This window comes from Oncorhynchus masou, chromosome 12 (assembly GCF_036934945.1).
Source record: "Oncorhynchus masou masou isolate Uvic2021 chromosome 12, UVic_Omas_1.1, whole genome shotgun sequence".
Classification (NCBI taxonomy): Eukaryota; Metazoa; Chordata; class Actinopteri; order Salmoniformes; family Salmonidae; genus Oncorhynchus; species Oncorhynchus masou.
In genome coordinates, this window is record NC_088223.1 from 86,826,707 (window position 1) to 86,898,795 (window position 72,089).

The 72,089-nt window shown below is 40.4% G+C and overlaps 1 protein-coding gene across 1 annotated transcript; it reads right to left on the reverse strand.

Moving 5' to 3' along the window:
- Positions 1 to 26,176: 26,176 nt before the first annotated feature.
- Positions 26,177 to 37,228, reverse strand: LOC135550987 (homeobox protein MSX-2-like). The gene is made up of 2 exons (XM_064982328.1): positions 36,773 to 37,228; positions 26,177 to 28,609 (listed from the first exon to the last, which is right to left on the reverse strand). Exons 1-2 carry the CDS (start codon positions 37,128 to 37,130, stop codon positions 28,182 to 28,184), a joined length of 786 nt encoding a protein of 261 aa, XP_064838400.1. The 5' UTR covers positions 37,131 to 37,228; the 3' UTR covers positions 26,177 to 28,181.
- Positions 37,229 to 72,089: the final 34,861 nt, after the last annotated feature.

Consider the following 72,089-nt stretch of genomic DNA (forward strand, 5'->3'; position numbering starts at 1 on the left):
AAACCAAGAGCCCAAAAGTCCAGTCGCTATGCACTTTATGACTGCCAGACACAATGTTGCCTCATTAAAGTACATGGGTATCGAGCATGTCAAAGTCCCGCGGCGAGGGGGGGACACAGCAAAGATAATCCTAATGTATATTCTGATTGGAAACCATGTCTCCAAAATAACTTCATGAGGACTTTCCCATTTGCCATTTCCTGTGAACACCATCTGATTAATTTATTATTATGACAACCAGTGTTGGGTATTTGAGCATACGCTTTGTCTACCTGATATGAATGGCTATACAGTTATAATATTCGAGAAGTGTATGTTATTGTTTTTGTGCTGCCCCTTTCAACTTAACTATGTACAGACTGCCCTTATTGGTACTTGTCTTATGTCTATCAATATGGGTGTGGTACACTTCCTGTGAAATTACCTGACGAAGGTCCTTGTAGGATGGAATCATTGTTTGTTCATTAATAAAGGTATGTGGTGGAGCTCTTAAGTGTGTGGGCTCTATTTATTTTATACCGACTAAATGATGTACGTTTGATCACACTGGACTATAATAGGGGTTGAGCAGTAGTCCTATAAACACCCTACATTCCTCACTAGTCATGGAATTGTAGCCTAATGACAGTAGCCAGGCTTCAGGTTTAAACTGCTTAGTGTGGTTCCATAACTGATTCAAATAGGCTACATGTCCTAAATGATTTCACAACGTCAACCAAATATGATCCACTAATGTTAGCGACCCTCAGGAACTACTTACATTGACTTGACAGAGGAAAGAAAGGTGAACAGATTGAAATGGAATTTAGTTGAACAAAACTAGCACTAAAGTGACAGTTATAAATCGATGGGTATCACTGACGGTGGCATCCCGAAAGTGGCTAGTATTTTACATGATATAAATTTGTATGTATTTGTATGATTTAAATTTATGTGCTTTAGAATGAAACCATTCTAAAGAATGAAAACATTCTAAAGCACATAAATCAACTCAATACGTTCAGCGCTACAGAAGCCTATAGCTTGGGTCTCGTCCCGCCAATCATGAGAAGATACACAGAAAATTCTGAATAACTGCACAGCTATTTATAGCCAACTTCACCGTGGAAAAGGGGCTGCAATTACATGTCATGTTGTTATGATTTTCAGTTTGCTTCAATATGAATACCCATCTTAAATAATTGCTATTTGTATTTACAATCCCCTTCTCCTCCTCCAAACAGATGGATTGTTCATTTAATTAGCTCTTATCGATAGCTCTCAATTTCTAATTTACAGTGCAGTTCACTCAGAACCGTCAGGGACTCAACCTTATTCATAGTTTCCTCGTGTTTAAAAGTGGTGAATTATTAGGAAATGAAATCAAGGTCATAATATATTGGATCTGTAGACACACCTCCATTTCTCTGGTCTCCTCCTCAAACGTCTACCTTGAAAAACTGACTTTCCCCATGTGTAAATTCAAGGTTAGAATACGTGTGGAGAGAAAAGTGAATAAAACTTCCATTTATGCAAGCGTTACCCGGGTCTAGATTTCCCCCATTCAGAAGCTGAATCTGGTTTACGCCATCAGTCTTACAGTGATTTCGCACAACATAGGATGAAGTATCGAATCGAACGGTTTCCATTGACATGGAGATGCTGTGAAGGACAGAACCTTTTTTTTCTCTCCATCTGGACAGAAAAAAGCTGAAAAGAGATCATGCACAGTGACATCCGCTCAACATGTGAAGACGCCAAAAAAAAGGAGGCTAACAGTGAGGCAACAGTCTTTTGACTGTTCAAAATATCACTGTGTGAGCCTCCATAGCACACTGTAATGGTGATTTTTACTGTTGGTGAGCACATAAAGCCAGAGGAGCCCTGGGTTCCATATAAAATAAAGGCCACCAGTGGGCCAGCCAGGGAGAAGAGTCTGATGGGGCTCCCAGCACTAACTGCTGCAGAGCAGAGATATGGCCTCTCCAGGCCTCTTGGATTGGTTAAATGAAGAAGGAAGAAGCCAGCAGAGTGCAGTACATCCCTTGCTGTGAGAGGCTGCTGAGGTCAATATGGGGATGTAGTCTTGTAAACTGCAGACAGTGAACAGTAGGCTCACCACAGGACACACAGATCAACAGATTGGGCCAGATGGAGAGCCACCACCACCAATACAGCAGGTTGAGAGAGGTGCTAGTTAGAATACTGAGCATGTCGAGATAGGAGTTGTGCCCTTTACAGTATAAATAGCTTTGACAATGCGGATGCCTGGTAGTACATTAACAATAGCCCATTTACCCTGTTAGAGGATGGATATCAATATGGAGATAAGTATTTACAGAGCAATTAGGGAGAGAGTGCTGCAGTGTTGGTTGTGAGATTTAGTGGCGATGGTGATTTTCCAGGGTTCGGAAAATGATGATAGAAGGAAACAATGCCACTTGAGGTCAGCCAAAAGTTTTACCCTCATCCATCTATTTCCTGCTGACCAATGTGTTCTGTGTTCTGTTTGCACGCAGGACGCGGGAGGCTTAGGGGACACACTCAGGATAAGAGAAAGAGTGCCTGATTTCTGGAACACTTTTGGTCCACAGATATATCAAACCTCCCTATAGCATCACTGAATGGTATATCAAACCTCCCTATAGCATCACTGAATGGTATATCAAACCTCCCTATAGCGTCACTGAATGGTATATCAAACCTCCCTATAGCGTCACTGGATGGTATATCCAACCTCCCTATAGCGTCACTGAATGGTATATCAAACCTCCCTGTAGCGTCACTGAATGGTATATCAAACCTCCCTATAGCGTCACTGGATGGTATATCCAACCTCCCTATAGCGTCACTGAATGTTATATCAAACCTCCCTGTAGCGTCACTGAATGGTATATCAAACCTCCCTATAGCGTCACTGAATGGTATTTGATAATGTTGCAATGGAAAGAGTGAATTCAGCATTCTTTGCTTCATAAATTATGTATTGCCCAAGGGTCCTAATATCGACTGTATGATGACCGTGCCAGGATAGCTAATGTAAAGAGTCACCTTGATCATTCTGAAGCATTGGACACTGCACCTGATCAGTCCAGGGGCGTAACATGTGCTCAGGATCCATCTGTTTCCCTCTGTTAATAACACTGCAGCCAGTACTGTCCTCAAAGCATTTTCCTTCAGCATCAGAGAAGTCAATGTATTCAAACTAGTATTTCTTGCTTTTCTGTGTCTGTTTTCCCCCCAAAGGCCTCTCTGCATTGTACAGTTTACTTTAAGGTCGCTAGGTTGTCAGGTTGATGCTGATGTTTCCTGACAATGTTATTTTTAAGTCTTTTTTACTTTTTAAGCATTTGCCGTTTCTGTTTGTAACTTTGCAGACCATGTTTCCAGCTCCCCATGCTCTCACCGAGTGTTTTGACATCTCAACAATAAACAACTTGCTGAGAAATACATTCCATTCTACTACTAAGTATTTTTTTTGTATAATGAGAAATACAACTTGTGTCACATTATTTTATTATTCTCTGGTTATGGCATTTTGCTTTGTCCCTGAAGTCTTTACACCTTAGAGAAGGCTGCCTCTAAACAGGCATTGACAAGGGGCCTATTTTCGATAAGGCTCGTTAGTGTCTTGGAGATTTTTATTTTTTATTTCACCTTTATTTAACCAGGTAGGCAAGTTGAGAACAAGTTCATAATAAATCATGAGGAGAGACAAGGTGAATCACCAATCAGGATATTACTTTACTCAAAACGTATTAATAAGGAAAGCATGTCACACCACAAACACAAGTGAATGATGCGAGTGCTTCTGTAATAACGATGGCTGGTCGACGAACCACGCTTAGATGATTAGTTGAGAGCCCAGAGACAAAGAATACAAACACATTTTATAGCAAAGATACACCCCCTTCGTCTACATGACAAACAACAGATGTGTGGAATGGGTCACAAGGTTAGGATTCGTATGAAAGAAATGAATAATTCACTGCAGACAATATCTGCTGTAAAGACTGTTCTCATTGTATGGAAATCAGGATCTGGCCCCCAAAACAAAGTCCCCTCATCATTACCCATACCCGAGCCATCTCCACCCTGGCACCTCCCTCTACACAAAGACCAACTCATTCTATGGAATGTGGGCTCCGAGAGAGTTAAATAGAGTTAAATCTCAGAAGCTCCTCTCAGTTCACACAGACACAAACTAATTCTAAGAACACTAATCTGTTGCATAAAACTGCCATTCGATGCAATAACAGTATTAAAACATAATCTTGTAATTTCTCCACGATACTGGTTCGTTGTGGTAACCTTGGAGGAGCAGGAGAAAGGATTTGGCGCGTAAGCCATCAGAGAGGCCCTCTTTATGGCCACATCAGGTCAGGGCTCTGTCTGACTCAGCTGCCCATTTCTCTCATGTATCAACACGATTACAAATTGTTCTCCGTCAGTCTTCCTGGCTGAAGGACTTCCAAAATACAGATAGGAGGAGATGACGTAGACATAGTCTCCATGGAAACACATTGGAGATTGTGTCTCCCCATCTGTATAATGGGTCTGTTGTGGCTACAGCCCCCGAGCATTCCCTCACCCTAACCTTAATCCTCACTCTAACCCTCACCCTCACCTTAAACCTCACCCTCACCATAAAACTTCACACTCACCCTAAACCTCACCCTAACCCTCACACTTACCCTAACCCCAATCCTCACGTAACCCTCACCCTAACCCTAATCCTCACATAACCCTAACCTTCACACTCACCCTACCATCACCCTACCCTACCCTACCCTCACCCTCCTCACCCTAACCCTCACCGTAACCCTCACACTCACCCTAACCCTAATCCTCACGCAACCCTCACCCTCACCCTACCCTCACTCCATCTGGATAATGTGTCCTTTGTGACTACAGCCCCAGAGCATTCCCTCACCCTAACCCTCACCCTCACGTCACCCTAACCCTCATCCTAACCATAACCCTCACCCTAACTCTAACTCTAACCCTCACCTTAACCCTCTCTCTCACTCACCCTAACCCTCACCCTAACCCTCACCCTACCCTCACCCTAACTGTAACCCTAACCCTCACCCTAACCCTCACCCTAACCCTCAACATAACCCTCACCCTCACCCTACCCTCACCCTAACAGTAACCCTCACCCTTATCCTAACCTCACCCTATGTGTCCTAGTTCTGAGTCTGGCGACCTGGCCCTTACCTATGTTAGGTCACTGAACACATGCCAACATTCAGCCTCCTTTCCAAGCTGTTGAACCCATCAGGAAGACGCCTTCTACATTACATTTCTACAATGTCATTCTTCACTCTATTTTCCTATTTTATGTTTTATTGCAACAATACTTAAGTGAATGTGAAGTTGAGTGAGCAGAACATACACACTGGATCTGAGTGATGTAACAAGGACTGACTTGCACGCATTAGTGTCGCCGCAGGCCGTAGAACCTAAAAGGTTCTCATAGGAGAACCCTTTGAAGAACCCTTTTTGGTTCCAGGTAGAACCCTTTTAGTTCCAAGTAAAACCCCTTTGTGTTCAATGTAGAACCCTTTCCACAGAGGGCTGTACATGGAACCCAAAACGGTTCTATCTAGAACCAAAAAGAGTTCTCCTATGGGGACAGTCAAAGACCCCTTTTGGAATCCTTTTCTAAGAGTGTACCCTGTAGACTGTTGCACCTTTAATCACAAACCATCATAGGATAAATGGGGGGTACTTTTTTCTGTGCGTTGCATAATGGTATTGACCTAAACGAGTCAACAGTGATTACGATGGGTAGAGAATGAGTACAGCTATTTGTCTCACATTCTTGTTTCTCTTGCATTTACAGTTCCATACGTTAATTGATGCTTATTTATAACCTTTGGGTTATTGGTCAATGGTGACCTGTTGTACATGCATTCTTTCACTGTTGGTTCAATGTTCTCGTTGTATGACAACACCACCTGAGAGCTCACAGAGTTAAAGCACGCAGTTGTATGATGATGATAGGTAGGTGAGACGAGGGGAAGCTACCGGTCCAGCCAAGCAGAAGTCTGATAGGGGAGGGAGTTGGGAGCTGGCTGAGTGGAGGGGCTTAGGGGTGTAGTAACTAGTTAGGGAGGTTTCCTGTAAATATTTCACCGGTTCTCCCAAGACCCCATGCGGCCGAGGCGGAGCACCAGTAATAGTATGCTGTTGTAAAAGGCAGCAGGCAGAAGTGGAGCAGAATAATGAAAGCAGATTGGGTCCCCGGATTAATTCCCAGCATGTCCCCATCAGTCACTGCAATTATTCATGCCGCCATGAAAGATAACAGAGTTAAAAATAAAAACTGGTGGGGGCCTCAGGATCAACCTAATTACAACAACACTCACCTCGGCAGAGGCAAACAGTGGCTCCCGCAGATATCCTGCCACCACGTCCGCTCTGAAAAGGGCGAAGCACTCGGTATGCCTAGCCTTGTGTGAAGTGGAAGGAACCCATTGAGCACACACTGGTTGAATCAATGTTGTTTCCACATCATTTACCAACGTAAAATAGACGTTGAATTGATGTCTGTATCCAGTGGGAAGGCACTAGGCAGGAGGTTCATGTCAAGAGTGTGGGTTTTTGTAACCATTTCAACCATTCATTACCACCCACAAATCGATTGGGAGTTTAATTTGATTACCTGGCTGAGCTCTCTCTGTCTCAGACTCTCCCAGACTCACAAGAGTTGTGCCGAAGTCTGACTAATCTCAGTCCCACTCAGGTTGTGACCCTGAGCTTCTAGAGGACCTATGAGCTGCTCTTCCTCCTATGACTGAAGAGATCAACTAACTGCTTAGCTATCACTGCAACTGCCAGGAGAAGGCAGGCAGGCTGGGACAAATTCTTTGGAAATGCTTGTATCTTTCTGCCTTCCATGTATACAATTTCCTAGTGGGTTGAGCAAGGAGTGTCCTCCTGCCTCCCGAACCAGGAGTCCTAATCCATATGAACCAGATGTATTTACTCTCTGCCTGCCATTCTAAGCACATGTGGGAAATTTAAAAAGCAGTGTTTTTTAAGCGGCTTTGGTGCTCTCAGAAATGAAGTCAATCTTGAAGGATGTCTATTCACTGATCACTGCATCAGATACTGTAAACCCATGATGGCCTTGCCTCTTAATGTTTCTGAAAAGGATCGTGATTCTAATGATTTCATTATTACAGTCGTGGGTGGGTCTAATATCCTCTTTTTATCTCTTCACCAGTAAATCTACTGTAGAAACTTTCAGATGATTCTTTGCTGATCTAGCTACTGTATTTTAATATCCTGAGGAAGTCACTGCTACTGTATTTAAACAGCTTATCATTATTAAGACATGCAGTGTGTGGGGTAAAGGGGACAGAATGAGTTTCCCCTGGCGGTCCAACAGTATCATATTCTACTTTAGTGATGCCTCATACTACTTTAGTGATCCACAGTGCTACTTTAGTGACCCATCATCCAACTTTGGTGATCCATTATCCTACTTTAGTGATCCATTATGCTACTTTAGTGATTCATCATACTACTTTAGTGATCCATTATCCTACTTTGGTGATCCATTATACTACTTTAGTGATCCATCATCCTTCTTCATTGATACACAGTCATACTTTAGTGATCCATCATTCAACTTTAATAATCCATCACCCTACTTTAATGATCCAATATCTTACTTTAGTGATACACAGTCATACTTTAGGGATCCATCATCCAACTTTAGTGATCCATCATCTACTTTAGTTATCCATCATCTACTTTAGTGTTCCATCATACTACTTTAGGTATCATCATACTACTTTAGGTATCATCAATCTACTTTGGGGATACATCAATCCTACTTTAGGGATCTTCACCCTACTTTAGGGATCCATCAATCCTACTTTAGGGATCCATCATTCTACTTTAGTGATCCATCATGCTACTTTAATGATCCATCAAACTACTTTAGGGATCCATTATACTACTTTAATGATCCAATATTCTACTTTAGTTATCCATCATACACTGATATGTTATGTATTACTTTTCCTTTATTTCTCAGTTCTGTGAACAAGACCCATTTCCATTCCCAGAAGAAGGAAGCAACTCTTAAGTTATGGATGTTAATTATGGATGCCTGCCTTCCAAATAAAGTGGCAGGTTTGCCTCTGGCTAGCTACCCTCCTGACGTGACACAATGAAAGCAGAGACAGTTTCTCCAGAGAGATGCTCCAACATGCCCCAAGCAGCATGGTTTGAGAGTGCCCGTGTTCCGAGGCGAAACTTCGACATGAAAGAAGATAATATTCAATCAAAAAACAAGAATTTGCATCCTACAGCCAGCTTTAGCACTACAGTAAAAATGGGGGGGGGGGGAGCGTCATCATGTAGGGTTAAGTTGGCTGTTTCACTTCAGTAGGCATCACCAAATGGAAAATCACATCTTAAGCTGTGTTGGCTATTTCACTTGAGGTGATGTCAAAGATTCCTTTTAAAAGGCCAGACAGAGGTAATGAGAAATGAATTCTAAGTCCTTGCCCCACATTAATAATACCTGCCTGGGACCAAACTGCTCTCAAATGGTGCTGAGGAGCAAAGCAAGCACTGGTATGAATAATGCATTATACATAATGACAGTGGCAACAGACACAAGCAAAGGGTTCAAGAAAGACTGGCATAGAGAAGGAAAAACAGAGGGCTTGGATAAGAGGTGCAGTGTTCCACTTCAAACCCTGATGGAGGCAGCAGAATCTAATGGGCTGTGTGTGATGAGAGGCTGTGGATAATAAACTGTGGTGTAACAGGTACTGGTATATAAAGCTAGGCCAATAAATACCTGTACTGGATCAGAGGAGGTTGCTGGCTCCTTAATTGGGGTGAACGGGCTCGTGTTAATGGCTGGAGCGGAATTAGTGGAATGTTATCAAATAAGACACAGTGGTTTGATGACATTCCATTAACTCCATTCCAGACATTATTATGCGCCGTCCTCCTATCAGCAGCCTCCACTGTACTGGATCATGAAAGACATGCTACATAGAGATAAAAAAATGTAACAACTTTTATTACAATAATGTCTGTAAAATACATACAAAGACTAGGGTCAGTTGTTTTGGTTGGTTCTATTTCTAGCATTATCAACATGGTTTGACACAGGTAGAAAATCCCGGGAAAAAATCTTTAATTGACGCAAGCTGTTGCTAATTAATCAATCAATGTCAGGCTGTGTGAGTGTTTGATGGAGGCCTAAGCTAGGTCAGGTAGCTCTACAAATCTTAATTCCACAAAGCCTGTTATTTGGCAGGGAAAATAATTTGTAGATCAGTGATTTTACACCTCTCTTTGCTCAAGCTGATCCTCTCCAACAAACTTCGAAGTTGTAGCTAGTAATGCGTCAATAGGGTCAGTTAAAGGAGAGAGTAAGTAGCTAGGTGTCCATCCAATTGGCCACAGATGTTCATGCAAATATTCTAAAATCCACATAAAGAAAATATGTAAATGTTCCTACCAGTGGTGTGTTTCCATCAAACTGAATTGTGAGTGCTGACGTAGTGCACAGAAAATGTACTTTTTCGCTTAAGTGTCCATGTACCGAATAAAAATCTAATGTTCAATGTGTTTCAATCGCAATTTCAACTCTACCAATTGTTTGGTCACAAAAAATGTTGCTTTAAATAGCGAATGTGCCTAGCCTGATGTTGGCACGCCAACAGCTCGCAGTTACAGTGAATGTAGTCTACAATATATGATGACATTATTATGGATAAGCATCGAATATTTTGATTTGTCAAATGGCAGTCAAGCATCAATTTATCATGTCAACCATTGATTATCATGTCAAGCATCGATTTATCATGTCAACCATTGATTATCATGTCAAGCATCGATTTATCATGTCAACCATTGATTATCATGTAATTATTTGTTATCCTATTGCCACTCTAGATGCTCTCAATAGTGCAGCTGTCAAAAATTGAGGATCTGAGGACCAATGCCAAATATTTTCAGTCTCGTACACTCTTCACAACTGTCTTGGTGTGCTTGGACCATGTTTGTTTGTTGGTGATGTGGACAACAAGGAACTTGAAGCTCTCAACCTGTTCCCCTGCAGACCCGTCGATGAGAATGTCGGTGTGCTCGGTCCTCTTTTTCCTGTAGTCCACAATCATCTCCTTTGTCTTGATTACGTTGAGGGAGAGGTTGTTGTCCTGGCACAACCCATCCAGGTCTCTGACCTCCTCCCTATAGGCTGTCTCGTCGTTGTCAGTGATCAGGCCTACCACTGTTGTGTCATTGGGAAACTTAATGATGGTGTTGGAATCATGCCTGGCCGTGCAGTCATGAGTAAACAGGGAGTACAGGAGGAGACTGAGCACGCACCCCGGAGGGGCTCTTGTGTTGAGAATCAGCATGTAGATGTGTTGTTACCTACCCTTACCACCTGGAGGTGGCCCGTCAGGAAGTCCAGGATCCAGTTGCAGAGGGAGGCATTTAGTCCCAGGTTCCTTAGCTTATTGATGAGCTTTGAGGGTGCTATGGTGTTGAATGCTAACATGTAGTCAAAGAATAGCATTCTCACATAGGTGTTCCTTTTGTCCAGGTGGGAAAGGGCAGTGTGGAGTGCAATAGAGATTCCATCATCTGTGGATCTGTTGGGGCTGTATGCAAATTGGAGTGGGTCTAGGGTTTCTGGGATAATGGTGTTGTGAGCCATGATCAGCCTTTCAAAGCACTTCATTGCTACAGACGTGAGTGCTATGGGTTGGTGGTCATTTAGGCAGGTTACCTTAGTGTTCTTGGGCACAGGCATTATGGTGGTCTGCTTAAAACCATGTTGGCATTACAGACTCGGATAGGGTGGAGTTGAAAATGTCAGTGAAGACACTTGCCAGTTGGTCAGCGCATGTTCTCAGTACACGTCCTGGTAATCCGTCTGGCCCTGCTGCCTTGTGAATGCTGACCTGTTTAAAGGTCTTAATCCCATCGGCTGCGGAGAGTGTGATCACAGTCTTCCGGAACAGCTGGTGCTCTCATGCATGTTTCAGTGCCATTTGCCTCGAAGCGAGCATAGAAGTAGTTTAGTTCCTCACATCTGCCACATCTGACGAGCGTCAGAGCCTGTGTAGTACAATTTGATCTTAGTCGTGTATTGACGCTTTACCTGTTTGATGGTTCATCAGCGGGGATAGCAGGATTTTGCTCCTTGAAAGCGGCAGCACTATCCTTTAGCTCAGTGCGGATGTTGCCTGTTATCCATGGCTTCTAGTTGGCGTATGTACGTACGTTAACTGTGGGGACGACATCCTCGATGCACTTAATGATGAAGCCAATGACTGATGTGGTGTACTCCTCAATGCCATCGGAGGACTCTCAGAACATTTTCCAATCTGCTTCCTGCTTAATTTTTTGCTTGTAAGCAGGAATCGGGAGGATAGAATTATGGTCAGATTTGCCAAATAGATGGCGAGGGACAGCTTTGTATGCATCTCTGTGTGTGGAGTAAAGGTGGTCCGTAGTTTCTTTTCCTCTGGTTGCGTCGCTGTTTTATCATGCCGGTGCAGCGTATAGCCAGCCAGCTGTATGTTTATAGTGTATTTACTTTTTTTTGCATTTACTTTTACAGGTGTGCCTTGTTAAAAGTTCATTTGTGGAATTGATTTCCTTAATGCGTTTGAGCCATTCAGTTGTGTTGTAACAACGTAGGGGTGGTATACAAAAGAGAGCCCTATTTGGTAAAAGACCAAGTCCATATGTGACCAATTTCAGGAAACTAGGCAGGTCGCAGGTCACTACTTCACAGGAGAGGCTTTTGAACAAAAACATTTTTTTAATCAAAATGTTTTTTGGCAGAAATGCCTTCTCGAACATATGAACTTTAATGTGCCTTTAATAACAAACTTGTATGCCATCTGTAAATATGAATACATTTGTTAAATGACAAGCCCAGTTGGTTTAGCCACAGAAAATGACAGCAACCTCCAGATAATGAGATAATGAGTGGGCTGGACATGCCGAGAGATGCATTTGGATTGGTGTACCATATAGCACGCGTCTGTCTAGATAATCTTGTCTAACGTGGCTTTAAAAAAAATGTATCATGTTGCTCAACTGCATAAGTGTTGCTCTCTACTTTCTGGAGGGTCAAGTTTTGAAATCAATGGAATTTGAGTATGATAGCTAAGGATTGCATCTTCAAACTAAGGGCAACAGTGGCATCCGACAGGAGACACATACATCTATGAATTATGTATACGGGTAAGATAGTCTAGCTGGCTACATTTTCAGATATTAGACATTTCTAATTTTGACAGGAAGGGGTTTCATTTCAAGTTAAAGTGTACTGCTAGCTAGCTAATGTTGGCTGGCTGGCTCGCTAGCTAACATTACGTGTATGATCTTATTATTAATATCTCAGAGCCATTTGTTTGGCTCGCTATAGCCTAATGTTAGCTAGCTAACATTGAACCTGGTTGGTTATTTACTTGCAGATTCATTTAAAGGTAAATTCGGTCTGGCCATCTACACCGATTTCAGAGCACTCTCATCTGTGTGCCAGAGCACAGAGTAGCTGATGCATTTCTGAACGCACAACACCCATTGAATGTGGCCGATGTCACTAAATGGCAAAAAAACGTCATTGAATTGTTGCCAGCACCACAGTTACAGTCATCGACGCTCTGGATAACATGAAAACAGCCTAACCAGCTCTGCTAGGGCGAGTAAAATGGTCAGAGTGGGGTGTTCTCTCATTTGTCTGGAAGTAGCTAGCAAGCTAGTCAATGATAGCCAGTTAGATTGGGTGCTTGACTGACGTTTTGAGGTCATGACGTTCGGATCAATCTTATTTAATGGCCAGAGCATCCAGTGTGCGCTCTGAACGTGAAACGCTCAGAATTTACGAACAGAAAATCTAACAGCACAGTTGCAGTCATCAACGTTCTGGATTACACAAGAGCCTAACCAGCTCTGCTAGGGCAAAGTAACGTTCAGTGAGCTGTTCTGAAAGTAGTGTCTGGAAGTAGCTATCAAGTTAGCTTGAGTGCTTAACTGCTGTTAGTACAGAATGTGTGGATCAACCCTTAGAGAGATTCTTCTTCTTCTTTGGTGGGGTTTATTGGCGGTTGACATTCAACATTATGGTGCGTTACCGCTACCTACTCTACTAGATTGTGGACCAGAGACAGAAAGAAACGGAATCCTATCTGCCAGCCCCGTTGCTCTTAAAAAATATCACAAAAATATTTGAGACTATATCTAATGACGTTCTACTCAATACACTCTTTAAACTAATTTCCTGTATCCCCTTCTCCCTCATACTAGCTCTCAGCCTCTCTCTTTCCTTCTGATGCTGCCCACACTGTAGCAAAACATGCTCCACGGTCTGTTTCCTGGCAATAACCACACTTTCCTGTTGGATGCTTTCCTATCACATTTAAGGACTCAACCAGATGTGTCCCATCCTTAATCTTGTAAAAAGAGCCTCCTCTCTTCTGTCCCTTCCTGCCGTCCTCCCCTCCCCGACTTTCCTTTGTACTTGAAATAAATGCCTGCCCTAAATATCTCTATTCCCCCTTAAAGAGATGGGTGGAGCTAAAGCTTAAGAGGGTGTGAACGATGCTGAATGGGTGTAAAGAAGGGCTCTCCAGTAGTAGTGCCAAAATGTTCAAAGGCCATTTTCTCAAAAGTGAGTTTACAAGTTTATCAACTTTCAAAGCAGAATTACTTTCCCATTGTTCCTCAACTGTAGTTTATGATAAACCATTTTGTAGCTCTGAGTCTACTTCTATCCAATGTAAAAAAGACCATTTCAAATTTTGCTACAGAAGACAGATTGAGTCGGCCGGTCATATATTATGGAAAGAACAGCTCAAATAAGCAAAGAGAAAAGACAGTCCATCATTACTTTAAGACATGAAGGTCAGTCAATCTGGAAAATGTCAAGAACTTTGAAAGTTTATCCAAGTGCAGTCTCAAAAACCATCAAGCGCTATGATGAAACTGGTTCTTGTGAGGACCGACACAGGAAAGGAAGACCCAGAATTACAGAACGTCTGCTGCAGAGAATAAGTTAATTAGAGATAACTGTACCTCAGATTGACGCCCAAATAAATGCTTCACATTCAAGTAACAGACATCTCAACATCAACTGTTCAGAATAGACTGTGTAAATCAGACCTTCATGTTTGAATTGCTGAAAAGAAACCACAACTAAAGGACACCAATAAGAAAAAGAGAACTGCTTGTGCCAAGAAACACGAGCAATGGACATTAGAATGGTGGAAATCTGTCCTTTGGTCTGATTAGTCTAAATTTGAGATTTTTGGTTCCAACCGGCGTGTCTTTGTGAGACGCAGAGTAGGGGAAAGGATGATCGCCACATGCGTGGTTCCCACCGTGAAGCATGGAGGGGGAGGTGTGATGATGTGGGGGTGCTTTGCTGATGACACTGTCTGTGATTTATTTAGAATTCAAGGTAAACTTAACCAGCTTTGCTCCACAGCATTTTACAGTGACACGCCATTCCATCTGGTTTGCGCTTAGTGGGACTATCATTTGTTTTTCAACATTACAATGACACCTCCAGGCTGTGTAAGGGTTGTTTGACCAAGGAGAGTGATGGAGTGCTGTATCAGATGACCTGGCCCCCACAATCACCCGACCTCAACCCAATTGAGATGGTTTGGGATGAATTGGACCGCAGAGTGAAGGAAAAACAGCCAACATATGCTCAGCATATGTGGGAACTCCTTCAAGACTGTTGGAAAAGCATTTCAGTTTAAGCTGGTTGAGAGAAAATAGTAACAAATAAAGAAAGAGTAGGTGTGTCCAAACTTTTGATTGGTACTGTATGTGTGAAACTTGTTTTGATTTAGTATGGATCATTATCATGCACCTGTATCGAAACGGGCAACGGAAGAAAAAAAATGTCATCTATGCACTTTAAATAGTGAATGGAGTGCATTTTCCGTGGTTAATTGTCATGCCAGCTAGGTAGGCTATACTGTAAATATATGCAATGTACTTAATATTACGAAAGTTGAGATATACATTTAGTAGGCCTAGCCTATAGAAATCTGATGGGATCCTCCCCTTTTTAATAGAAGCCATCACTCTGTTTCCTCACTCAATTGCATAGCCCATAGAAATGTGCGCAACATGAATTCATTGGCTCTCATGAAGTGTTTGATTAGATTTTTGACACATTTGAATTGATGTCAGAGTGATTAGAGGGACAATAGAGTTTTGAGAACCAGGCAGTAAGCAAGTTTTGTAGAGCACTAATGACCAGCAGCAGAGCTTGGAGAAGCCTAATTTCCGTGACTAAAGGGTCACGTGGAATTTGACTGCCTTCATGACTCATGACCACCGGTGTGGCAGTAATACGGCCACTGCAACAGCCCTACACCCACAATGAGGTGATTACTAGTAATACAGTACAAATGTCCAGTCACAGCAACACCTGTGTCACTAATGAACTCTGCCTCAACTCTGCCTATTTCCACAGATGGACTGGAGATGCTTTTGCCAGACCGGCAGCCTCAGTCATGGGGAGTGCATAATGGGGTAGGTTTTATCTGACCTGTTCAAACGTTATCAACAGTACCTGTTTGTGTCAGATATCACCTACTCTAATTGTCATTGGTAATATAACAGTGACTGTGTGTGTATGTGTTCACAGAAACATCCATGGAGCCAGCACATGGAGACTTGCAAGATGATGTAATGAAGTCCAGACTGACAGACAGACTTGATACTGATGTCTCTGAATGGAGAGAGACCTGGTGCTGTTTCTACATGTGCATTGCTTGCTCTTTGGGGTTTTAGGTTGGGTTTCTGTATAAGCACATTTTGACATCTGCTGATGTAAACAGTGCTTTATAAATAACTTTGACTGATTGACTCAGCATTAACATTTTACAAGACAATTTTTACCTGTGTTGTATTTATTTTTATTGATTTGAATGGTATAAGTCAATATGGAAAGAGAGAAAACCCTGTGTGTTCTGCACCATGATCAGGAAACCCCTATTGTGTACGGGACACCACACAGGAAGGTATGACCACTGACAGGTTTGCCAAGGTGGCCCCATTACCACCAGACCACATGCCGATAGGCTCAGTACCTGTATCGTCTGGGAATGACAATGAAAGGTGCGCGTTGTTATATTAGCATTTAAAAGGGTTATTAATTGTAGATGTATCTGTTTCTACATTTTAAAAGTTATCAAAACACTTAGAAGATCTGCGTAAATTATTCTATTACTCTGTAGGCTACTGACCTATTCAAAGCTTCCACTGGCATCGTGTGAGTGAGCGATTTGCTGATGTCAACGTTGTGAACAGCATGCACCATGGTGGCGGTGGGGTTATGGTATGGGTAGGCCTAAGCTACAGACGCTGCATTTTATAGATGGCAATTTGAATGCACAGAGATACCGTGACAATATCCTGGGGCCAGTTGTCATGCCATTCATCCGCTGCCATCACCTCATGTTTCAGCATGATAATGCACAGCCCCATGTTGCAAGGATCTGGACACAATTCCTGGAAGATGACAATGTCCCAGTTCTTCCGTGGCTGCATACTCACCAGAAAGGTCACCCGTTGAGAATATTTGGGATGCTCTTTATCGATGTGTACGACAGCGTGTTCCAGTTTCCGCCAATATCTAGCAACTTCGAACAGCCACAATCAACAGCCTGGCCACAATCAACAGCCTGATCAACTCTATGTGAAGGAGATGTGTCACGCTGCATGAGGTAAATGGTGGTCACTCACACCAGATTCTGACTGGTTTTCTGATCCACACCCCTACTTTTTTATAAAGGTATCTTTGACCAACAGATACATACCGGTCTTCCCAGTCAAGTGAAATCCATCGATTAGGGCCTAATTTATTCATTTTAATTGACTGATTTCCTTATATGAACTGTAACTCAGTGAAATTGTTGCATGTTGCATTTATATTGTTGTTCAGTGTAGATTAAAACACAATTTACCTATGCTGGTCTCCAAATCTACATACCTTTCCAATAACACCTCAATACCCTCTACATTTCAAAAGTACCAACAATGGATACCAAATGTTGGTCATTTCTTTAGTGGCAGCATGTTGATTTGGAGAAAGCAACCTCTGTTGTTCCCTCAATTCTGCAGAACAGAAAATACACAGCTCTTATAAACCCCAGGTAGAGGCACCTGTAACCAATCAGAGCAACAGTAAATTAGCAAAACCAATCAGTTCAAACCATCCAGTAGAAACATCACAAATCACACAACTCAAATTAACCTTGTTTTCCAGTCCACCACATCACATTAGTCTCTCTCACCAGGCAGCTTTATAAGCAACAGCTCACTTCCACGTTCCCACCCTCGATGTGACACATGGGGCGTCATGGGAACAGAGAGCAGGTTGCACCGTCATGGGAAAGAATCCACCATGTGATACCGTTGGCATGCCGATGAGTGTCGACAGCTAGATTTGTGAAGGACTTTATTGTGAGTTCAGGATTGACCCCTGAAGTTGGACCTTGACTCCTCAGTTCAGTCAAGCCCGGGGGGGGAATGATCCTGCCTCCTCATTTAATGACTCTTCCTGTGTTGAGAGCGGAGAGAGGAGGTATGTGACAGACAATGTCTGCATCCCAAATGGATGTCTGCATCCCAAATGGGACCATGTGGGCCCTGGTCTAAAATAGTGCACTATGTAGGGAACAGTGTGGCATTTGGGAGACACACACCACATCTAGGTAGTTGTATGATAACCACTCTATCCTGACAGCTAAAGAAGTGCAAACAGCTATTCTATCCTCAGTCTAGAGCAGTGGTTCCCAAACTTGTTATAGTCCCGTACCCCTTCAAACATTCAGCCTCCAGTTGCGTACCCTCTCTAGCACCAGGGTCAGCGTACTCTCAAATGTAGTTTTTTTGCCTCATTGTAAGCCTGCAACACACACACTATACCATTTTCACTGTAGTGTCCAAAACATCTTTCAAGCATTCCCCAGCCTCTCGGTGGATTCTGCAGTGTACCCAAGCATTCCCTTGACACCAGCCTCTCGGTGGATGCTGCAGTGTACCCAAGTGGTGTTGGGAGCAACTGCTGACACACACGTTACCACTCTACTATGTCTCCCTGTCAGTACTTTAAGTATATCCTCTCATGTTGTCCTGGTTTCCAGTGGTTTGCAAAAGAGGATGTCTTCCTTAATTGACCCTCATAAACATGACGGACATGTACCAGGAGCTGTGCCAGGCCCGCCACGCCACGTCTGTCGACTCATCCAGCTGTAATGCATAAAATTCACTGGCTTGTATGCGAAGCAGCAATTGTTTCAAAACATCTCCTGCCATGTCACTGATGCGTCATGAAACAATGTTGTTTGATGAAGTAATTGTCTGTATAGTTTTTTGACCTTTTCCCCCAGCATTGTCCCAGTCATATCCACGGCAGCAGGAAGAATTAACTCCTCCACAATAGTATTGGGCTTGCCTGTCCTAGCACCTCGGTAGCTCACCATTTCAGACTCTTCTAGCCCCTTCGTATTAATGGTATCTGTTGCTTTTTATGTCTTACTACTCAAAAGTTGTCTTTATTCTCACTCCAAAAACGTATTTTTCAAATGGTCATGTTTCGTTTCTAAATGTCTGCGCAAGAGTGAATGTTTCCCGCGAGAGAGTAACGGTTAATGTGATTGATTGTTAATTATTTGACTAGGCTACCTGTATTTGACAATGTGTTATTATTTCACTTAACACTAGATGGCTTCATTTTATTTTTGGCAGTGATACGAGGCTGTTCAGGCGAGAGAAAAAACTCACCCAAATTTATAGCCCCGTTGGAAAATATAAATGTCGTTTTTTATTTTTTATTATTATTATAATTTTAATTAATTAATAGTCAAACATAATCACATTTTTATTTGGCGTACACTAGTTTGGGAATAGCTGGTCTAGAGGTAATGAAAATGTCACATGAATTCACACCAAATCCCATCTTATACTGTACCTTTTGTGATGATTGGCACTTTCTATAGTGAAGAGAGTGCATGTGAACCAAGAGCAGAGAGAGAGGGGAAAAAACTCTTACTCTGTGAGAGTTGTATTTATCAGGAGAAGTTTTTCTCCATCCTTCTTTGTATGGACTATGTGTTCCAGCCACCTGGAAACTGGTAAAATACTCAGCACTGCAGTGACAGACCATAATGAAATACGACCTCTAAGCTCCTTTCATTACATAAACCTGTCCATTGCTTTAAGAGTTAGGTGTCATTTATGTCGGTAATAAAAACAACCTCTACAGGAGACTGTGAATCAAACATGAGTTGAGTTAATGTTATTCCATTATGCAAATTGCTTAATTCCATGTGGTGTAGAACTAAGAAGCTGGCATCTTCAATACTGTAATAGTGTTATTTTACAAAGACCTGAATCTATCTGGCCAGAGCTGAGGGTGGGCTGAAACGCAATGCAACAAAAGAGAAAAACAATACCACTTTAGTCTCGGTCAAACAGGACAACTGTCTGATTAAAAATTAATATGATGCATATTAAGTTACACCGAATGCAATGCTGAACACGATAGCTGAGTCACACAGCCATCAGTGAAACGGAACAGACATAGCATTAGATTTCAACAAATGAGATTGCATTGTGACTGTGTCCTTATTGACAGATTGCTGAGCCTCCAAGAGCTCAATCATCGATGCTTTTGTGTGTGCCGTCAATCAGCTGTCCATTATATTATGGATTGGTTACATGGACCTTCTCCACCTTTTTAAAGAGTGTCTTTCTTTGTAACATGCCATGTGGCCAATACTGCAGTCATCATCCACATGCATGTGACAAACTACAGATATTCCTCTATGATCGTCTCTATTGAGATTCAGAAGAACTCTGCTATTTAGGTCCAATATTTAAACAAAAATAAGTTAAGGATCACGTTGTGATCTCTTCTTGTGTAAAAATTATTGTGCCAATTCTTCTTGTGCAAATTCAGAAAATTCTCATTAATTTGAATCTTTTATGGTCTCCCTTCACCTCCAACACCGTATCATGAGAAAGGGTGACTCCATGTGAAATAATTCATGGCTAAGGGAAGAGAAAGAGTGTTACGAAGAGTAATTAATGTAAAAGCATACATACTGTATGAGTCAAAAAATAGCTCACACCGAAAGCAAGATTCCAACAGCATACCGCTTTAATACTGAAAAATGTATTTTGTATGGAGATTATTGCATTTCAAGCACATTGAGAAAACAAGAAATATTACAAGTTTCATGCTCTGTCGGTCTATTATATCAGTGTGTAAACTTGTTTTAACCAGTCTGTAAATTGCTAATCCGTTTCCTGTAGTTCTGTAGTGACAGCCCCCAGCAAGCGAGCAGTCCCTCTCTCTGCAGTACGATGTGCAGTTCCAGGCCTGACCTTGCATCGTAATGTCACACTGCATTTGAGTAACATCAATTTGGCAGTGATTTGGGATGGGTTTCTCCTTGGCAGCACATATGGAACATTAATCCTCGACAACCCACCTCCACACTACACTCATAGAGAAAAGGGTGCTATCTAGAACCTAAAAGGGTTCTTAAGCTGTCCCCATAGGAGAACACTTTGAAGAACACTTTTTGGTTCCAGGTCGAACCCTTTTGGTTCCAGGTCGAACCCTTTCGGTTCCAGGTCGAACCCTTTTGGTTTCCACGTAGAACCAAAAAAGGTTGACCTATGGGGACAGCCAAATACATATTTTTTTCTGATAGTGTAAGGGCCTACAGTACTTTACATTTTAGTCACCTAGCAGACACTCTTGTTCAGCTCCCCAGGTGTTAGACATAAAACCTGGTATGTATATACATATCTACTTTGCCTTATTTGTATATTTATTGTTGCCGTTTACATCTCAAAATCAGCACAGTAACTCAACCTTGTACTTAAATGGTCCCAGCAAGGTAATCAGAGCAGTGTATAATGAATAAGACTGCAAGCCCTCGCCTGAAGGATCATCTCATCTCATTTTGCAACTCATTGGTGATTCATTATTCATTCATTTACTCTTTTCAAAAAAGCAACATTTTATTCATGTTTGATAAACAATCCCAGTCGTTCTCTGATGTCTGCTGGGCTGGCACCTCCTTCAAATTGTTCACTCTTGTTGCTATTCCGCCCCCTACTGGTCAAAACAGTACTCTGTCTCCGTACATCTTCCTAAGTGTTGAGCAGTGTGCTTCATTAGCATTGTGGCTGTGCCCGTGGCACAATGTAAGATGTCACCCGTCCATAAGGTAGATGACACATCGTATTATGTGGTGTGTTTGTGGGCGTGTTAGCATAAGTGGCCAATTACACGGTCGCTCTACGTCCCATGCTGTCTTTCACACCTCCCTCTCAATCCACCAACAATGTCTCAAAGGAACAGCCCCGTCTCACACTGAGTGCTTGGAAACATCATCTCTGTGCATTAGTCAGGTTGTGTCTCTGTCGACAATTCAAGGAAGTCTTTTTTAGATTGACAATGTCCTAGAAATAAATCAACTCATGTCAAACCAATTTCTGCTAAACTCTTTTCTTTTCTTTTTTTGATGAAGAACGGCCTAATTGAATGTCGTGCCATCAAATGAAACAGGATTGACATTAAAGTGTAAGGAAATGCTATGCCAATGCATTATACCAATAGCTACTCCGTGGCTTCATTCTTTCACAATGGGTATGTAGGACTATTTAACATTTGGGCTGGTGTTATACGAATGTAGTTCCATTGTTTTATGCCTCTGTGCAATACCATTGTATAATCCTATGCTTCTGTTTAATGGAGCACTGAGGGGGTTTATGTGGTTAGTGAGTGTCGATAGGAAGTGTCCAAATGAGGACTGAGTCATTGATGTCTGCATAGAAAGACAGTCATTTTCAGTCAGAGTTTGACCAAGTCTTGCAGATAAACTGTATCCATTCTTAAAAGAGCCTTCCCATTCCTGCTGAAATGGATCAACGTAGTGGACTACTGTACAAGCTATATGAGATAACCAATACTTCATGAAATAACAGGGCTTAACCAACAGTTCTACCTTATCCTCTGTGCAGCGACGTCTCTATGTGCCGAACGTGTGTTACACAGGCCAATAAAGTGCAGGGCTTGGCCTCACATAAAATCAAAACCCCATGGGAATGTCCATGTACATCACAAAAGAGCACAGCACATTGATATGACATAAGAGGAGTCCTGTTGGGTTTAGAGTGGTGTCAGTTCTCAAAATGTGTGTTCAGTTTGAACAAGTCTGTTTACTCAGAGCATGAGGCCAACTGGCCTGGTTTTCTCCACCCCTCCTGGGCTGACTGGGCTGGCACTGATGGACTGTCTGTCGCCATCCACACTGGTTCTTGGTTGTGTGTTACACAAGCTGACTGACCCTGTCTGTGTTTTTTGAGTGCCCAGGAGAGCCAGACAATCTCAGTGACAGATGCATTGATTTAAAGAGCCTGGGGCTGGGTGGATGAGTGGGAGAGCCAAATGTTCAAAAGCTGCTAACATTGACAGTACATCCCTTTAAGCCTCTACAAACTCACATCTTGGTGAATTTGTGTTTTCTGCAAATGATGTCATACTTTACTATCCTTAAGAGTCTATTGATGAACCCGTGTGTCAATCTAATTAACATAATAAAACAGATATATTTTATGGAAGCATGGGGCGGCAGGGTAGCCTAGTGGCTAGAGCATTGGACCAGTAACCGGAAGGTTGCAAGTTCAAACCCCTGATCTGACAAGGTACAAATCTGTCGTTCTGCCCCCTGAACAGGCTGTTAACCTGTTCCTAGGCTGTCATTGAAAATAGGAATTTGTTGTTAACTGACTTGCCTGATTAAATAAAGGTAAAATAAATGAATGCGTCTCAATTCACCACATCCACTGTGTCGGCCTACAAACTAATATAACCCCACTACTACACAATGGTCTTCTCCACTTTGCTCTATGACCCCCACTTGTGTCACGGGACTTGTCTGAAAGTAACCCGGTACTGGTTTTAAAAAATGATGGAACTATGGAGGTAGTTTTGTCCCAAACAAAAAAAGGGGTTAATTATGTGCAGAAAAAAAAAATATATATTTCCTGATCTTTCTTATCTCTAAAATTCAATATTTTATCAAATAGTAATTTAATTATTTTCCGAAATTTCCAAATCAAATATCTAAATGATCCATGGAATGATCATAAAACAAATCAATATGTCAGCTTAGTAGAACATGTAGTACATGTTTTTAGTATAGTACATGCTTTTAGTAAAGTACATGCGTTTAGTATAGTACATGCTTTTAGTAAAGTACATGCTTTTAGTATAGTACATGCTTTTAGTATAGTACATGCTTTTAGTAAAGTACATGCTTTTAGTATAGTACATGCTTTTAGTATAGTACATGCTTTTAGTATAGTACATGCTTTTAGTATAGTACATGCTTGTAGTATAGTACATGCTTGTAGTATAGTACATGCTTTTAGTATAGTACATGCTTTTAGTATAGTACATGCTTTTAGTATAGCACATGCTTTTCTCTGTACTCTTCTTCTCTTATTAAGTTCAGTTAGATTTTATTGTCACATGCATAAGTACAATGAAATGCTTAACTTGCATGCTCTACCCAACAGCGCAGTATTCAATATCAAAATAGTATAACTAATACAAATATATATATATAATAAAACAACACAAAACAATAAGAAATAAGAGAGGAAGCTATATACTGTACAAGGTCAGTGCCAGATTTACTGGGCAAGGATACTGGAGTAGTTTGAAGTAGATACTGTACTGTATCTACATGTAGGCAGGGATTAGGAGAAAGTGACTGGTAGCAGTATACTGTAAACAATACTAATACTACTACTAATAATAATAATATTAAACAGTATTGCAGCAGCATAAGTGGTGGTTAAGTGGTGGTGTGTATGTGTTGGTGTGTGTGTGAATTTCATCTCTCCAGCATGATATAAAGATGATATATCACATTTGATTGATCAGTTTCCACAAGAACAAAGAACATGCTACTAATCAATGGTGGGTGCATGGTGGGGAAGTCTTGTTCTTTGCCTAGAAAATGCAATGACTGAATATACACGTTTATATGATGTACTACTTAATGTAAGTAACATACTCCCAGGAGCCAACACAATCCCTTGGTGGAAAATCAATGTAGCCACTCATTTGCTAAACAGACTGCCTCTCTTTCTCCAGTGGTGGAACCAACTAAAACCTGTAACAGAAAGACAACAATCAATGGACATGGCAACACAAGGGATTGATCCATTATATTTTCCATGTTCCCAGGCCCCATTGTTTGGTCATCAGAATGTGATGTTCAAACAAATACAAGCTCTGCTCCTCTCTGTTCCTCTCTGCTACTATCTGTTCCTCTCTGTTCCTTGCCTCTTACTCATTACACAATATAAATTAAAAAACAGATTACACCCCTGTGTCCCCATTGCTTGGCTTGCAGCTTCCTGAGGTCCTTGGCCAAGAGGAAGAAATGGGCTCATCAAGTCCTTGTGAAAACAAACAGAAGGCAATGGCCAATGCACACTTCAAAATGTTCTTTTACAATACAAATCTCTGACTAAACATGATCTTATAAATTAAACATGTGATCAGAATAATCTAGAATACAACTGGTGGTCCACAATTTGTACACACATTACATTACATTACAATACATTACAAGGCCTCCCGGGTGGCGCAGTGGTTAAGGGCCCAGAGTCTCTGGGTTCGCGCCCAGGCTCTGTCGCAACCGACCAGGAGGTCCGTGGGGCGACGCACAATTGGCCTAGCGTCATCCGGGTTAGGGAGGGCTTGGCCGGTAGGGATATATATCGTGCACCAGCGACTCCTGTGGTGGTCCGGGCACAGTGCACGCTAACCAAGGTTGCCAGGTGCAAGGTGTTTCCTCCAACACATTGGTTGCGGCTGGCTTCCGGGTTGGATGCGCGCTATGTTAAGAAGCAGTGCGGCTTGGTTGGGTTGTGTATTGAAGGACGCATGACTTTCGACCTCCGTCTCTCCCGAGCCCGTACGGGAGTTGTATCGATGAGACAAGATAGTAGCTACTAAACAATTGGATACCATGAAATTGGGGAGAAAAAGGGGGTAATTATTTATTTTTTAAACTAAAAAAAAACATTACATTACAAAACATTACATTAAAATACATAACATTACATTACAAATCATTACATTCAAATGCAAAGTATGTGAGTGTAAATGTGTTGGTGTATTTGTTGCCATTCTTAATTTACAGTTTTAGATTGTAATCATAGCACCACCTACCGAGAACCTTGGCCCTGAACTCCTCAGCAGTTTGTTCCCAAGGTGCTATATCCAACAGTACCACTAGAGGAGGTATCTGACACAGATCCTCTCCGTGGTTGAATTACATTTTCCCAAACACTCAAAGGTCATATCCTCCAGTGGTGGAAAAAGTACCCAATTGTCATACTTTAGTAAAAGTAAAGATACCCTTAATAGAAAATTAGTAAAAGTGAAAGTCTACTTGAGTAAAAGTGAAAGTCTACTTGAGTAAAAGTCTAAAATTATTTGGTTTAAAATATACTTATAAGTATCAAAAGTAAATGTAATTGCAAAAATGTACTTAAGTATTAAAATCTAAAAGTTAAAGTATAAATAATTTCAATGACTAGACTACACCATTTTTGTATTTTATTTTATTTACGAATAGCCAGCGGCACACTACCAACACTGAGACATAATTTACAAACGAAGCACGTCTGTAGTGAGTCCGCCAGATCAGAGGCAGTAGGCACAACCAGGGATGTTCTCTTGATAAGTGTGTGAATTTGACCAATTTTCTGTTCTGCTAAGCATTCTAAATATAACAAGTCATTTTGGGTGTCAGGGAAAATGTATGGAGTAAAAAGTACATTATTATCTTAAGGAATGTGAAAGGTGTCAAAAATATAAATAGCAAAGTACAGATACCCCCCAAAAAACTAAACTAAGTATTTTTACTTAAGTACTTTACACCACTGATATCCTCTGGCTCTAGAGTGGTGTAACAACACATTGACATAATGATTTCTCTGTATTTTGCTTCTTGTTATAAATATGTTTGTTTATTTAAAATCAGAATCAATCTAATAAAATATTTGGCCTCTTTAATGAATGCCTTGAAGGTCAAAAGAGCATGCCATCACAAAAACAAAATCACAATAACGGTGAAACCATTTATTTTAGCACAAATATAGAACATTGTTTCAATAGATAAAGAACTTCTCCCTCAAGTAATATAGCCTCAACCTGACATTTCCAAATAGATCCTTGAACATCTCTGCCAATCTGCTGTTCATTAAGCTGATTGCTTGACTGCGCCGAGGGTTCGCCTCGCTGCCTTGTTTTGATTAAAGGGAAGCTCATAAATAGACTGCTGCCTAGAAATGATTTCCTCATTACATCAAAGTCACACGGAAGTTGTAAGCAGCTATTACAAGTGCCACAAATGCAGCTACCTTTATAGGGTTAGGGTCCTGATGAATGATCTAACCAGGACGGAAGGAGGACCATAAAACATGACAAATCTGGCTTTCCAAACCAATGGTGTTTCACACAAGCAGAAGTGTTGTAGAAGCCGGACACAGTTGACAAAAAAACCCAACAACAATAGCATTAAGGTTAATTAGTCCCAAGAATGCTGCTCGGGAAATAATACTACTGCGATCTTAAAACCTGGCATGTTTCAATCTTAGTAGCTTAACAACTTTTGTCATTGAAATAACCCAAAAGTATGACGCACGACAGTGTTTGAGACACAGGTACAGCTCTACTTATCGTTCCACAGATTCTTGCTGAAGTTACTGCTTTCAGAATGTGAAGGTCTGAGATGAGGGAAGGTGGTATAGTTTAGATGCTATGGTTTGGGGCTCTGCATTTCTCAATTTCAATTGACATTAACACAATTTCACATGAAATTAAATAATTATATTACGTACTGGAAGCATAACACTGCAAAATCCATGACAACTTAATGAAACATTGTTTTAAAATGACATTCACTGATATGGTTTACAACAGTTTTATAATATCTGGAAATCTCACTTTTGTGTGCTTACAGTTGAGGGTTGTCAAATATTGACATAAACATTATCAACCATGTTACCATACCACACATCAGCTGTGTCTGTGGAAAATGTAGGTCATGTTCAATTTCAAAGGCTTAGATAGCACAGCCGTAGATACGTAACAACATATTCTGACTTACATAATATCTCAAGAAGAAAACATATGTTTTAAACGTTTTTAATTTGATCCTTGTGAATGACATACATAACCAAATTAAAAAGTATTTATAAAACTGCATAGTATAGCTCCTTCCAAAGGAACATTTAGATGAAAGATTAAAAAGTATTTATAAAACTGCATAGTATAGCTCCTTCCAAAGGAACATTTAGATGAAAGATTAAAAAGTATAAACTTTTGCCACATTTGAGCTACATGTTATAAATACGAAACATGAATCACTCAATCAATTCATTTCCAGTATTAAAAGTTTAGAGTGAAAGCAAAATAAATAAGTATACACAAATGAATCGAAGACTACAAATGCCTGACAGAACAGAAGTGGTGAATAGAATGTGTTGCTACAGTCAAACCTAACGTAAAAATAGCAACACATTTGAATTAGTTGAGTTTATGAAAAAAAAAGACAACAGTTCCCACAACTAATTTATTAGACTTTGGTATGGGATGAAAGCAGTCGGAAATCAAACTTGTCTGTCATCAAGTAGAGGTAAAATGAGACAGTCCTGAAGTTTGGATCCACACAGAATTATGGGCCTTAGTTGAATCATCTATGCTAGCTAGATGACAAGTGGAATGGAAGTAATTGAACTACATGTTGTCAATATCAGAGGCAATTGGATAAACATTTGCATTGGAATATATTACATCAAGTAAAACAGAACCACTAGTTAATTTGGCCTTGAAATCCAAATCAGCAGAAGAAAAACAAGACACCAGAAAACAATTCATTTAAGTCTTTAAGGCTCTTTCGTGATTGAGGCGCTGTATCTTCAGGTGTAAAAAAAAAAAAAAAACGACATTTCAGTGTTGTTTCATAGCAAGGAGTTAAAGATAGTATTTAAAAAAGGAGTTGTGTCCACGTGTCAAAGACTAATATGAACAGAATAGTCCAGCGAGCAGAGGCGTATATTCCTATCCATCATCCTGACAGATGATACATGCTGTATCCCAGAGGTGTAGCGTACAACCCCATAGGTGAGAGGGGCAGCATGGGACGGTGGTAGGGGTAGGACTGTCCATAGAGGGAGACGGCTGTGTGGAGCTGTGCTCCCAGAGGCATGGGTAACGTAAAGCCCTGGTGCATCGCGGGTTTGGCAGCCATTTTGAGCTTCTCCAGCTCGGCCTCCTGTAGTCTCTTGGCCTTAGCCCGGCGGTTCTGGAACCAAATCTTGACCTGGGTCTCAGTCAAGGTCAGAAAGCTGGAGAACTCGGCCCGCTCAGCAATAGACAGGTACTGCTTCTGACGGAACTTACGCTCCAGAGACAGCAGCTGGGAGGTGGTGAAGGGAGTACGAGGCTTTCTGTTGGTCTTGTGCTTCCGCAGCGGACAGGTAGGACTTACCTGCCCTGGAGAGACAGAGAGCGAGACAGAGAGAGGGAGAGAGAGGTTCAGAGCCAATGCTGATTTAATTTAACACATGGATAAGCTACTTGAGTGACAAAGTAAATACTGTGTCCTGATCCTGATAGAAAACATGTCCCTAATGTAGTATTATCACATCATCCTGATAGAAAACATGTACCTAATGTAGTATTATCACATCATCCTGATAGAAAACATGTACCTAATGTAGTATTATCACATCATCCTGATAGAAAACATGTACCTAATGTAGTATTATCACATCATCCTGATAGAAAACATGTCCCTAATGTAGTATTATCACATCATCCTGATAGAAAACATGTACCTAATGTAGTATTATCACATCATCCTGATAGAAAACATGTACCTAATGTAGTATTATCACATCATCCTGATAGAAAACATGTACCTAATGTAGTATTATCACATCATCCTGATAGAAAACATGTACCTAATGTAGTATTATCACATCATCCTGATAGAAAACATGTACCTAATGTAGTATTATCACATCATCCTGATAGAAAACATGTACCTAATGTAGTATTATCACATCATCCTGATAGAAAACATGTACCTAATGTAGTATTATCACATCATCCTGATAGAAAACATGTACCTAATGTAGTATTATCACATCATCCTGATAGAAAACATGTACCTAATGTAGTATTATCACATCATCCTGATAGAAAACATGTACCTAATGTAGTATTATCACATCATCCTGATAGAAAACATGTACCTAATGTAGTATTATCACATCATCCTGATAGAAAACATGTACCTAATGTAGTATTATCACATCATCCTGATAGAAAACATGTACCTAATGTAGTATTATCACATCATCCTGATAGAAAACATGTACCTAATGTAGTATTATCACATCATCCTGATAGAAAACATGTACCTAATGTAGTATTATCACATCATCCTGATAGAAAACATGTACCTAATGTAGTATTATCACATCATCCTGATAGAAAACATGTACCTAATGTAGTATTATCACATCATCCTGATAGAAAACATGTACCTAATGTAGTATTATCACATCATCCTGATAGAAAACATGTACCTAATGTAGTATTATCACATCATCCTGATAGAAAACATGTACCTAATGTAGTATTATCACATCATCCTGATAGAAAACATGTACCTAATGTAGTATTATCACATCATCCTGATAGAAAACATGTACCTAATGTAGTATTATCACATCATCCTGATAGAAAACATGTACCTAATGTAGTATTATCACATCATCCTGATAGAAAACATGTACCTAATGTAGTATTATCACATCATCCTGATAGAAAACATGTACCTAATGTAGTATTATCACATCATCCTGATAGAAAACATGTACCTAATGTAGTATTATCACATCATCCTGATAGAAAACATGTACCTAATGTAGTATTATCACATCATCCTGATAGAAAACATGTACCTAATGTAGTATTATCACATCATCCTGATAGAAAACATGTACCTAATGTAGTATTATCACATCATCCTGATAGAAAACATGTACCTAATGTAGTATTATCACATCATCCTGATAGAAAACATGTACCTAATGTAGTATTATCACATCATCCTGATAGAAAACATGTACCTAATGTATTATCACATCATCCTGATAGAAAACATGTACCTAATGTAGTATTATCACATCATCCTGATAGAAAACATGTACCTAATGTAGTATTATCACATCATCCTGATAGAAAACATGTACCTAATGTAGTATTATCACATCATCCTGATAGAAAACATGTACCTAATGTAGTATTATCACATCATCCTGATAGAAAACATGTACCTAATGTAGTATTATCACATCATCCTGATAGAAAACATGTACCTAATGTAGTATTATCACATCATCCTGATAGAAAACATGTACCTAATGTATCACATATTATCACATCATCCTGATAGAAAACATGTACCTAATGTAGTATTATCACATCATCCTGATAGAAAACATGTACCTAATGTAGTATTATCACATCATCCTGATAGAAAACATGTACCTAATGTAGTATTATCACATCATCCTGATAGAAAACATGTACCTAATGTAGTATTATCACATCATCCTGATAGAAAACATGTACCTAATGTAGTATTATCACATCATCCTGATAGAAAACATGTACCTAATGTAGTATTATCACATCATCCTGATAGAAAACATGTACCTAATGTAGTATTATCACATCATCCTGATAGAAAACATGTACCTAATGTAGTATTATCACATCATCCTGATAGAAAACATGTACCTAATGTAGTATTATCACATCATCCTGATAGAAAACATGTACCTAATGTAGTATTATCACATCATCCTGATAGAAAACATGTACCTAATGTAGTATTATCACATCATCCTGATAGAAAACATGTACCTAATGTAGTATTATCACATCATCCTGATAGAAAACATGTACCTAATGTAGTATTATCACATCATCCTGATAGAAAACATGTACCTAATGTAGTATTATCACATCATCCTGATAGAAAACATGTACCTAATGTAGTATTATCACATCATCCTGATAGAAAACATGTACCTAATGTAGTATTATCACATCATCCTGATAGAAAACATGTACCTAATGTAGTATTATCACATCATCCTGATAGAAAACATGTACCTAATGTAGTATTATCACATCATCCTGATAGAAAACATGTACCTAATGTAGTATTATCACATCATCCTGATAGAAAAAACCTAATGTACCTAATGTAGTATTATCACATCATCCTGATAGAAAACATGTACCTAATGTAGTATTATCACATCATCCTGATAGAAAACATGTACCTAATGTAGTATTATCACATCATCCTGATAGAAAACATGTACCTAATGTAGTATTATCACATCATCCTGATAGAAAACATGTACCTAATGTAGTATTATCACATCATCCTGATAGAAAACATGTACCTAATGTAGTATTATCACATCATCCTGATAGAAAACATGTACCTAATGTAGTATTATCACATCATCCTGATAGAAAACATGTACCTAATGTAGTATTATCACATCATCCTGATAGAAAACATGTACCTAATGTAGTATTATCACATCATCCTGATAGAAAACATGTACCTAATGTAGTATTATCACATCATCCTGATAGAAAACATGTACCTAATGTAGTATTATCACATCATCCTGATAGAAAACATGTACCTAATGTAGTATTATCACATCATCCTGATAGAAAACATGTACCTAATGTAGTATTATCACATCATCCTGATAGAAAACATGTACCTAATGTAGTATTATCACATCATCCTGATAGAAAACATGTACCTAATGTAGTATTATCACATCATCCTGATAGAAAACATGTACCTAATGTAGTATTATCACATCATCCTGATAGAAAACATGTACCTAATGTAGTATTATCACATCATCCTGATAGAAAACATGTACCTAATGTAGTATTATCACATCATCCTGATAGAAAACATGTACCTAATGTAGTATTATCACATCATCCTGATAGAAAACATGTACCTAATGTAGTATTATCACATCATCCTGATAGAAAACATGTACCTAATGTAGTATTATCACATCATCCTGATAGAAAACATGTACCTAATGTAGTATTATCACATCATCCTGATAGAAAACATGTACCTAATGTAGTATTATCACATCATCATCCTGATAGAAAACATGTATAGTATTATCACATCATCCTGATAGAAAACATGTACCTAATGTAGTATTATCACATCATCCTGATAGAAAACATGTACCTAATGTAGTATTATCACATCATCCTGATAGAAAACATGTACCTAATGTAGTATTATCACATCATCCTGATAGAAAACATGTACCTAATGTAGTATTATCACATCATCTGATAGAAAACATGTACCTAAGTATTATCAATCATCCTGTACCTAATGTAGTATTATCACATCATCCTGATAGAAAACATGTACCTAATGTAGTATTATCACATCATCCTGATAGAAAACATGTACCTAAAGTATTATCACATCATCCTGATAGAAAACATGTACCTAATGTAGTATTATCACATCATCCTGATAGAAAACATGTACCTAATGTAGTATTATCACATCATCCTGATAGAAAACATGTACCTAATGTAGTATTATCACATCATCCTGATAGAAAACATGTACCTAATGTAGTATATCACATCATCCTGATAGAAAACATGTACCTAATGTAGTATTATCACATCATCCTGATAGAAAACATGTACCTAATGTAGTATTATCACATCATCCTGATAGAAAACATGTACCTAATGTATTATCACATCATCCTGATAGAAAACATGTACCTAATGTAGTATTATCACTGATCATCCTGATAGAAAACATGTACCTAATGTAGTATTATCACATCATCCTGATAGAAAACATGTACCTAATGTAGTATTATCACATCATCCTGATAGAAAACATGTACCTAATGTAGTATTATCACATCATCCTGATAGAAAACATGTACCTAATGTAGTATTATCACATCATCCTGATAGAAAACATGTACCTAATGTAGTATTATCACATCATCCTGATAGAAAACATGTACCTAATGTGTATTATCACATCATCCTGATAGAAAACTAATGTATTATCACATATCCCATAATGTAGTATTATCACATCATCCTGATCAAGTATTATCACATCATCCTGATAGAAGGAATGTACTATTTGTTGATTATCACATTAAATAGAAAACATGTACCTAATGTAGTATTATCACATCATCCTGAGAAAACATGTACCTAATGTAGTATTATCACATCATCCTGATAGAAAACATGTACCTAATGTAGTATTATCACATCATCCTGATAGAAAACATGTACCTAATGTAGTATTATCACATCATCCTGATAGAAAACATGTACCTAATGTGTATTGTTTTCACATCACTGATAGAAAACATGTACCTAATTACAGTATTATCACATCAGATAGAAAACATGTACCTAATTAGTATTATAAAAACATGTACATCATCCTGATAGAAAACATGTACCTAATGTAGTATTATCACATCATCCTGATAGAAAACATGTACCTAATGTAGTATTATCACATCATCCTGATAGAAAACATGTACCTAATTAGTATTATGGATAGAAAACATGTACCTAATGTAGTATTATCACATCATCCTGATAGAAAACATGTCTAATAGTATTATCACATCATCCTGATAGAAAACATGTACCTAATGTAGTATTATCACATCATCCTGATAGAAAACATGTACCTAATGTAGTATTATCACATCATCCTGATAGAAAACATGTACCTAATGTAGTATTATCACATCATCCTGATAGAAAACATGTACCTAATGTAGTATTATCACATCATCCTGATAGAAAACATGTACCTAATGTAGTATTATCACATCATCCTGATAGAAAACATGTACCTAATGTAGTATTATCACATCATCCTGATAGAAAACATGTACCTAATGTAGTATTATCACATCATCCTGATAGAAAACATGTACCTAATGTAGTATTATCACATCATCCTGATAGAAAACATGTACCTAATGTAGTATTATCACATCATCCTGATAGAAAACATGTACCTAATGTTATTATCACATCATCCTGATAGAAAACATGTACCTAATGTAGTATTATCACATCATCCTGATAGAAAACATGTACCTAATGTAGTATTATCACATCATCCTGATAGAAAACATGTACCTAATGTAGTATTATCACATCATCCTGATAGAAAACATGTACCTAATAGTATTATCACATCATCCTGATACATGTACCTAATGTAGTATTATCATCCATCATCCTGATAGAAAACATGTACCTAATGTAGTATTATCACATCATCCTGATAGAAAACATGTACCTAATGTAGTATTATCACATCATCCTGATAGAAAACATGTACCTAATGTAGTATTATCACATCATCCTGATAGAAAAAAAGTCACAGATAGAAAACATGTACCTAATGTAGTATTATCACATCATCCTGATAGAAAACATGTACCTAATGTAGTATTATCACATCATCCTGATAGAAAACATGTACCTAATGTAGTATTATCACATCATCCTGATAGAAAACATGTACCTAATGTAGTATTATCACATCATCCTGATAGAAAACATGTACCTAATGTAGTATTATCACATCATCCTGATAGAAAACATGTACCTAATGTAAATGTACCTAATGTAGTATTATCACACATCCTGATAGAAAACATGTACCTAATGTAGTATTATCACATCATCCTGATAGAAAACATGTACCTAATGGGTATTAACATCATCCTGATAGAAAACATGTACTAATGTAGTATTATCACATCATCCTGATAGAAAACATGTACCTAATGTAGTATTATCACATCATCCTGATAGAAAACATGTACCTAATGTAGTATTATCACATCATCCTGATAGAAAACATGTACCTAATGTAGTATTATCACATCATCCTGATAGAAAACATGTACCTAATGTAGTATTATCACATCATCCTGATAGAAAACATGTACCTAATGTAGTATTATCACATCATCCTGATAGAAAACATGTACCTAATGTAGTATTATCACATCATCCTGATAGAAAACATGTACCTAATGTAGTATTATCACATCATCCTGATAGAAAACATGTACCTAATGTAGTATTATCACATCTCCTGATAGATCAATGAACAATGTTAGAGATACAGTATGAACTGATTGTGTGTGTACCCAAAGGTATTGGTTGGGCCGATAGCAATTTTAAACTGAAATTGAAACGTTGGCATACTAATTTCCCCTAAGTGCTGTACAAGTGAATTGACTATATAACATTTTCTTTGCATAAAATAGAGTGATTTTGAAGTGATGTAATATGTGATCCAATCAACTGTTTCTTACTAAGCTTGTTGTGGTTCATTGTTAAATGGAAACGTCAAACATTGCAATGGATACACATACTCCTGTCAAGGGAGAGGAGGACTATTATTTGTTGATTCATTTAAAGCAATGCTGACAATTACACACAAACCACATGAACAAACTCAATTAAAGGGTTTGAAGACCTGCCTGATATTCCAAAAAGATAGATAGAAATACATCTAAATATCCCAAATAAATAATGGAAAAGGTTGAATATTGTTTTCAAATGAAAGATGAGGTTGTAGCAGTATAACTTACAAGACCCACAGTAAACCATTTTATTAACTCAAGTAACTTTGTAAAGACCCAGGCCTAACCAAATGATTTTCCTAACACTTATTTGTCACATATTGGTCTAATAGATTGAATATCAAGACTCTTACTTTATGGTAAGGATTTTCTACACAAACATTCAGATATATTCAGAGTAAAGAAGACAAAGTTAATACTTGCATAAAGTGTTTTAGTTTACACCCTGTTAAATAAATTGAATTTGTCTGCCATACAATAGGATTTTACGAGACAGGCAGCACACATACAAATTATATGTTAATTGATTTGTATTTTACAATATTTTTTATTTAACCTTTATTTAACTAGGCATGTCAGTTATAAGAACAAATTATTTTTTACAATGATGGATTATATATATATATATATATATATATATATATATATATATATATATATATATATATCATATATATATAGTGGATATATATATAGGACAAAACACACATCACGACAAGAGAGACAACACAACACTACATAAAGAGAGACCTAAAGACAACAACATAGCAAGGCAGCAACACATGACAACACAGCATGGTAGCAACACAACATAACAACAACATGGTAGCAGCACAAAACATGGTACAAACATTATTGGGCACAGACAACAGCACAAAGGGCAAGAAGGTAGAGACGACAATACATCACGCAAAGCAGCCACAACTGTCAGTCAGAGTGTCCATGATTGAGTCTTTGAATGAAGAGACTGAGATAAAACTGTTTGATAATGTACTGTACTTTTTATCCCTAAATATAAAATAATACGTTATGGGAAATAGTGAGGAGAACTACACCTTCCAAATGTATTCCGATTAGTCTACATAAAAACCATAGATTTTCTCCAAAAATGACTTACGCGTTTGTGCAGAGAATCTTGGGCTCATAACCCAGGGAGCACAATCATCCGGCTCGGAGGACTCTGACTTCACAGGCGACAGTGGGATAAAGTGCTTTCGGATTCCCGCGGGAGGGCTGTAGCTCTCTCTGCACAGGTACGGAGAGTTCTGCGTCTTTGAAAATGTAACCACAGAGACATTGTCGGGTTTGCTTGTAAACTCACTGTGAATCTTTCTACTCGACATTATAGCCTCCACACTGAAGGGATGATGGTGTCTTGTCACTTGAGTTTTGAGGCCATCCATCGTCCTCTCTCGCTCCGGTCGGCTGTCCTCCTCCGATGAACTGCTATCCCTCAAACTCACATGGGCAGACATTCCCCCGAAATATGTACCAATGGCACACGACAAGACTATCAGTCGCAGCTACAGGTGGCCTTCAAAGTATGGGGACACGACCTGTCAAGTGTGGGATAGGTTAAATAATCACGTGGCGCCAGTGGAACTTTCGGCCAATCGCAGCGCTGCCAAAATGTAAGAGCGGCGCCCTTGTCACCAGTGATTGGTCTCTCACACAAGGGTTCAAAAATATATCCAGTAGGCTATACCACATGGTGTACTGTGACGGATTACTTCGAACCAAACCTCAAGAGATTGTGTAAACACAGGCCCCTTGTGGGTAATTTACGCCCAATTATGAAAGAGATGAACAATCTCTCTCAGGATGTGACTTTTCCTGATTGTAAAACGTTGTTGGTGCCTCAAACCAGGATACACAAATGTGGTGGGAAAGTGCTTCCTCTGCAGCCCAATTCTTTATCATGCTCTCTTAATTTAAGTGTGCCCATAGCTGCTGGAAAAAGGGGTGCTGAAGGTGCTGCAGAAAAAGTAGTACACTGGGCCTTTACTAGTGCTGTAATACTGGACCGATATAGCAGTCTGTAGCATACTGGTACTGGAGCGATATAGCAGTCTGTAGCATACTGGTACTGGAGCGATATAGCAGTCTGTAGCATACTGGTACTGGACCGATATAGCAGTCTGTAGCATACTGGTACTGGACCGATATAGCAGTCTGTAGCATACTGGTACTGGACCGATATAGCAGTCTGTAGCATACTGGTACTGGACCGATATAGCAGTCTGTAGCATACTGGTACTGGACCGATATAGCAGTCTGTAGCATACTGGTACTGGACCGATATAGCAGTCTGTAGCATACTGGTACTGGACCGATATAGCAGTCTGTAGCATACTGGTACTGGACCGATATAGCAGTCTGTAGCATACTGGTACTGGACCGCAGTCTGTAGCATACTGGTACTGGACCGATATAGCAGTCTGTAGCATACTGGTACTGGACCGATATAGCAGTCTGTAGCAGTCTGTAGCATACTGGTACTGGACCGATATAGCAGTCTGTAGCATACTGGTACTGGACCGATATAGCAGTCTGTAGCATACTGGTCCTGGACCGATATAGCAGTCTGTAGCATACTGGTACTGGACCGATATAGCAGTCTGTAGCATACTGGTCCTGGACCGATATAGCCGTCTGTAGCATACTGGTCCTGGACCGATATAGCAGTCTGTAGCATACTGGTACTGGACCGATATAGCAGTCTGTAGCATACTGGTCCTGGACCGATATAGCAGTCTGTAGCATACTGGTACAGAAATTTATTCTGAATCTCATTGTGATTCAACATTTTCATGACCTTTAAAATAGTGTGAATAGCCTACTACCACATCTCATTTGTTTTGGGGAATAGTTGTTGTGGCAGTCTCGATTCTAACTGCTTTGTTATTTCAGCACATTATTGAAACTGACAAAATACTTTTTTAAATTGCAAATGCAGATTTTGTGTCTTTATTAAAAACAGACCAAATCCAGTTAGATGAACGCCGTAGTTTAATTCAACAAACGATGCAACATATTCTACCCACATCTGTTTATCCTGAGTGTTAATACATAGGTGTTAATCAAACATCCATCTACTGTTATTCATCTGATTGATTTCGACAACATGTTTCTGTCAGTAGGCTGTGTTGAAATGAAGAGGACTTACATACCTACAGTTCAACAGTTGCACTTAAGGTATGAGAAAACTGTAGGCCTATACATCATTTTGTCTTTGCTAATATATATTTTTTCAGTCACATTGGTTATGTTTTCAAGATTCAAAGCCCAGATTCCAAATGCCAAATAAGTTACTGTGCTGCTCAATACATTTGTTTCATGAAATACACGACTAGAAGTAACTATTAGTTCTATCATGTAGTAATATTACATTTCCTCAATAAAGACCTTTACAAATGGTACTACTGGCACAAGAAATAAACAGCCACTATTTGATAATCACAAGGACTTGACTGGTAAGAGCTGTGTGTGTGTGTGTGTGTGTGTGTGTGTGTGTGTGTGTGTGTGTGTGTGTGTGTGTGTGTGTGTGTGTGTGTGTGTGTGTGTGTGTGTGTGTGTGTGTATGTGCGCGGGTGTGTGTGTGCATGCGCTGGGGGCCTACAGGGCTGAGACTGAGCGAGAGTGCCATTCCCATGAGGCTGTGCGTTATTAAACGGGGTGATTTCACAGACAATCTGAGGTTTTTGAAGGCGCCAGTGAGCGGGCAGATGAAAGCCTTGCTCCTCGGGGGAGAAACTGTTGCAGTTTTGTGGCTCTACCCAGTAGTCACCTCCCCACTTGCTCTGGTCACACCCACACCCTCAGGCACCTTGTCAATCACAGTCCCAGGCCTTGCTACACACAGCCTGTCACAGGGTTAAGTGGTAGTGAGACATGTAAACTGCATGTAGCCTACAGATGTAGGATCTTAATTTGATCACCCTGTTGCAGGAGAACATTCCTGCAGTGCAGTACATTTTTACACTTATAGTATGTTTGAGGTTTAAAAAGGTTTCGGAAGTTTGAAATGTCAGACTTGATTTTGCCTTACGAAAATGTATCAACTACAATAATGTCCATTAATTATAATCCACATAATAATTCACATTGCCTGTTGCTTCAGGATTATTTTCCTGCTGTAGAAAACTGGCTCAAATGAAGATCCTGCACCTATATAGTCAACTCAATGCAATAGTGCTGTGGAAAGTCTTGAGACGTGAGGAATGAAAGAAAGTGACTAAAGCCGCGTGCGAACCGAATGTGGACCAAGGAGGTTTTCAGCAGGAGGAACCCCCTTGAGTAGAAAATTACAAACACATCCTCCTTCCTTTTTCCATAATCTCTTTGGGCTTGGAGTGGAGGGGGAGAAAACGTCAGAAGACAGCTTCTGGTTTTGTTGGTATGTTTGGACACACCTCAAGCATTGTAATTACAGTCTGCACTTTGAAGTGGTGGAATGTGGGACTGTGTAATAAGCTGGGTTTGTTACACGCATACTGTGTTTACACAGCCATTAGGCCCACTTTATGGACACTCTGACCCCAAAGCACACTAAATGGGCTTGTAAGTAAGCATTTCACGGTAAGGTCTACACTTGTTGTATTCGGCGAATGAGACAAAAAAAGATTGATTGTATTTTAAATTAAACCTGATACATTTAAGGATTCTCAGTAGATTAAATCATGTCTAATGTTGGAAGATTAATATAGTTTTATACATAAATAGGAATTGACGATATTATTAGAAGATTGATATCTCTAGGTAGGTTTGTTGCTGTGCCAAATTATTAAATACTTCATTATACTGTCTATATTGTTGCACAGACAACATACATCTAGCAACCCAAGAAGTGATGACTTTCGATAGATAATCAGAATATACTGTAACCATAAACCGATATTTGCTAGTATGGAAAAACACTATTTTACATTACAATACTTTAGATTATAATACTTTACATTGCAATTCTTAACATTACAATGCTTTACATTACAATACTTTACATGACAATACTTTACATTGTAATACATTATGATGTGCAATAAAGTGTTTTAAGTTTTCCCACCTTTATTATAACATGTAGTCGGCTACCATCAGGTTACTCATGCCTGCACCTTATAGGCTGCTGCCGTACGTACATACACATGGAATCACTGGTCACTTTAATAATGGAACACTGGTCACTTTAATAATGGAACACTGGTCACTTTAATAAAATTAACACACTGTTTTACCCATTTCATATGTATATGCTGTATTCTAGTCAAGCCCATCCTTTTTAACTTTTGCTGTACATATACTATTCTATCCTACGTATTCTTCAGATATACTACATATACTGTCCATAATGTCTATACATTCTATCACAAATATATATACTTTATAGATACAGTAAAAGTCAAAAGTTTGGACACACCTACTCGTTCCAGGGTTTTTCTTCATTCATACTATTTTCATTCCTCATGAAGCTGGTTGAGAGAATGCCAGAATTGTGCAAAGCTGTCATCAGTACAAAGGCTACTTTGAAGAATCTCAAATATAAAATATATTTTGATTTGTTTAACAGTTTTTTGGTTACTACCTGATTCCATATGTGTTACTTCATAGTTTTGATGTATTCACATTTATTCTACAATATAGAAAATAGTAAAAAAAAATAAAGAAAAACTCTTGAATGAGTAGGTGTTTCCAAACATTTGACTGGTACTGTATATATACAGTATACTGTATATTTATACTCCAGACTATGACATTGCTCTTCCTAATATTTCTATATTTCTCAATTCCATTATTTTACTTTTAGATGTGTGTTGTTGTGTATCGTTAGATAAAACTGCACTGTTGGAGCTACTGTAGGAACACAAGCATTTCGCTACACACGTGTATGCGACCAATACAATTTGATTCGCTTTAAGAGTGTTTTAACAAGTGAATACTGACAATGAATGCATTATTTGCCCAGATACCCTTTAAATTCAGTATAATGTTTCTTATTCTAACAATTCAAAACATATTCTTTACCTGATATAGGGAGCATAATACATGATAATTATATAATTATGCATTTCAGTCTGAAAAACAAGTCCTGTCTAGAAGCCCTCTCTCTACAGAAAGGTCAGACACGTTGTCAAACTTGCAAAGCTTGTTGAAATGAAGGGAGTTATTAAGTTAAGCCTGACAGTGGCTATCATCACATTGTTTTCATTAACACCTTAATTAGTGTGAAGGAGCGCCGGTCTTCCGACCAAGCTTTAGCTCTAATGAACCTAAATTACTACCTTCAATAGGTGGATGGCGCCAGCTCAAATTAGCTGCTAACAGAGGAGACTGCTATTCAGCAGGAAAAGAATGATCCTGTAATGTGAAAAATTGATGCTCACTTTGCTAATGACATCTGAAGAGGCAATCTGTTGTTAGCCTCAGCTCCGTTGTTGTGATTAAGTCAGCTGCTGATTGCAGGGCAGCAAAGGGGAGGCTCTAGAGAAATGTTTTGGTTGTGGTTTCTTAACATTATTCATAGCTATAAAGGTAATACAGAAATTATGCACATTGCCAACAAAAAAAAAGAGGGAACTCTCAGTGGAAGCATTCGTGTAGTATTTTACCAAACTTGTTCACTCAGGAAAATAGTCTTCTGGCCGAGTGCCACCTCAAATTATTTTTGGAACTCTCTCTGACAATGATATACTGTAGTACTGTGTAATTCACTACCAATGAAGTTCTACATCTTTCCTCTAAACCCTCGGCTCCAAACCCAGTATTGTCAGAGATTACTATCATTTCATAAATTAGATATTGCACAGGGCTAAGTGAAGTTAGCGTCTTTAAATGGAACAACTACTAAAACATTTCTGTCCAACATATATATATATATCTATCTATATCTATCTATATCTATATCTATACATATATATATATAAGAGGTGTGCATTCTTCGCTTTCCAGACTGGTCATTATCCAACACAATGACTGGTTCGAGGTCTTCCAGAAAGGAGCTCAGGGAGTGTAGGCCTTACAGGCATGACCAACAGACAACCACTACCAGAGTCGCAGAGACAATGGTCCAATGTTAAAATGAATTGGAGAGGATCAATAAGAGGGCAATGCCAGCGCCAGGAGGCCTCGACTCAACCCAAGCAGGGTTCCCCTTCCAAACAAAAACATTGCTGAGGAGTGGAGGGGAGGGGAGGGGCCCCTATCTCCACAATCAGGTCAGGATCAGAGCCCAGCCGCTGTGTCCAGACTGATGGAGCCATTTGGCTTTATGACTCATAGTGTTCATGACTCTAGTTTCCCTGCCTCGCTCTCTCTCTCTCTCTCTCTCTCTCTCTCTCTCTCTCTCTCTCTCTCTCTCTCTCTCTCTCTCTCAATTAAATTCAATTTCAATTTAAGGGCTTTATTGACATGGGAAACATATGTTTACACTTTTTTTTATACAGTAAACATTACACTCACAGAAGTTCCAAAAGAATAATGACATTTAAAATGTAATATTATGTGCAAATAGTTTAAAGGACAAAAGAGAAAATAAATATACTGTACATAAATATGGTTTGTGTTTGTAATGATGTTTGTTCTTCACTGGTTGCCCTTTTCCTGTGGCAACAGGTCACAAATCTTACTGCAGTGATGGCACACTCTGGTATTTCACCCAATAGATATGAGAGTTTATCAAAATTGGGTTTGTTTTTTAATTCTTTGTGGAATTACTTTTTACCATGGACTTTTTCCACATTATATTACATTACAACCTTATTCGAAATAGCCCATGGTGACAAAACAAAAACAGGTTTTTAGAAATGTCTGCACATTTATAAAAAATAAAAAACGGAAATATCACATTTACATGAGTATTCAGTCCCTTTACTCAGTACATTGTTGAAGCACCTTTGGCAGCAATTACAGCCTCGAGTCTTCTTGGGTATGAGGCTACAAGCTTGGCAAATCAAATCAAATCAAATCAAATTGTATTTGTCACATACACATGGTTAGCAGATGTTAATTCGAGTGTAGCGAAATGCTTGTGCTTCTAGTTCCGACAATGCAGTAATAACCAATAACCAATGGGGAGTTTCTCCCATTCCTCTCTGCATATTCTCTCAAGCGCTGTCAGATTGGATGGGGAGCTTGTCCCAAAGCCAGTCCTGCGTTGTCTTGGATGTGTGCTTAGGGTCGTTGTCCTGTTGGAAGGTGAACCATCACCCCAGTCTGAGGTTCTGAGCGCTCTGGAGTAGGTTTTCATTAAGTATCTTTCTGTACTTTGCTCTTTCATCTTTCCCTCGATCCTGACTAGTCTCCCAGTCCCCGCCGCTAAAAAACATCCCCACAGCAAGATGCTGCCACCACAATGCTTCACCATAGGGATGGTGCCAGGTTTCCTCCAGATGTGATACTTGGCATTCAAGCCAAAGAGTTAAATCTTGGTTTCATCAGATCAGAGAATCTTGTTTCTCATGGTCTGAGAGTCTTTAGGTGCCAATCGGGCTGTCATGTGCCTTTTACTGAGGAGTGGCTTCCGTCTGTCCACTCTACGATAAAGGCCTGGTTGGTGGAGTGCTGCAGAGAGGTTTGTCCTTCTGGAAGGTTCTCCCATCTCCACACAGGAACTCTGGAGCTCTGTCAAAGTAACCAAGGAACTCCCTGACCAAGGCCCTTCTCCCCCGATTGCTCAGTTTGGCCGGGCGTCCAGCTCTAGGGAGAGTCTTGGTGGTTCCAAACTTCTTCCATTTAAGAATGATGATGGCCACTGTGTTCTTGGGGACCTTCAATGCTGCAGAAATGTTTTGGTACCCTTCCCAGATCTGTGCCTCGACACAATCCTGCCTCTTACCTCTATGGACAATTCCTTCGATCTCATGGCTTGATTTTTGCTCTGACATGCAGTGTCAATTGTGGGACCTTATATAGACAGGTGTGTGCCTTTCCAAATAATTTCCAATGAATTGAATTTACCACACTTGGACTCCAATCATGTTGTAGAAACATCTCAAGGATCATTAATGGAAACAAGATTCCCCATGAGCTTAATTTCAAGTCTCATAGCAAAGGGTCTGAATACGTATGTAAATATGGTGTTTCTGTTTTTAGTTTTTAATACATTTGCAAAAATGTCTAAAAACTGTTTTTGCTTTGTCATTATGGGGTATTGTGTGTAGATTGCTAAGGATTAAAAAAAATCAATTTTAGAATAAGGCTATAACATAACAAAATGTGGAAAAAGGGAAGGGGTCTGAATACCTTCCGAATACAAGAATGTGTATCTAATATGGTCATACAGTTGTCAGGAGGTTAGGAAGTGCAGCTCAGTTTCCACCTCATGTTGTGTGCAGTTTGCACATAGCCTGTCTTCTCTTGGGAGCCAGGTCTGCCTACGGCGTCCTTTCTCAATAGCAAGGCTATGCTCACTGGGTCTGTACATAGTCAAAGCTTTCCTTAAGTTTGAGTCAGTCACAGTGGTCAGGTATTCTGCCACTCTGTATTCTCTGTTTAGGGCCAAATAGCATTCTAGTTTGCTCTGTGTTTTTGTTAATTCTTTCCAATGTGTCAAGTAATTATCTTTTAATTTCTCATGATTTGGTTGGGTCTAATTGTTTTGCTGTCCTTGGGCTCTATGGGGTGTGTTTGTGTTTGTGAACAGAGCCCCAGGAACAGCTTGCTTAGGGGACTCTTCAACAGGTTCATTTCTCTGAAGGTGATGGCTTTGTAATGGAAGGTTTGGGACTCGTTTCCTTTTAGGTGGTTGTAGAATGTAGAATTTAACGTATCTTTTCTGGATTTTGATCATTAACAGGTATTGTCCTAATTCTGCTCTGCGTGCATTATTTGGTGTTGTATGTTGTACACTGAGGTGTTTGTCCCATTTTGTGAATTATTAGTGGGTGAGTGGACCCCAGACCTCACAACCATAAAGGGGAATGGGTTCTATAACTGTTCAAGTATTTTTTTGGCAGATCCTAATTGGTACGTCAAATTCTATGTTTCTATGTTCCTTTTGATTGCATAGAAGGCCATTCCTGCCATGTCTCTCAGATCGTTCACAGCTTTTTGGAAGTTACCTGTGGCGCTGATGTTTAGGCCGAGATGTTGTTTTTTTTGTGTGCTCTAGGGCAACGGTGTCTAGATTATTATATTTGTCTTACTGACATTTACTGTCAGGACCCAGGTCTGACATAATCTGTGCAGAAGAAGATCTAGGTGCTGCTGTAGGACCTCCTTGGTTGGGGACAGACGCACCAGATCATCAGCAAACAGTAGACACTTGACTTCAGATTCTAATATGGTGAAGCCGTGTGCTGCAGACTGTTCTAGTGCCCTCGTCAATTTGTTGATGTATATGTTGAAGAGGTGGGGCTTAAGCTGCATCCCTGTCTCACCCCAGAAAAGTATCTGTGTTTTTTTTGCACATTTTTGCCAATTTTAACCGCACACTTGTTTGTGTATATGTATTTTATAATGTTTTGTGTTTTTCCCTCAACGTTACTTTCCATCAATTTGTATAGCAGACCCTTTTTTAAATCAACAAAGCATGAGAAGACTTTGCCTTCGTTTTGGTTTGTTTGTTTGACAATTAGGGTGTGTAGGGTGGATTTCCCCAAGGTTGCTGTTTACGCATATCCCGCAGTAGTTATTGGGGTCAAATTTGTCTCCAAATTTGTCTTTTGTGGATTGGGGTGATCAGGCCTTGGTTTTCTCTCTCGCGCTCTCTCTCTCTCTCTCTCTCTCTCTCTCTCTCTCTCTCTCTCTCTCTCTCTCTTTCTCTCTCTCTCTCTCGCTCTCTCTCTCTCGATTCAGTTCTATTCAATTAAATTCAAAGGGCCTTTTTGGGAAACATATGTTTACATTGACAAAGAAAGTTTAAGAGATAAGAAACAAAAGTGAAATCAACAAGCTAAATCAACAAGGGAAATAAACAATCAAAAGTGAATAGTACACATTAGACATTTCAAATGTTATATTATTGGCTATGTACAGTTTTGTAACAAAACAAATAGTGCAATTACTATAGTTGAAGTATGAAATGAAAAATTAATGTGGTGCTGTGTCACACTGTGGTATTTCACCTAGTAAATATGGGAGTTTATCAAGATTGGATCTGTTATAAAATTCTTTGTGGGTATGTGTAATCTGAGGAAAATATGTGTCTCTAATTTGGTCATACCGTGCAGTTGGCACAATGTTAGGAAGTGCAGCTCAGTTCCCACCTCATTTTGTGGGTAGTACATAGCCTGTCTTCTCTTGAGAGCCAGCTCTGTCTCTCTCTCTCTCTGCGGAGCACAGGTGCTTGCATATTGCACAAGAGATAGAGGCTATCAGTTAGATGCTTATTATGCATAACCATCATTCATTTGCTAGATATAAGTCTAATACTGCATTGAATGTATTAACTGAAAGAGGAAGGCTAGGACATCTATATATATAGCTATATATCAAATAGAACAGGATTATTTATTTTGGATACAATTTGAATGGAGTTTATGGAGAGAGAGAAAGACTGCGAGAGAGTGCTCGTGCATGCACTGATTTAAATCAACAATAATTATAGGCTGTTTTAAAACTGCAATTTAGGTTTGTATTTTCTGGAGGTATTGAGATGGTGTAATTGTTTTTAAATGAGCGGAATGAGTGTTGTTGAGGCAGTTTCCATATTTCAGGGAAATGTAAATCTAAACAAAAAAAACTCTAAAAGAGCAATCATAGTCTCGTTAAAAAGTGAATGGAGTCTGGTTTGAAAGGACACAACTTTCCCAGCAGACTACTCTTAAGTGTTTACCATCCCACTCCTTGACGGCTCAGAAGATGTCACCTCAACATTAGTGTCCTAGTCTGCTAAAATCTGCAGAGCTCTCCATTAGTCTAGAAGTAGTGATTTGGCATGTGCTGAGTGGTTCCGAACCATAAAGAAAGCTCTTTAGAGAATAAACAAATGACTCCAGAAAACATCAAAGTTATCTTCATAATGGTTTGGGCACTAATCATAAAAGAGACTGCAGGGATGCAAAATGAGGTGCAAAACAATGTCACCTGACACCAGGGGCAGAGAGCGTCACTGTATTAATACGATCCTTCCTGCCCCCTGGCCAGCGCAGACGTGCACCTCTGACTCGCCCCTGTTTAATGAGAGAGAGACGCCAGGCATAGTGGGACCAGCCCCAGTTGACTGAACGCCCCTATGCCAAACCCCCTGTCCCCAACCCCCTCTCGTCTCCACCTGGCCCCCATGGAGAGAATATTGCCACTGGGGCCTGGCCAAGACCCTCCGCCTACAAGTTCAAATGTCAGGGCCCCGATGCGCGCCTTTGAAACAGGGGAGACTGGGGCCATGTCTCTAATTGATTGGCAGCTCTGCAATTACCAATGCCCTGCTTTTACAGCCACATAGGACCCAAATACAGAGAGAGCTAAGATTTCACCGCTGTGGGAATGTAGATGTTCCTTAAGATGAATTATATTTTCTCTCCAAAAAGTTGCATAATTCATCTCATTATGTCAGCTTGGCCTACTTGTCGAGGCTCTAAACTGGTCCTCAATGCCCCAGAGCATTAAAGGGGTTATCGGTCTGAAGTTTCATGTTAGTTCAGTCTCATCCGTTTCTTTGTGGCTGCTTGCAAGGTTGTTTGTTTGCGTTGGTGGTGAATGTGGCTATTACCGTTGTTGTCTGTGGTAAAGCTGAGTGGTGCCAATGTGTTAGTCCTCTAAAGGACAGTCAGGTAGATTTCATTAATGTGGTAGGACACATATTCACCCTTTTCCCGTACTTCATTATCAGGCCTTTTAAGTCCTGCTGTCTCCTGATCTGAAGATAATTGTTCACTGTAACACTACCCAGGAAATGGGCTGATCAACTCCAGATGCACAGACAAGGAGAGAGAGCGAGAGAGAGAGAGAGAGAGAGAGAGATAGAGAGAGAGAGAGACACAGAGAGGCTAACCTCAGCAATTAAAGGTTTCGACCAGATGATTCATATTCATAAAAGGTTTACCTGTAAATGAGAACAGCATTTTCTCATGTCACACGTCCCGGCATTTACTTGTAGTCGTCGATGCCAAGGTCAATATTTTCTTTGATAAAATTGATAGACCTAACATGTATTTGATTGTTCTCAATAATAAGTGTTTGTGTTGCACTTACACAGTATTTGCTTGTAATCACCTAGCTTGTACATGTTGGAGGGAAATTGCATGGTCTACACAAACTGACATGAAGAGGCTTAAAGATGCACTATGTAGAAATCCATCCGCCATTTCCTAGTTTCTAAAATTCAAATAGTAAGCCTAATTTCAATTTATAGTGTATTTTACAAGTCATTGTACAATCTAAACCCTATTTGGTAAAAGACCAAGTCCATTTCATGGCAAGAACAGCTCAAATAAGCAAAGAGAAATACAGTCCATCATAACTTTAAGACATGAAGGTCAATCAATCTGGAAAATATCAAGAAATGTTCAAGTTTCTTCAAATGCAGATGCAAATTCCATCAAGTGCTGTGATGAAACTGGATTTCATGAGGACCGCCACCGGAATGGAAGACCCAGAGTTGCCTCTGCTGCAGAGGATAAGTTCATTAGAGTTACCAGCCTCAGAAATTGCAGCCCAAATTGCAGCCCACTGATACGCTCGTCATCGGAAGGAGACCAAGGTGCAGCGTGGTAGGCGTACGTATTGCTTTTATTTTCAATAATAACAAAATGCAAAATGAACGTAAAGCTCCATGCAGCGCAGAAAGCAACTACACACAAAACAAGATCCCACAACTGAAGGTGGGAAAAAGGACTGCCTAAGTATGATCCCCAATCAGAGACAACGATAAACAGCTGCCTATGATTGGGAACCATACTAGGCCAACAAAGAAATAGACAAACTAGAATGCCCACCCAAATCACACCCTGACCTAACCAAATAGAGAAATAAACAGGCTCTCTAAGGTCAGGGTGTGACACCCACAGAGTTCAAGTAACAGACTCATCAACTCAACAACAACTGCTCAGAGGTGTGAATCAGACCTATATGATCGAACTGCTGCAAAGAAACCACTACTATCAAATCAAATCAAATCAAATTTTATTTGTCACATACACATGGTTAGCAGATGTTAATGCGAGTGTAGCGAAATGCTAGTGCTTCTAGTTCCGACAATGCAGTAATAACCAACAAGTAATCTAACTAACAATTCCTAAACTACTGTCTTATACACAGTGTAAGGGGATAAAGAATATGTACATAAGGATATATGAATGAGTGATGGTACAGAGCAGCATAGGCAAGATACAGTAGATGGTATCGAGTACAGTATATACATATGAGATGAGTATGTAAACAAAGTGGCATAGTTAAAGTGGCTAGTGATACATGTATTACATAAGGATGCAGTCGATGATATAGAGTACAGTATATACGTATGCATATGAGATGAATAATGTAGGGTAAGTAACATTATATAAGGTAGCGTTGTTTAAAGTGGCTAGTGATATATTTACATCATTTCCCATCAATTCCCATTATTAAAGTGGCTGGAGTTGAGTCAGTGTCAGTGTGTTGGCAGCAGCCACTCAATGTTAGTGGTGGCTGTTGAACAGTCTGATGGCCTTGAGATAGAAGCTGTTTTTCAGTCAGTACAGGTGCATCAAAGCTGGGACCGAGAGACTGAAAAACAGCTTCTATCTCAAGGCCATCAGACTGTTAAACAGCCACCACTAACATTGAGTGGCTGCTGCCAACACACTGACTCAACTCCAGCCACTTTAATAATGGGAATTGATGGGATTGATGTAAAATATATCACTAGCCACTTTAAACAATGCTACTTAATATAATGTTTACATGCCCTACATTATTTATCTCATATGTATCATCTACTGCATCTTTATGTAATACATGTATCACTAGCCACTTTAAACTATGCCACTTTCTTTACATGCTCATCTCATATGTATATACTGTACTCGATACCATCTACTGCATCTTGCCTATGCCGTTCTTTACCATCACTCATTCATATATCTTTATGTACATATTCTTTATCCCTTTACACTTGTGTGTATAAGGTAGTAGTTTAGGAATTGTTAGCTAGATTACTTGTTGGTTATTACTGCATTGTCAGAACTAGAAGCACAAGCATTTTGCTACACTCGCATTAACATCTGCTAACCATGAGTATGTGACAAATACAATTCGATTTGATTTGTTGACTTGCATAAAGCTGGAAAGGGTTAAAGGGTTACCAAAGTATCTCTAAAAGCATTGATGTTCATCCTGGAGAAAATTCAGAGCTGTTTCTACTCTTCCTAGGCGTTGCTGTCCAGCAAAGATGACTGCAAGAGCACAGCGCAGATTGCTCAATGAGGTTAAAGAAGAATCCTAGAGTGTCAGCTAAAGACTTACAGAAATCTCGGGAACATGCTAACATCTCTGTTGATGAGTCTACGATACGTAAAACACTAAACAATAATGGTGTTCATAGGAGGACTCCACGGAAGAAGCCACTGCTGTCCAATAAAAATATTGCTGCACATCTGAAGTTCGCAAAAGTGCACCTGGATGTCCCACAGTGCTACTGGCAAAATATTCTGTGGACAGATGAAACTACAGCTGAGTTGTTTGGAAGGAACACACAACACTGTGTGTGGAAAAAAAAGGCACAGCACACCAACATCAAAACCTCATCCCAACTGTAAAGTATGGTGGCAGGAGCATCATGGTTTGGGTATGCTTTGCTGCCTCAGGGCCTGGACAGCTTGCTATCATCGACAGAAAAATGAATTCCCAAGTTTATTAAGACAATTTGCAGGAGAATGTTAGGCTATCTGTCCTCCAATTGAAGCTCAACAGAAGTTGAGTGATACAACAGGAAAATGACCCGAAACACAGAAGTAAATCAACAACAGAACGGCTTCAACAGAAGAAAATTCACCTTCTGGAGTGGCCCAGTCAGAGTCCTGACCTCAACCAGATTGAGATGCTGTGGCATGACCTCAAGAGAGCAGTTCACACCAGACATCTCAAAGAATATTGCTGAACTGAAACAATTTTGTAAAGAGGAATGGTCCAAAATTCCTCCTGACTGTTGTGCAGGTCTGATCTGCAACTACAGAAAACATTTGGTTGAGGTTATTGCTGCATATGGAAGGTCAACCAGTTATTAAATCTAAGGGTTCACATACTTTTTCCAACCTGCACTGTGATTGATAACACCGTGTGTTCAATAAAGACATGAAAACGTATAATTGTTTGTGTGTTATTAGTTTAAGCACACTGTGTTTGTCTATTGTTGTGACATAGATGAGGTTCAGATCAAATCTTATGACCAATTTATGCAGAAATCCAGGTATTTCCAATGGGTTCACATACTTTCTGTTGCCACTGTACATATGAAGTGGGTAAAACCAAGATGGCGTAGCAGTTGGATGTGTGTTGTGTTTGTCTTTGTCTTATCACGTGTAAGTAGCCAGCTTTTTTTCTGTATATATTTTAATCTCAGTTTCTATCTACGAACCAAATATACTTCCCTGCAACCCGCCTCACCCAATGTGGCATGGATATGCTATTTTTATTCCAGCTAACTAGCTAATAGTCTTTGTTAGCCATGGCTAGCGGTCTTCACCTTTAGCTCGGACACCGCCAGCTTTAGCTTAAACAATACCTGCCAGTCTGCACAGCGCGATATCAACCAAGAGCTTATCAGACTGCTTCTCTCTACCACATCACTGGATTCCTGCCGCTCTGGATCATTACACCGGATCATCGCAACTAGCTAGGTGTTACCGAGTGGCTACTGTTAGCTAACGACTCTGTCCAGAAGCAAGCACCAGTTAGCCTTGAGCTAGCCTCGAGCTAGGCCCATATACCAGCGAATTCTAGGGCTACAATACCTATTTTCCCAATTGGCCTAGACCCTTTAGTGTCGACACGGAGCCCCGCCGATCCATCACGACTGGTCTGCCAACGCAATCACCCGACAACAGGCTTTTCCGTTGCGATGTATCCGAAGAACCATCTGCTTGCACCGGCCCACTAGCTTTCTGAACGCCGTGTCTCACGCTCGCCTAGTGTAGTAGTGACTACTGATTGGCTCCCTGACTCACCTATTGCTGCTCATTGGACCCTATGATCACTCAGCTACACAGCTGATGCCCCCTGGACTGTTTCAATAACACTGTATCTCATTTTGTTTATCTGTCGGCCCCAGCCAACTCAAACTCAGGTCCTGTATGTACATAACTGACCCGCTCTGCCCATTCATCGCCATTTACCTGTTGTTGTCTGAGCTGTCCCGATCAACACCTGTGATTGCTTTATGCCTCTCTCTAATGTCAATATGCCTTGTCTACTGCTGTCTCAGCTAGTTCTTATTGTTTTATTTCACTGTAGAGCCATCAGTCCCGCTCAACATGCCGTAGATAGCTATTTTGTCCCACCTCCCACACATGCGGATACCTCACCTGGCTTAACTGGTGCCACCAGAGACGAAACCTCTCTCATCATCACTAAATACCTAGGTTTACCTCCACTGTACTCACATCCTTCCATACCCTTGTCTGTACATTATGCCCTGAATCTATTCTACCACGCCATGAAAACTGCTCCTTTAATTCTCTGTTCCCAACGCACTATATGACCAGTTCTTATAGCCTTTAGCCATACCCTTATCCTACTCTTCCTCTGTTCCTCTGGTGACGTAGAGGTTAAGCCAGTCCCTGTTGACCCCAGTACACACCTATTCCCCAGGCGCTATCATTTGTTGACCTCTGTAACCGTAAAAGCCTCGGTTTCATGCATGTTAACATCAGAAGCCTCCCCCTTAAGTTTGTTTTGTTAACTGCTTTAGCACACTCCACCAATCCTGATGTCCTAGCCGTGTCTGAATCCTGGCTTAAGAAGGCCACCAAAAATTCTGACATTTCCATCCTCAATGTGTACAACATTTTCAGCCAAGATAGAACTGCCAAAGGGGGCGGAGTCGCAATCTCCTGCAGAGATCCAGGTCTGTGCCCAAACAGTTCGAGTTTCTACTTTTAAAAATCCACCTTTCCAGAAATAAGTCTCTCACTGTTGCCACTTATAATAGACCCCTCTCAGCCCCCAGCTGTGCCCTGGACACCATATGTGAATTGATTGCCCCTCTTTTATCTTCAGAGTTCGTACTGTTATGTGACCTACTCTGGGATATGCTTAACACCCCGGCCATCCTACAATCTAAAGTAGATGCCCTCAATCTCACAGAAATTATCGAGGAACCTACCAGGTACAACACTAAATCCGTAGCGGGCACCCTCTTAGATATCATCCTGACCAATCTGCCCTCTAAATACACCTCTGCTGTATTCAACCAGGATCTCAGCGATCACGGCCTCATTGCCTACGCCCATAAGGGGTCCGGGGTCAAACAACCACCCCCATCACTATCAAACGTTCCCTAAAACACTTCAGCGAGCAGGCCTTTCTAATCGACCTGGCTCGTGTATCCTGGAAGGATATTGACCTCATCCCTTCAGCAGAGTTTGCCTAGTTACTCTTTAAAAGTGCTTTCCTCACCATCTTAAATAAGCATGCCCCATTCAAAAAAATTAAGAACTAAGAACAGATACAGCCCTTGGTTCACTCCAGACTTGACTGCCCTTGACGAGCACAAAAACATCCTGTGGCATAATGCATTAGCATTGAATAGCCCCCTCGATATGAACATTTTCAGGGAAGTTAGGAACCAATATACACAGTCAGTTAGGAAAGCAAAGACTAGCTTTTTCAAACAAAAATTGTCATCCTGTTGCACAAAATCCCCAAAGTTCTGGGACACTGTAAAATCCATTGAGAATAAGAGCATCTCCTCCCAGCTGCCCACTGCACTGAGACTAGGAAACACTGTCACCACCGATAAATCCACTATAATCAATAAGCACTTTTCTACGGCTGGACATGCTTTCCACCTGGCTACCTCTCTTTCGTATCATCTGAGATCCCTAAAGATTGGAAAGCTGCCGCGGTGATCCCCCACGTTTCCGTATACTTCTGGCCCTTCTTTGGACACTGTGTTAACAAACCTCCAGACGAGCTTCAATGCCATACAACATTCCTTCCGTGGCCTCCAGCTGCTCTTAAATGACAGTAAAACTAAATGATGCTCTTCAACCGATCGCTGCCCGCACCCGCCCGCCTGACTAGCATCACTACTCTGGACGGTTCTGACTTAGAATATGTGGACCACTACAAATACCTAGGTGTCTGGCTAGACTGTAAACTCTCCTTCCAGACTCACTTTAAGCATCTCCAATCCAAAAATACAAAGCTGCTAAACATACCCTCGTAAAACTGACAATCCTACCGATCATTGACTTCGGCAATGTCATTTACAAAATAGCCTCCAACTCGCTACTCAGAAAATTGGATGTAGTCTATACTAGTGCAATCCATTTTGTCACCAAAGGCCCATATACTACCCACCACTGCGCCCTGTATGCTCTCGTTGGCTGACCCTCGCTTCATATTCATCGCCAAACCCACTGGCTCCAGGTCATCTATAAGTCTTTGCTAGGTAATTCCCCGCCTTATCTCAACTTACTGGTCACCATAGCAACGCCCACCCGTAGCACGCGCTCCAGCAGGTATATTTCTCCAAAGCCAACTCCTCCTTTAGCTGCCTTTCCTTCCAGTTCTCTGCTGCCAATGACTGGAACGAATTGCAAAAATCACTGAAGCTGGAGACTTATATCTCCCTCACTAACTTTAAGCATCAGCTGTCAGAGCAGCTTACAGATCACTGCTCCTGTACACACAGCTCATCTGTAAATAGCCCACCCAACTACCTTATCCCCATATTCTTATTTATTTTTGCTCTTTTGTATCTCTACTTGCACATCATCATCTGCACATCTACCACTCCCGTGTTAATGCTAAATTGTAATTATTTCACCACTATGGCCTATTTATTGCCTTACCTCCCTAATCTTACAACATTTGCACACACGGTATATAGATTTTTCTATTGTGTTTTTGACTGAACGTTTGTTTATGCCATGTGTAACTTTGTCTTGTTGTTTTTGTCACCCTGCTTTGCTTTATCTTGGCCTAGGTCTCAGTTGTAAATGAGAACCTGTTCTCAACTGGCCTACCTGGTTAAATAAAGTTGAATAAAAAATATAAAAAATAACAGTATTGAAGTATTATTAAAGTAACCAGTGTTCCATTATTAAAGTAACCAGTGTTCCATTATTAAAGTGACCAGTGTTCCATTATTAAAGTAACCAGTGTTCCATTATTAAAGAAACCAGTGTTCCATTATTAAAGCAACCAGTGTTCCATTATTAAAGCAACCAGTGTTCCATTATTAAAGCAACCAGTGTTCCATTATTAAAGTAACCCGTGTTCCATTATTAAAGTAACCAGTGTTCCATTATTAAAGTGACCAGTGCTTTCAATGAGAAAGACAGATCTATAACTAATGTCTCGCTGCTTTTTGTCCTATGTTGCTCTGTCTGTATGCTATGTCTTGCTTGTCCTATGTTGCTCTGTCTGTATGCTACGTCTTGCTTGTCCTATGTTGCTCTGTCTGCATGCTACGTCTTGCTTGTCCTATGTTGCTCTGTCTGTATGCTATGTCTTGCTTGTCCTATGTTGCTCTGCGTGAGCTCACTGCTCAATAATTGTCTATATTGTAATTATTTTTAATAACCTGCCCAGGGACTGCGGTTGAAAATTAGCCAGCTGGCTAAAACCGGCACTTTTAATGAAACGTTGATTCATGTGCACTGTCCCTGTAAAAATAAAATGAACTCAAACCCAAACTCAATATTTTTATGTGAATTTGTTCGGGTCTCCCCAAAAGTTACATAATGCAGCCTTCAGTGTGTGACACTGTTTGGTTGGCTTTGGAGTAATGGATGTTATTAACTGAATTATAGCCCTGCTTAAACACATCTGATTCCCAAAGCCTCTTTTCCACAGAAAAACAATATGCCCCTGGTGCGTTATTACAATCAATTAGGTTGATTAGAAACACTATCTATGAAAGCCATTACTGGAGGTCAGACCCACTGGCTCTCTTAACGAGACTGGAGCTGTTAAAATCCTCTTGTTTCTCTACTTCAAGAATTATTCTCTATGGTTTGTTTGAGCAGACTTATATGTAGTCCTTCTAAATGAAGTATGTGGAAGTCACTGTATTGCTTGTTTAGCTGATTTCAGCATTGTGCCAGATATGTGTTCATGCTTCTCAGCACATAAACATGTGTTCTGTAGATGTTGATATACAATAGACATCTGACTATCTGACTGTTACCAAGAGCCTTTTATCTTCTCTCATGTTCTAGTTTTATGGTCACATGCACAAGTAAAGTGAACTGCTTAACTTGCAAGCTCTTTCTTCGAGACAAAAAATAAGATGATGCGATGCATACTAATTTTTGGTGAATTTTCTTTACTCTCATTTTGGTTTAAGTTTGAAATGTTTTTCAGTTGTTTTCAGGGCCTAAAAATAAAATAGAGAGAGAGAAGATAGAGGGAGAGAGAGAGAAAGAAATTGAGAGAGACACCAAGTCTAGACCCTGTATTTAGGGCCCCTCCCTGATTGCTTTGTTCTGTGCCATGTCTGTGCAGGTAATTACCTCCACACATACACACTGCATCCTGGGAGCTTTGCTTAATCTGTAAAAGAGAGCTACGGAGAAAGAGGGAACGAGAGAAAGAGAGAGAGAGAGAGATAAAGAAAGAGAGAGAGAACGAGAGAGAGAGAGAGAGAGAGAGAGAGAGAGAGAGATAAAGAAATAGAGAGAGAACGAGAGAGAGAGAGAGAGAGAGAGAGAGAGAGAGAGAGAGAGAGAGAGAGAGATAAAGAAAGAGAGAGAGAACGAGAGAGAGAGAGAGAGAGAGAGAGAGAGAGAGAGAGAGATAAAAAGAGAGAGAGAGAGAGAGAGAGAGAGAGAGAGAGAGAGAGAGAGAGAGAGAGAGAGAGAGAGAGAGAGAGAGAGAAAGCTCCCCAAGATAGTCCGGCACTGTGCCGCCGTGACAACAAACGGATATTGCCAATGAATGTAATGACATCACAATGTTTTAATGAGGTGTGGGCCTTCCTTCTCTGATGCCCTATGTGATAAACACACCAGTGTATTGATGCTGGTGTTGGCTACCATGCAAATAGTAGCCATATCCAGCCAAACCATTAAATAACACATTATCCTGATACCGATGCAGATCGGACATCACAGAGATGCTAGTTGTGATGAGCGCTGAGGAAACTGTACTTTAATAAACTGTTACGCTCCACCTGCACTTTATCTTAATGATATGGAAAGCACTGTGGCTTGCTACTTGAAAAATAAAGATCAGGGTGATATGGAATATAACTGAGGGTTATAGAACAGTACACTCGTTTAGACAAACTTGTTCAGGTGACACCTCGTTGGACTCTCTTTGTTCGAGCAATCTTATCTGTTGTCCTTCTTACAAATTCAATATGTGGAAGTCACTGTATTGCTTGGTTAGCTGATTTCAGCATTATGCCAGCTATGTGTTCATGCTTCTCAGCTCATAAACATATGTTTACACACCCACATATGTTTACACACCCACAAAACAATGACTCTATACATGTACCTAATGTAAGGGGAAAGCAAGAGGAATGTATTGATTCATGATACATAATCAGAGCACAAAATGCAGACTAATCAACTTGAGGTGAAATGTCACTTTACTGTATGTATCTCTCTTGTGATTCCATTTGCTAAAGATCCCAAGTCCTCGCACCCATAGCCTTATGAAGTACTACAGCAGTGAGTTGATCGGATCAGTAGAGTTATCCTCTCTGATACAGCGGCTTCAGCACTTCAGACGAAATCCATGAAAAAAAGCCCTGTATTTCAGGAAAGGTGAGTTGAAAGAGCTTTGCTTTTCAACATATTGTGCATACATGTTTTGGATGGGTTATTGTCAATCGTTAACTGTACCTTTGCAATACCTCCAGTTCACCTCAAAATCACTAAATAATTAGTGTCACTATGAAGGATGGTTTCACGTGGCTTTTAATCCTTACACTGTGAATTACAGCTCAATGGCGCCAAGTGTCCTGTCTCCCTCGCAGGTTGGCATTTATTGTCATGCATCTTGCCCTGGAGGCAGCTCTGCAGATTGGTTACTAGTGCAACAGACCTGCCCCGACTCCTCAAATATATATTATCCCTTATTATAATGTCAGAATTATAGAGTTCACTTCAAGTATTATTCAATATTTTTATATTCCCAGAAACTGTGTAATTAGCTTGTAATTTATTCAATGAAAATCTATTAATAACTCATCTGACGTTCATTAATAACCCAGGGGACTTTTGTGCAGAGAGACACCTTTTAATTCTTGTGGCCAAAAAACACGAGTTCACCACATAGGGAGTCTGACATTATTCTGAACTCTTACAAAGCTGTCAGAAGTACATCGCCTGCTTTAATAGCTCTCTCTCCATCTTGCTTTTCTCATCCCTTCATTTGACGGTAGTGCTTTGTCACCCTGTGTTTAGAAGATGAACCTTGACGTTGCCTCAGGGCATCCCCCTCACCTGTGGCTCTCTCCGCCGCCGAGCCCAGCAAACGCTTGCGCAATGAGTGGCGCCTGAGCAGATTCCCGGGAGTATTAGAGGGTTGAGCGGCGGCCCAAAGGCCTGCAATTATTCCATCGCTCAGGTGATTTAGAGCCGGGAACGCTCTGACCCACGCAGAGCACCTCCAATCAGCAGCAGTGGCGAGTCACCGCAGCGCAGCGCAGCGCCATGGCTCTGTGTTTCTCCCAGACAGGCCGGTGAAAAGGGAATTTAAAAAGGTCAAGGCCACTGTTGGTTAATAAAAGGGGATGGTTCTGTGCCCTGCTCAGAGTACACAGCTTTATAACTTCTCTCTTTAAGCCTGGCGGTGCCTCTGAAAGCTCCACTGGACTGCAGTTTAGCGCCTTATAAGTGAGTGCCTGGGAAAACACAAATCTAAATCTATTTATTTCAGGCCAGCTTATCTGATATTATTCCTGCATTTTTTTTATTAAGTGCCGGCTTATTTGATGAAGTAATTGAAATCCATTGGTAATTATGTCTAAGAGTTAGTTGTTGAAAGCACAGTAGTATGTTTCATTACTGGGCTCCGATAGAGGTGTGAGCTAAATAATAATGAATTGGTTACTTAGAAGCTAAGAGCATAGCGACCATTTCTACCACGTTTCTCAGAATGGGTAATTGATGTTTTTATTTTTCTTCTTACCCCTAATGTCATGTTAGTGATGGCATTGAGCAAAGACTGTGTGGCTTTACGGTCACAATCCCTGCAATTAACAGTAGGTGTGGCCCTATTAGGTGTGGCCCTATTAGGTGTGGCCCTATTAGGTGTGCATCCTTCAACACAGAAGTTCGTAATGATCCAGGCAAAAAATAATTGCTGCTTAATTTGAAGTTGTCAACCGTATCAAATACCTCTGGCATGCTGGAGGCACTGTGGTCGTAAGAATGTATAACAGTTACAGTACCAACACCTCTTAATCATGTCTCTGTGTGGAGACGCGTGTTTTAATAGTGTGTCAAATTAGTAGCTCCCAGGTCAAGATTAAAGTGACCTGGGAAACAAAGGAAGAAAACAAATGTCATAAGATGTTGAAATAATTACAGGTTGAGAGGTTGGAACGATTCATTGGTTTAGGAACTTGCTAAATCCTGACATGGCATTCTGGACTTAAGAGGTGTTTCCACCATGTTTTTATTTGGCTGCCATGTATTGAGTTGAATTAAACATATGACTGCAGTGCTGTTGCAATGTGTCCACTCGGGCATTCCTAGCAACAGACTAGGGAAGTTTCAATTTAGTCAGCACGATTAATTTATCTCAATGCAGTTTACAGAGGACTTAACTGTATCAAACCATATATAGTGGTCTTCCTGTAGTGCAGTACAAATAATGTTATTCAGTCCGGAAGCATCATAAAACAATCGACCCACCAGCATGTATTTAACAACTTCCTCAACTTATCCCTGGATATCAGAGTTGGGCAAAAAGATCCTATGAAATATTCAACAGGTTATTAAAATGTCGGTCTGGGCATTCTGCTAGCACCAGCCGCTTCAAAATTGCAGCATGACGCCAACTGCCTACCTAGCTACTGTAGCCTAGCTTAATTCAGTTTATTGGGCTGGAAGAGTGGCGTAGAGTACAGCAGTACTCTGTAGTGATTGACAGCAAGTTGAAATATTTACACCACTCACTGTTTATAACTCACTCCTGCCTTAGTGGACTGGTACTGATTCATTGTAACTTGAAGGATGCTTTAAATTGTTTAATTTAACTAGAAAAGTCCGTTAACAAATTCTTATTTACAATGACGGCCTACCCCGGCCAAACCTAGACGAAGTTGGGTCAATTGTGCATCGCCCTATGGGACTCCCAATCGCAGCCGGATGTGATTCAGCCTGGAATCAAACCAGGGTCTGTAGGGACAATTCTTGCACTGAGATGCAGTGCCTTAGATCGCTGCACCACTCGGGAGACCTTGTCCAGAGAAGACGAACCTTTAAAGGCCCAGTGCAGTTCAGTGATTTTCTTCATTATATATGTAAACACTGAGGTTGGAATAATACAGTTAAATGATGATAATTCCATTTTAGTGTAAGAGCTGTTTGAATACATCGCTTGAAATTTCCACCTGTTTTGGTGGGATGGAGTTTTGGGCTGCCTAGTGACATCACCAGGAGTTAAATGAGTTACTAGACCAATAAGAAAGTGTTCCAAACCTGCTAATAGCACCACATTTTCAGTTTTCCCTTCCCCACTCAGACCACTCCCAGACAGTCCCCACAAAATTCTTGCTTGAGAAATTGCTCTTTGCTAAGAATATATTTGTTTCTTTTTCACCATTTTAATAGAAAACAGTCACAGTAAGGTACTTATGTCACGGCCGTTAAAAGGAAGACCAAGGTGCAGGGTGGTGAGCGTACATATTCTATTTATTAGAAAAGACGTCAAACGAAACAATAAACACTACAAAACAAACCATGAAGATAAAGGCTATGTGCCATAAACAAAGTCAACTTCCCACAAAGACAGGTGGGAAAAGGGCTACCGAAGTATGGTTCCCAATCAGAGACAACGATAGACAGCTGTCCCTGATTGAGGACCCTACCCGGGCCAAAACATAGAAATACAAATAATAGTACATAGAATACCCATCCCAAATCACACCCTGACCAAACCAAATAGAGACGTAAAAAGGATTTAAGGTCAGGGCGTGACAGTATTCCACCCCCCCCCCCCAAAAGGGGCATAGCAGTTCAGACGTCTTTTCCCTCGTCTTGTCGTGTCCCAAATATATATATATATATATATTTATATATATTTACAACTTTTTTCACATACATTGTTTTAAATTTTCCATGAACTCATCTTCAAAACACTCTCCTGCAACCCGCCTCACCAATTTATATTTATAAAAAAGTATTATTTACATGAAATCTGTAATCCTCCAAGAAGCTAGCCAGAAACTCCAAGAAGCTAGCCAGAAACTAGCCAAAAGCTAGCCAGGAGCTAGCCAGAAGCTAATCCAGAAGCTAATCAGAAGCTAGTTCAGAAGCTAGTTCAGAAGCTAGTTAGCTTCTTTACTGGCAAATTGTTAGTATTCAGCTAACCACGGTTTGTGGTCATCAGCTATTCTTTAGCTCGAAAATCTATCGCCAGTTTTGTATGTCCCTGGATTTCAACCGCTAACTCTGGACATTCATACCTGGATCTCACAGCCAGCTAGCTGCTATCCGTGTGACTATCGGCTTTCGACGATTCCGGAGCAAACATCAATTATTCCGGAGCTAGCCAGCTGAAGAGTTCCATCAATCACTCCTGGGCTGCAGTCACCTATCCGGACCTGTTTTACTGCCTACGCTAAGCCCCACCGGGCCTTCACAACTGGACTGCCGACGTTATCTACCCGAAGGAGTTATCTGGCTGGCTCCTCCGTCGCAACGTTACCTGAACGCCCATCTGCGGCCTGCTAACCTTTAGCTGTCTTCTCGGCTGCTATCTGAATAGACAATCGGACAATTTATTTATTTATTTTTATTATTGTTTTTTTTTCTTCTTGGGCCTCTATAACTATATCTATTGTTTTTATTTTTGTTGTTGTTGTGTGATTTGGATTAATCCCCTCTACCACACGGAACCCCACTAATCTACTGACCGAACGCAAGAGGTGGCCAATAACAGACCTCCATCCTATGCTAGCTTGCTACCGATGGCCTGGCTAGCTGTCTAAATCACCGTGACCCCCAAGCAACCTCTCCACTCACCGGACCCTTTTGATCACTCGACTAAGCATGCCTCTCCTTAATGTTAATATGCCTTGTCCATTGCTGTTCTGGTTGGTGTTTATTGGCTTATTTCACTGTAGAGCCTCTAGTCCTGCTCACTATACCTTATCCAACCTATTAGTTCCACCACCCACACATGCAATGACATCTCCTGGTTTCAATGATGTTTCTAGAGACAATATCTCTCTCTTCATCACTCAATACCTAGGTTTACCTCCACTGTATTCACATCCTACCATACCTTTGTCTGTACATTATACCTTGATGCTATTTTATCGCCCCCAGAAACCTCCTTTTACTCTCTGTTCCAGACGTTCTAGACAACCAATTCTTATTGCTTTTAGCCGCACCCTTATTCTACTCCTCATCTGTTCCTCTGGCGATATAGAGGTGAATCCAGGCCCTACAGTGCCTAGCTCCACTCCTATTCCCCAGGTGCTCTCTTTTGATGACTTCTGTAACTGTAATAGCCTTGGTTTCATGCATGTTAACATTAGAAGCCTCCTCCCTAAGTTTGTTCTATTCACTGCTTTAGCACACTCTGCCAACCCGGATGTTCTAGCTGTGTCTGAATCCTGGCTTAGGAAGACCACCAAAAATTCTGAAATTTTAATTCCAAACTACAACATTTTCAGACAAGATAGAACTGCCAAAGGGGGCGGTGTTGCAATCTACTGCAAAGATAGCCTGCAGAGTTCTGTCCTACTATCCAGGTCTGTACCCAAACAATTTGAACTTCTACTTTTAAAAATCCACCTCTCTAAAAACAAGTCTCTCACCATTGCCGCCTGCTATAGACCACCCTCTGCCCCCAGCTGTGCTCTGGACACCATATGTGAACTGATTGCCCCCCATCTATCTTCAGAGCTTGTGCTGCTAGGCGACCTAAACTGGAACATGCTTAACACCCCAGCCATCCTACAATCTAAACTTGATGCCCTCAATCTCACACAAATTATCAATGAACCTACCAGGTACCTCCCCAAAGCCTTAAACACGGGCACCCTCATAGATATCTCATTGCCTGCATCCGTAATGGGTCTGCGGTCAAACGACCTCCACTCATCACTGTAAAACGCTCCCTGAAACACTTCAGCGAGCAGGCCTTTCTAATCGACCTGGCCCGGGGTATCCTGGAAGGATATTGATCTCATCCCGTCAGTAGAGGATGCCTGGATATTTTTTTTAAATGCCTTCCTAACCATCTTCAATAAACATGCCCCATTCAAGAAATTTAGAACAAGGAACAGATATAGCCCTAGGTTCTCCCCAGACCTGACTGCCCTTAACTAACACAAAAACATTATATGGCGTTCTGCATTAGCATCGAACAGCCCCCGTGATATGCAGCTGTTCAGGGAAGCTAGAAACCATTATACACAGGCAGTTAGAAAAGCCAAGGCTAGCTTTTTCAAGCAGAAATTTGCTTCCTGCAACACTAACTCAAAAAAGTTCTGGGACACTGTAAAGTCCATGGAGAAAAAGAACACCTCCTCCCAGCTGCCCACTGCGCTGAAGATAGGAAACACTGTCACCACTGATAAATCCACCATAATTGAGAATTTCAATAAGCATTTTTCTACGGCTGGCCATGCTTTCCACCTGGCTACTCCTACCCCGGTCAACAGCACTGCACCCCCCACAGCAACTCGCCCAAGCCTTCCCCATTTCTCCTTCTCCCAAATCCGTTCAGCTGATGTTCTGAAAGAGCTGCAAAATCTGGACCCCTACAAATCAGCCGGGCTAGACAATCTGGACCCTTTCTTTCTAAAATTATCTGCCGAAATTGTTGCCACCCCTATTACTAGCCTGTTCAACCTCTCTTTCGGGTCGTCTGAGATTCCCAAAGTTTGGAAAGCAGCTGCGGTCATCCCCCTCTTCAAAGGGGGGGGGACACTATTGACCCAAACTGCTACAGACCTATATCTATCCTACCATGCCTTTCTAAGGTCTTCGAAAGCCAAGTCAACAAACAGATTACCGAACATTTCGAATCTCACCATACCTTCTCTGCTATGCAATCTGGTTTCAGAGCTGGTCATGGGTGCACCTCAGCCACGCTCAAGGTCCTAAACGATATCTTAACCGCCATCGATAAGAAACATTACTGTGCAGCCGTATTCATTGATCTGACCAAGGCTTTCGACTCTGTCAATCACCACATCCTCATCGGCAGACTCGACAGCCTTGGTTTCTCAAATGATTGCCTCGCCTGGTTGACCAACTACTTCTCTGATATAGTTCAGTGTGTCAAATCTGAGGGTCTGCTGTCCGGACCTCTGGCAGTCTCTATGGGGGTGCCACGGGGTTCAATTCTGGGACCGGTCTCTCTTCTCTGTATACATCAATGAGGTCGCTCTTGCTGCTGGTGAGTCTCTGATCCACCTCTACGCAGACGACACCACTCTGTATACTTCTGGCCCTTCTTTGGACACTGTGTTAACAACCCTCCAGGCAAGCTTCAATGTCATACAACTCTCCTTCCGTGGCCTCCAATTGCTCTTAAATACAAGTAAAACTAAATGCATGCTCTTCAACCGATCGCTACCTGCACCTACCCGCCTGTCCAACATCACTACTCTGGACGGCTCTGACTTAGAATACGTGGACAACTACAAATACTTAGGTGTCAGGTTAGACTGTAAACTCTCCTTCCAGACCCATATCAAACATCTCCAATCCAAAGTTAAATCTAGAATTGGCTTCCTATTTCGCAACAAAGCATCCTTCACTCATGCTGCCAAACATACCCTTGTAAAACGGACCATCCTACCAATCCTCGACTTTGGCGATGTCATTTACAAAATAGCCTCGAATACCCTACTCAACAAATTGGATGCAGTCTATCACAGTGCAATCTGTTTTGTCACCAAAGCCCCATATACTACCCACCATTGCGACCTGTATGCTCTCGTTGGCTGGCCCTCGCTTCATACTCGTCGCCAAACCCACTGGCTCCATGTCATCTACAAGACCCTGCTAGGTAAAGTCCCCCCTCATCTCAGCTCGCTGGTCACCATAGCATCTCCCACCTGTAGCACACGCTCCAGCAGGTATATCTCTCTCGTCACCCCCAAAACCAATTCTTTCTTTGGCCGCCTTTCATTCCAGTTCTCTGCTGCCAATGACTGGAACGAACTACAAAAATCTCTGGAACTGGAAACACTTATCTCCCTCACCAGCTTTAAGCAACAACTGACAGAGGAACTCACAGATTACTGCACTTGGGGCGGCAGGGTAGCCTAGTTGTTAGAGCGTTGGACTAGTAACCAAAAGGTTGCAAGTTCAAATCCCCGAGCTGACAAGGTACAAATCTGTTGTTCTGCTCCTGAACAGGCTGTTAACCCAATGTTCCTAGGCCATCATTGAAAATAAGAATTTTTTCTTAACTGACTTGCCTAGTAAAATAAAGATAAAATATAAATACATAGCCCACCTATAATTTAGCCCAAACAACTACCTCTTTCCCTACTGTATTTAATTAATTTATTTATTTTGCTCCTTTGCACCCCATTATTTTTATTTCTACTTTGCACATTCTTCCATTGCAAATCTACCATTCCAGTGTTTTACTTGCTATATTGTATTTACTTTGCCACCATGGCCTTTTTTTGCCTTTACCTCCCTTATCTCACCTCATTTGCTCATATCGTATATAGACTTTTTTTATACTGTATTATTGACTGTATGTTTGTTTTACTCCATGTGTAAGTCTGTGTCGTTGTATGTGTTGAACTGCTTTGCTTTATCTTGGCCAGGTCGCAATTGTAAATGAGACCTTGTTCTCAACTTGCCTACCTGGTTAAATAAAGGTGGGGGGAAAAAAGAAAAGGTTGGCTCAGGTCTGAATCCTGACTGCTACACTCCCCGTGTGCCCTCCCCAAAACATTTTTGGGGCTGCCTCTCGGGCTTCCTTGCTAGCCGTGTCCCCTCATAACGCTGCCGCTCTGCTTTAGCTGCTGCCTTCGCCTTCCTCTCTGCTTCAACCTGCTCCCAGGGCAGGCGATCCTTCCCAGCCAGGATCTCCTCCCACGTCCAGGATCCCTTGACATTCAAAATGTCCTCCCACGTCCATTCCTCCTTACCACGCTGCTTGGTCTGTTTGTTGTGGGAAGTTCTGTCACGGCCGTTAAAAGAAGAGGACCAAGGTGCAGCGTGGTGAGCGTACATATTCTATCTATTAGAAAAGACGTCAAACGAAACAATAAACACTACAAAACAAACCATGAAGATAAAGGCTATGTGCCATAAACAAAGTCAACTTCCCACAAAGACAGGTGGGAAAAGGGCTACCGAAGTATGGTTCTCAATCAGAGACAACGATAGACAGCTGTCCCTGATTGAGGACCCTACCCGGCCAAAACATAGAAATACAAATAATAGAACATAGAATACCCTCCCCAAATCACACCCTGACCAAACCAAATAGAGACATAAAAAGGATTTAAGGTCAGGGCGTGACAACTTAATTGTTACCAAGAAATGATTTGATATTGTGATAAAAACTGCTGCATTGGACCTTTAATTGAATTCCGCTTTCTTCCATGCCACGCTAATAGTCAAGGATGTTTTGGGGTATTTGTGGTGTTTTATTAGGATCCCCAGCAGCAGCTACTCTTCCTGGGCTCCACACACAACATGAAACATGACATAATATCAATATTGTACCTTTATCTAGGCAAGTCAGTTAAGAACAAATTCTTATTTTCAATGATGGCCTAGGAACAGTGGGTTAACTGCCTTGTTCGACAGATTTTTACCTTGTCAGCTCACAGATTCAATCTTGCAACCTTTTGGTTACTAGTCCATCGCTCTAACCACTAGGCTACATGCCTCCCCGATAGACAAGAACAGCTCAAGGACTGAACTACATACAGTACATTTAAACATGTCAGCATTGGAATGAGCTGATCTGACAATGTCATGGAAAAGTTGTATTGATTCTCTCTCTCTGTCTCTGTCATTGTCAGTCTCATGTTTCAGTCTCTGGGAGTGACAGGACTACCCACAAAACATTCAGGCAGTGCCCTCGAGCCCCCAACTGAATTCAACAGCCAAACGGTTCAGAACATTGCGTCAGGTAATGTTATCTATTGTCAGTGTAAGAAACTGGCACCAGAGTTCTGTGAGATGAGCCGCAACATGAAGTCAATTACACAAACAATGAAATACACACTTCATGCCAGCTTAAAATTGTTACCTGTCAATGGTGAGGGATGCCAGAGAGCATGACGTGAAGCCTATCTGACTAACGGGATCAGAGCAATACTACCATATGGGAAATGCAACCAATTGAAAGGAAAATGGTGACCTGCTTATTTGTGGTGACAACAGATAATTAGGACATAACAGAGATGAAGAGCCTCTTATAGATGTTTTTAGTCAGTCTAATCCTGTTAAGATTTAAACATTGTTGAATTGCTCCTATCAGAGAGCCCTCTAATAAAACAAAGAAAAATAAATGAGCTTTCTGAGATAACTATCAGATAGAGACGATTGAAGAGCAATTTTTTATTAAATAACTTTGGACCTAAAGATTTGATTACACTGAGATTTCTCTACTTGAATATTTCAGATTGACAAGTTACTAATTCTCCACAAATGATCATTCTGCTTCTACAGAACATGCTGTGTCAGCATGATGGAGAGGCCTGACATTGAGTAACAGACAGACATGAGGAGGGAGAAGAACAAGACAGAAAGTCTGTGAAGGCAACATTCCCCCGCTCTGTTTAATTAAATTAGGTGCCCTGGCTAGCTAAACCTTGTGGGCAATCAAACGCTGGAATGTCATTGTTCAATCTCCCAGAGCTGGTTTGATTAATGAAGGTGATCCCTAGTCCCCATGTGCTCTGCCATGTGCTCTTATGGGCTTAGCCAGTCCCTAGAAGGCCACTGACAGGCCCCTGGTATCCCCTGGTAGCAGCTTGCCAGCATGCTGAAGTCGTTTGAACACTAATTTAAGGAGTTAGTAGGAATCTAAACCATACCAAATTTCACCAGGGAGGAATGGAGGGAGGGGGGGGGGTGCTATATTAATATTCAAAGCTCACAGCTTGATGTTTTTATGTTTAACATGTAATATTTGAAGTCGACATGACGGCCTGGTCATACATAAAGGTGAAGTGTCAGTGTTGTACAGAACACTGTATAAATACACAACTGTACCTACAGTCGTTTAGAAAAGAATTGCTTACTGCAGATTATTGTTGTAAATGCTTTGGGTTTGACTAATCTTAAAGTATTGTTGGCAGGAATTTGGCAAGGCTTGAATGATTTAATAAAATGTCATTGTTTTATTTATTTAGTCCGTTGAGTCCAGCAAGGAAATAACTCTGTTCAGTCATGGCACCTGTCCAGTTCACATTCTTCCACTGGGAAATATTTGAGTTCTGATTAGAGGTAAACATGGTCGCCCTGTTAGCACTGGATCCTGTGGCCTCTTCTCTTACTACTTCATCACAATACTGTCTTTCCCTGTAACATACAGTCAAGTGATGTCATCCGGTAGAAGAGTTATGTACTGTAGGACCTGGAATAATCCCTGTTAAAATATTACATTCAATAGTTTATTTATTTCTTTAGTTCCTCTCTCCTGCAATATGGGAGGTCATTGCCAAAAGCAGTAGAGAGCTGTATTGACAAACAGTCATCTTGGGGTGTACTGTACATAAAGTAATCTTGCTATGCTCTGTGAGAAGTGCAAACATGTCCTCAATCACTTTCCAAATTGAGCACACTAATAGACTACAACAGGGGATTAGAAACGGCTCTTAGTTGTTCATCCAAACACTGAAGCAAGGTTATGTCCTCTTGATGTGATGCTTTAAACAACATTTAGTAGGTAATTATGGATGTACCATCGCGAGGAACATATTGTACATTGTTAATGTATCATTCTTATGTCATCAGTGATCAAAGCTGTTCAAAACATCACACCTCCCTCCGGGAAACATTTGGTTCTGTACAGTAGGGGCCAAGGTCTATGTGCAAATGGTCTCCATTATATGATACACAGCATGTGCCTCTGCATATATTATTATAACACTACACTACACTACACACACACACACACACACACACACACACACACACACACACACACACACACACACACACACACACACACACACACACACACACACACACACACACACACGATAGTTATACACATATAGTGCAAAATAGTTAATTGAAGATACCCCCTCTAATGTCTGACTCAGTGTCAAAGTAATAAACATATCATGTGAGACTTCAACTTGTTGCTCCTCATTAAAATATAATGCACCGACGTGTTACATTAAGGTCATTTGTGTACATGTTGTTGAGTATCTGCAACCGGATGAACTAAGCATACTGTAGAGGCTTTTCAGTTAACCAAAGTGCCCACCAGGGCCCCAGACAGTCCTGTTCTGCCTGCATAAATATGGCTTCATGTAAACACTGAGAAAGCCACAGAGCTCTGAGAGACTCAACGACATTATGGGAGGCAGAGAGCTGGAGATGGAAAAGGCCCTTTACACCAGTCTATTTCAGATCACATGTGTGATTAAAAAGCCATTTTATAGTTGTAATCACATCTACTAAATATGTGTTTCTACTTGCAGCTTAAATTGTAAATTGGTTATTTATTTAGTTACTATGCTACAAAGCTTGAAAAATAAAGATAAATCAATATGATTCATGTCGAACCCCATCAGTGGACTGTAATTAACTCAATCAAACATGAAAATACTGAACACAAAATATATTTTTGAGAGTGGTATGTTTATTGTTAGAAAATGTGTTGCATCAGTTGTGAGTGCATCGTCGTTTTGTACTTCCTTTATACGTGAAGTCAAACATTTCCACAATAGTCAACTGTTCTTTATACGATCACAGTCTATGGGCAGAACTTACCTAATTTCATCGGTATTGTCCTATCTATCAACATAAGGCATTAGCCGAGGAGCCTAACGCATCCATGTAAACGCCGGTATCAAGTTGCTGAGAGATGGAACCTGATGTAGAGAGATCATCAACACAGATAAGTCAAAATAAATGTTTCATTGACTGAAAAATATCCAAACTGTGTCCCATTATTATAGGTTAGTCATAACGATGCTGTCTCAGTTTCAAACAGATCAGTTTTGTCCCTTTGTGTGGCTGTCACTGGACCTTCTGTTTTCTCCCATGTGTAATCTCCCAGGAGCCAGATGGGGGACTTTAACATAAAACAGCCTTATATTTCCTTTGTTTGTTGTTCAAGCCCCAAACATAAAAGCGGACTATCTGAGAAATATATGCCATATACATCATCACTGTCTGATGAACTTGCCAGTCACTAATCGTCACTTTCACCAGCTCTTCAGGAACAGAGAACAGCTTTGAATGGAGAGAGTGATTGATGTTTAAAGAATCCATAGAATCAATTCACTTCTGGGGAAATTGGAACACACTAAACAAACAACAACACGAAGAGCTATCTATCAAAAATGGAGATAAACCACTTCTCCAACCTTTTCAACCATATAACAAAGAACCAAGAGCAATCACATATACACGATCATTTGCAGAACTTTGAATCAGTTATTAAAGATGACCAGAACCCACTGGATTCTCCAATTACATTGAATGATCTACAGAACAATATATCAACCTTCCAACCCAAAAAGGCCTGTGGTGTTGATGGTATACTAAACAAAATTATCAAATATACAGAGCGCAAATTCAAATGAGCTATTCTTAAACTCTTCAACGTTACGGATAATCTGAATGAATTGTGAATAATGATGAGTGAGACAGTTACAGACGCGCAAATATCATACCCCCCCCCCCAAAAAAATGCTAACCTCCTCTGTTATTGTAATGGTGAGAGGTTAGCATGTCTGGGGGTATATTATTTGTGTTTCTGTAACTTTCTCTCATAATTATTCACGGTTTATTCAAGATTATCCGTAGTCAAGGTAGCATCCACATTAATGTAGATATATTTAGAAACATATTCTATTCTTATTTACAATAAAAGTGATTCCGCAAATGATATAATACAATTTCTATTGGGCACAAAATAAGTTGAAACACAACCAAAACAAACAGCAAATGCATTTAGCAAATTTGAAGTCGCAAGCTTGATGTAGTCATTGTGTACTA

What these genes read in the sequence shown, in the direction of transcription:
- LOC135550987 (XM_064982328.1), bottom strand. Translation starts at nt 37,130, where the DNA reads ATGTCTGCCCATGTGAGTTTGAGGGATAGCAGTTCATCGGAGGAGGAC. An exon ending in AAGATTCTCTGCACAAACGC is followed by an intron (nt 28,610 to 36,772) that starts GTAAGTCATTTT and finishes CTGTCTCTCCAG; the next exon opens with GGCAGGTAAGTCCTACCTGT.